This window comes from Urocitellus parryii, chromosome 9 (assembly GCF_045843805.1).
Source record: "Urocitellus parryii isolate mUroPar1 chromosome 9, mUroPar1.hap1, whole genome shotgun sequence".
In the NCBI taxonomy this organism is placed as follows: domain Eukaryota; kingdom Metazoa; phylum Chordata; class Mammalia; order Rodentia; family Sciuridae; genus Urocitellus; species Urocitellus parryii.
This window is the reverse complement of record NC_135539.1, coordinates 56,687,817-56,759,905: the sequence shown is the minus strand read 5'-3', so window position 1 is coordinate 56,759,905 and position 72,089 is coordinate 56,687,817. Positions and strand designations below refer to the sequence as shown.

Sequence of the window (72,089 nt, the reverse complement as noted above, 5' to 3'; positions counted from 1 at the left end):
TGTGAGGAGATAAAGCAGACTTGACATTTATGTAAGATCAGTTCTCTAATAGGAAAAGTATGGTACAAAATAGCAAAAGGACTGGGTAAAATGTGTACTCGTTTTTAAAAAAACAAACATGTATTTGGTCTTTTGTCTGTGTTTGTTTATTCCACTAGAGTAAATGTGTCCTTGTTGTAAACACAAAGCATTTCTTCCTGATTAAATCATAGATGTAGATTTACAGTATAATTCAATAATAAAAAAATAATTAAACTCTAAAAAAAATATATATATATCAAACCACTTATAAATTTTTTAAAAAATTAATTTTTAAAAATGGAAACCAGCTCCTACATCCCCCAAATACTAAGAAATACTTGTAGCATATTACCTTCCTGTAATACGTACAAACATAATTCCCACTTTTTGGCATAAATGCACAAGCCCAGCATTCCATCAGATACAGACAGCCTTACTTCCCAGTTACATACTAGTAAGTCCTCACTTAAAATGCTTTCCCCCAGAAGATATTCATCAAAACTGCCAGACCCCTGGAATACTTGTACCCATGTCCCCTGAACAATCTTACTTCACACAACTCTGTTCCTAAAACACCCTACAGACACCCAAGGAATGCTAGTAACTACAAATTCAATACACATGTAAATCTCCACAAGCATCAAATAGCTACATATAAATATGCAAATGTCCTATTATCTCACACTACCTGCATATACAAAGTCACACCTTTCCAGATATTCACAAAGATATAAATTATCCATCTCCCAAAATGGAGAATAACATACACTTCACAATCACACATGTTCAATTGCCACTCAAGATTAGTCATAGACCTGACCTCACACAAGGAAATACAAAAATCCATAAAACAACAAAAAGCAAACCCACAACTATACATGATATCCTGAATAGGCAAACATTCCCACTGCATTTCCCAAAATATACTATATACCCACCAAAAATACACCCAATGATGTTACTTAACATTGCCCATATGCACATGCACATACAGATATCTTTTCCAAATAACCCATGATACAAACGAAAATTGCAGCATTAGGGGGAGGGGGGACTGCAGAGAACCACAGGTGAAATACTCCAAAGCCAAAATACAAACACCTACACCAAACTCCCTGAGTTTATATGTATTATTTCCCACACCCTCCAAACGTAACCAGTCCTACTCTCTCATTAGAGATACAACTTTCCTTCAATAATCCATCCAGACACATACAAATCTCATGTTCTCACCAGCCAACTTGAAACATAACTAACCCAAAACTATGAATGCAAATAACACATTAGGAATACCATCTTCAAAATGGACATGCAACCAAAAATTCATGGCCTCTAAATTTCCACAATCCCCAAGAAGGACAAAAGTCTGCAACATAGTCAGATGCAACCATGCACCCCACAATTCTTACACAGTAGGCAAAGGCAAAATCAAAACGTATTAGCATCCCCAAAACCAAACTCTGACACCCCAGTGCCAATGAACATTTACAAAAAAGAACACATAACTTTACTCATGTAAAAGATGAGTACCACAAAATTTAATAATAATAAAACATGACTCTATTTATTGCACAATACTTGTGGTCACACAGTTCTCCCATCATCATTCAGGTGCTCTGTCTAGAGGCTCGCACCAACAGCCAACCTACGACAGCACGTCAGTCACGGTGTGACCACATGCCACTCAGCAAACTCGGCTCAGTATATTCCCTTGTGCAAAGTCGCTAAGATCACAGGAAAAGAGCATCCTTCACCTAACAACCCAGGTGCCAGCTGACAGTGTCCCCAACATTCACAGATTTCACAGGGAACAAGAAGTTGATCATCACCACTTCGTCTGACATCGACAGGAGCCAAGTCGAAGACCTGCTGACTGGGACCCTGCTTCTCAAGCACCGCACAGGTGCCCTGGAGCCCAGGGGCCGCACAGACTGCAAAAGACATGGATGGGCGACGCCTCGACGCCGCACTGGACAACACCCCCCTCACCTCTGGGTCTGGTGCTGATGGTCCGCGTCCTAGGGGAGGCAAGGCAGGCTCCTGGGCTGCCCTGGGAGCACAGGACCAGGCAGGGACACACTGGGGACAGGAGAGGTTCGCGAGGCCAGTACCTCCGGGCCTATGGGACTGAGTCTGGATGCCGCCATGGGAGCCCGGCCGGCCGTTGGGAACCTGCCGTCAGCGATCGCGCCTGCGCCTTGCCCTGCTGGAGCCCTAACAGACGCCAGAGCCCCAACTGACACTGGAGCCCTTGGGTGGCTGCCCGCGAGCGCCAAAGCGCCTCCAGCCAAGGGCTTGCGCATGCGCGAAGGGTGCCGGGCGGACTGGAAGCCCAGAGCTGCCTACAAGAAGAAGACCAAGGCGGGCTAGGGATGTGGCTCAGCGGTAGTGCGCTCGCCTGGCATGCGTGCGGCCCGGGTTCGATCCTCAGCACCATATACCAACGAAGATGTTGTGCAACGAAGATGTTGTGCAACGAAGATGTTGTGCAACGAAGATCTTGTGCAATGAAGATCTTGTGCAACGAAGATCTTGTGCAACGAAGATGTTGTGCAAGGAAGATCTTGTGCAACGAAGATCTTGTGCATCGAAGATGTTGTGTCCGCCGAGAACTAAAAAAAATAAATAAATATTAAAAAATTCTCTCACTCTCTCTCTTAAAAAAAAAAAAAAGACCAAGGGAGTCTGAAGGCTAATGACTAATGTGACTAATACATAACTAATACATACCTCCCACACACTAACACATATACACAAACATTCCCAATGTATAACTTGGTTGCATAAAATTGTAGGTGATGGAAAGAAATTTCAGTAGAATCAGGTAAAACATAAAAACTTTAAACTTAATCATTTGACTTGCAACTTTATCGTCATTGACTAAAAAGCACACTAAAAACATAAGTTATTTTTAAAATTCCATCCAAAATAAAAGATAATTTTAACAAAGGAAGAAGTTGAAGGTGTATTTAGACCACCAAACTTTTTGTTTGAACTAGCACTATTCTGATTTTTAGATCTTAGGTATTTTGTAGACATTTTTACTCAACTTCTGCAATTCAGACCAGACACACTTATAGGTCTGATTCTGCAGAGGCACTCATAGATCTGAAAAGCTTTCCTCTTTGAATTAAAATGTTGCTTTGAGATGAGCCACAGAGGAGGCATGTTTTACTCAACTTTTCAACTATCAGGTAATATCCATCTACACTATTTTTTTGTTTTGTTTTCAGACTTTGTTCCCATATTGTTTTCAGTTGTTTGGTTATAATTAGAAATTGTGAGGAACTCCATTTAATGTTTAAAAATGTGAGGAGATAAAGCAGACTTGACATTTATGTAAGATCAGTTCTCTAATAGGAAAAGTATGGTACAAAATAGCAAAAGGACTGGGTAAAATGTGTACTCGTTTTTAAAAAAACAAACATGTATTTGGTCTTTTGTCTGTGTTTGTTTATTCCACTAGAGTAAATGTGTCCTTGTTGTAAACACAAAGCATTTCTTCCTGATTAAATCATAGATGTAGATTTACAGTATAATTCAATAATAAAAAAATAATTAAACTCTAAAAAAATATATATATATCAAACCACTTATAAATTTTTAAAAAAATTAATTTTTAAAAATGGAAACCAGCTCCTACATCCCCCAAATACTAAGAAATACTTGTAGCATATTACCTTCCTGTAATACGTACAAACATAATTCCCACTTTTTGGCATAAATGCACAAGCCCAGCATTCCATCAGATACAGACAGCCTTACTTCCCAGTTACATACTAGTAAGTCCTCACTTAAAATGCTTTCCCCCAGAAGATATTCATCAAAACTGCCAGACCCCTGGAATACTTGTACCCATGTCCCCTGAACAATCTTACTTCACACAACTCTGTTCCTAAAACACCCTACAGACACCCAAGGAATGCTAGTAACTACAAATTCAATACACATGTAAATCTCCACAAGCATCAAATAGCTACATATAAATATGCAAATGTCCTATTATCTCACACTACCTGCATATACAAAGTCACACCTTTCCAGATATTCACAAAGATATAAATTATCCATCTCCCAAAATGGAGAATAACATACACTTCACAATCACACATGTTCAATTGCCACTCAAGATTAGTCATAGACCTGACCTCACACAAGGAAATACAAAAATCCATAAAACAACAAAAAGCAAACCCACAACTATACATGATATCCTGAATAGGCAAACATTCCCACTGCATTTCCCAAAATATACTATATACCCACCAAAAATACACCCAATGATGTTACTTAACATTGCCCATATGCACATGCACATACAGATATCTTTTCCAAATAACCCATGATACAAACGAAAATTGCAGCATTAGGGGGAGGGGGGACTGCAGAGAACCACAGGTGAAATACTCCAAAGCCAAAATACAAACACCTACACCAAACTCCCTGAGTTTATATGTATTATTTCCCACACCCTCCAAACGTAACCAGTCCTACTCTCTCATTAGAGATACAACTTTCCTTCAATAATCCATCCAGACACATACAAATCTCATGTTCTCACCAGCCAACTTGAAACATAACTAACCCAAAACTATGAATGCAAATAACACATTAGGAATACCATCTTCAAAATGGACATGCAACCAAAAATTCATGGCCTCTAAATTTCCACAATCCCCAAGAAGGACAAAAGTCTGCAACATAGTCAGATGCAACCATGCACCCCACAATTCTTACACAGTAGGCAAAGGCAAAATCAAAACGTATTAGCATCCCCAAAACCAAACTCTGACACCCCAGTGCCAATGAACATTTACAAAAAAGAACACATAACTTTACTCATGTAAAAGATGAGTACCACAAAATTTAATAATAATAAAACATGACTCTATTTATTGCACAATACTTGTGGTCACACAGTTCTCCCATCATCATTCAGGTGCTCTGTCTAGAGGCTCGCACCAACAGCCAACCTACGACAGCACGTCAGTCACGGTGTGACCACATGCCACTCAGCAAACTCGGCTCAGTATATTCCCTTGTGCAAAGTCGCTAAGATCACAGGAAAAGAGCATCCTTCACCTAACAACCCAGGTGCCAGCTGACAGTGTCCCCAACATTCACAGATTTCACAGGGAACAAGAAGTTGATCATCACCACTTCGTCTGACATCGACAGGAGCCAAGTCGAAGACCTGCTGACTGGGACCCTGCTTCTCAAGCACCGCACAGGTGCCCTGGAGCCCAGGGGCCGCACAGACTGCAAAAGACATGGATGGGCGACGCCTCGACGCCGCACTGGACAACACCCCCCTCACCTCTGGGTCTGGTGCTGATGGTCCGCGTCCTAGGGGAGGCAAGGCAGGCTCCTGGGCTGCCCTGGGAGCACAGGACCAGGCAGGGACACACTGGGGACAGGAGAGGTTCGCGAGGCCAGTACCTCCGGGCCTATGGGACTGAGTCTGGATGCCGCCATGGGAGCCCGGCCGGCCGTTGGGAACCTGCCGTCAGCGATCGCGCCTGCGCCTTGCCCTGCTGGAGCCCTAACAGACGCCAGAGCCCCAACTGACACTGGAGCCCTTGGGTGGCTGCCCGCGAGCGCCAAAGCGCCTCCAGCCAAGGGCTTGCGCATGCGCGAAGGGTGCCGGGCGGACTGGAAGCCCAGAGCTGCCTACAAGAAGAAGACCAAGGCGGGCTAGGGATGTGGCTCAGCGGTAGTGCGCTCGCCTGGCATGCGTGCGGCCCGGGTTCGATCCTCAGCACCATATACCAACGAAGATGTTGTGCAACGAAGATGTTGTGCAACGAAGATGTTGTGCAACGAAGATCTTGTGCAATGAAGATCTTGTGCAACGAAGATCTTGTGCAACGAAGATGTTGTGCAAGGAAGATCTTGTGCAACGAAGATCTTGTGCATCGAAGATGTTGTGTCCGCCGAGAACTAAAAAAAATAAATAAATATTAAAAAATTCTCTCACTCTCTCTCTTAAAAAAAAAAAAAAAAGACCAAGGGAGTCTGAAGGCTAATGACTAATATGACTAATACATAACTAATACATACCTCCCACACACTAACACATATACACAAACATTCCCAATGTATAACTTGGTTGCATAAAATTGTAGGTGATGGAAAGAAATTTCAGTAGAATCAGGTAAAACATAAAAACTTTAAACTTAATCATTTGACTTGCAACTTTATCGTCATTGACTAAAAAGCACACTAAAAACATAAGTTATTTTTAAAATTCCATCCAAAATAAAAGATAATTTTAACAAAGGAAGAAGTTGAAGGTGTATTTAGACCACCAAACTTTTTGTTTGAACTAGCACTATTCTGATTTTTAGATCTTAGGTATTTTGTAGACATTTTTACTCAACTTCTGCAATTCAGACCAGACACACTTATAGGTCTGATTCTGCAGAGGCACTCATAGATCTGAAAAGCTTTCCTCTTTGAATTAAAATGTTGCTTTGAGATGAGCCACAGAGGAGGCATGTTTTACTCAACTTTTCAACTATCAGGTAATATCCATCTACACTATTTTTTTGTTTTGTTTTCAGACTTTGTTCCCATATTGTTTTCAGTTGTTTGGTTATAATTAGAAATTGTGAGGAACTCCATTTAATGTTTAAAAATGTGAGGAGATAAAGCAGACTTGACATTTATGTAAGATCAGTTCTCTAATAGGAAAAGTATGGTACAAAATAGCAAAAGGACTGGGTAAAATGTGTACTCGTTTTTAAAAAAACAAACATGTATTTGGTCTTTTGTCTGTGTTTGTTTATTCCACTAGAGTAAATGTGTCCTTGTTGTAAACACAAAGCATTTCTTCCTGATTAAATCATAGATGTAGATTTACAGTATAATTCAATAATAAAAAAATAATTAAACTCTAAAAAAAATATATATATATCAAACCACTTATAAATTTTTTAAAAAATTAATTTTTAAAAATGGAAACCAGCTCCTACATCCCCCAAATACTAAGAAATACTTGTAGCATATTACCTTCCTGTAATACGTACAAACATAATTCCCACTTTTTGGCATAAATGCACAAGCCCAGCATTCCATCAGATACAGACAGCCTTACTTCCCAGTTACATACTAGTAAGTCCTCACTTAAAATGCTTTCCCCCAGAAGATATTCATCAAAACTGCCAGACCCCTGGAATACTTGTACCCATGTCCCCTGAACAATCTTACTTCACACAACTCTGTTCCTAAAACACCCTACAGACACCCAAGGAATGCTAGTAACTACAAATTCAATACACATGTAAATCTCCACAAGCATCAAATAGCTACATATAAATATGCAAATGTCCTATTATCTCACACTACCTGCATATACAAAGTCACACCTTTCCAGATATTCACAAAGATATAAATTATCCATCTCCCAAAATGGAGAATAACATACACTTCACAATCACACATGTTCAATTGCCACTCAAGATTAGTCATAGACCTGACCTCACACAAGGAAATACAAAAATCCATAAAACAACAAAAAGCAAACCCACAACTATACATGATATCCTGAATAGGCAAACATTCCCACTGCATTTCCCAAAATATACTATATACCCACCAAAAATACACCCAATGATGTTACTTAACATTGCCCATATGCACATGCACATACAGATATCTTTTCCAAATAACCCATGATACAAACGAAAATTGCAGCATTAGGGGGAGGGGGGACTGCAGAGAACCACAGGTGAAATACTCCAAAGCCAAAATACAAACACCTACACCAAACTCCCTGAGTTTATATGTATTATTTCCCACACCCTCCAAACGTAACCAGTCCTACTCTCTCATTAGAGATACAACTTTCCTTCAATAATCCATCCAGACACATACAAATCTCATGTTCTCACCAGCCAACTTGAAACATAACTAACCCAAAACTATGAATGCAAATAACACATTAGGAATACCATCTTCAAAATGGACATGCAACCAAAAATTCATGGCCTCTAAATTTCCACAATCCCCAAGAAGGACAAAAGTCTGCAACATAGTCAGATGCAACCATGCACCCCACAATTCTTACACAGTAGGCAAAGGCAAAATCAAAACGTATTAGCATCCCCAAAACCAAACTCTGACACCCCAGTGCCAATGAACATTTACAAAAAAGAACACATAACTTTACTCATGTAAAAGATGAGTACCACAAAATTTAATAATAATAAAACATGACTCTATTTATTGCACAATACTTGTGGTCACACAGTTCTCCCATCATCATTCAGGTGCTCTGTCTAGAGGCTCGCACCAACAGCCAACCTACGACAGCACGTCAGTCACGGTGTGACCACATGCCACTCAGCAAACTCGGCTCAGTATATTCCCTTGTGCAAAGTCGCTAAGATCACAGGAAAAGAGCATCCTTCACCTAACAACCCAGGTGCCAGCTGACAGTGTCCCCAACATTCACAGATTTCACAGGGAACAAGAAGTTGATCATCACCACTTCGTCTGACATCGACAGGAGCCAAGTCGAAGACCTGCTGACTGGGACCCTGCTTCTCAAGCACCGCACAGGTGCCCTGGAGCCCAGGGGCCGCACAGACTGCAAAAGACATGGATGGGCGACGCCTCGACGCCGCACTGGACAACACCCCCCTCACCTCTGGGTCTGGTGCTGATGGTCCGCGTCCTAGGGGAGGCAAGGCAGGCTCCTGGGCTGCCCTGGGAGCACAGGACCAGGCAGGGACACACTGGGGACAGGAGAGGTTCGCGAGGCCAGTACCTCCGGGCCTATGGGACTGAGTCTGGATGCCGCCATGGGAGCCCGGCCGGCCGTTGGGAACCTGCCGTCAGCGATCGCGCCTGCGCCTTGCCCTGCTGGAGCCCTAACAGACGCCAGAGCCCCAACTGACACTGGAGCCCTTGGGTGGCTGCCCGCGAGCGCCAAAGCGCCTCCAGCCAAGGGCTTGCGCATGCGCGAAGGGTGCCGGGCGGACTGGAAGCCCAGAGCTGCCTACAAGAAGAAGACCAAGGCGGGCTAGGGATGTGGCTCAGCGGTAGTGCGCTCGCCTGGCATGCGTGCGGCCCGGGTTCGATCCTCAGCACCATATACCAACGAAGATGTTGTGCAACGAAGATGTTGTGCAACGAAGATGTTGTGCAACGAAGATCTTGTGCAATGAAGATCTTGTGCAACGAAGATCTTGTGCAACGAAGATGTTGTGCAAGGAAGATCTTGTGCAACGAAGATCTTGTGCATCGAAGATGTTGTGTCCGCCGAGAACTAAAAAAAATAAATAAATATTAAAAAATTCTCTCACTCTCTCTCTTAAAAAAAAAAAAAAAAGACCAAGGGAGTCTGAAGGCTAATGACTAATATGACTAATACATAACTAATACATACCTCCCACACACTAACACATATACACAAACATTCCCAATGTATAACTTGGTTGCATAAAATTGTAGGTGATGGAAAGAAATTTCAGTAGAATCAGGTAAAACATAAAAACTTTAAACTTAATCATTTGACTTGCAACTTTATCGTCATTGACTAAAAAGCACACTAAAAACATAAGTTATTTTTAAAATTCCATCCAAAATAAAAGATAATTTTAACAAAGGAAGAAGTTGAAGGTGTATTTAGACCACCAAACTTTTTGTTTGAACTAGCACTATTCTGATTTTTAGATCTTAGGTATTTTGTAGACATTTTTACTCAACTTCTGCAATTCAGACCAGACACACTTATAGGTCTGATTCTGCAGAGGCACTCATAGATCTGAAAAGCTTTCCTCTTTGAATTAAAATGTTGCTTTGAGATGAGCCACAGAGGAGGCATGTTTTACTCAACTTTTCAACTATCAGGTAATATCCATCTACACTATTTTTTTGTTTTGTTTTCAGACTTTGTTCCCATATTGTTTTCAGTTGTTTGGTTATAATTAGAAATTGTGAGGAACTCCATTTAATGTTTAAAAATGTGAGGAGATAAAGCAGACTTGACATTTATGTAAGATCAGTTCTCTAATAGGAAAAGTATGGTACAAAATAGCAAAAGGACTGGGTAAAATGTGTACTCGTTTTTAAAAAAACAAACATGTATTTGGTCTTTTGTCTGTGTTTGTTTATTCCACTAGAGTAAATGTGTCCTTGTTGTAAACACAAAGCATTTCTTCCTGATTAAATCATAGATGTAGATTTACAGTATAATTCAATAATAAAAAAATAATTAAACTCTAAAAAAAATATATATATATCAAACCACTTATAAATTTTTTAAAAAATTAATTTTTAAAAATGGAAACCAGCTCCTACATCCCCCAAATACTAAGAAATACTTGTAGCATATTACCTTCCTGTAATACGTACAAACATAATTCCCACTTTTTGGCATAAATGCACAAGCCCAGCATTCCATCAGATACAGACAGCCTTACTTCCCAGTTACATACTAGTAAGTCCTCACTTAAAATGCTTTCCCCCAGAAGATATTCATCAAAACTGCCAGACCCCTGGAATACTTGTACCCATGTCCCCTGAACAATCTTACTTCACACAACTCTGTTCCTAAAACACCCTACAGACACCCAAGGAATGCTAGTAACTACAAATTCAATACACATGTAAATCTCCACAAGCATCAAATAGCTACATATAAATATGCAAATGTCCTATTATCTCACACTACCTGCATATACAAAGTCACACCTTTCCAGATATTCACAAAGATATAAATTATCCATCTCCCAAAATGGAGAATAACATACACTTCACAATCACACATGTTCAATTGCCACTCAAGATTAGTCATAGACCTGACCTCACACAAGGAAATACAAAAATCCATAAAACAACAAAAAGCAAACCCACAACTATACATGATATCCTGAATAGGCAAACATTCCCACTGCATTTCCCAAAATATACTATATACCCACCAAAAATACACCCAATGATGTTACTTAACATTGCCCATATGCACATGCACATACAGATATCTTTTCCAAATAACCCATGATACAAACGAAAATTGCAGCATTAGGGGGAGGGGGGACTGCAGAGAACCACAGGTGAAATACTCCAAAGCCAAAATACAAACACCTACACCAAACTCCCTGAGTTTATATGTATTATTTCCCACACCCTCCAAACGTAACCAGTCCTACTCTCTCATTAGAGATACAACTTTCCTTCAATAATCCATCCAGACACATACAAATCTCATGTTCTCACCAGCCAACTTGAAACATAACTAACCCAAAACTATGAATGCAAATAACACATTAGGAATACCATCTTCAAAATGGACATGCAACCAAAAATTCATGGCCTCTAAATTTCCACAATCCCCAAGAAGGACAAAAGTCTGCAACATAGTCAGATGCAACCATGCACCCCACAATTCTTACACAGTAGGCAAAGGCAAAATCAAAACGTATTAGCATCCCCAAAACCAAACTCTGACACCCCAGTGCCAATGAACATTTACAAAAAAGAACACATAACTTTACTCATGTAAAAGATGAGTACCACAAAATTTAATAATAATAAAACATGACTCTATTTATTGCACAATACTTGTGGTCACACAGTTCTCCCATCATCATTCAGGTGCTCTGTCTAGAGGCTCGCACCAACAGCCAACCTACGACAGCACGTCAGTCACGGTGTGACCACATGCCACTCAGCAAACTCGGCTCAGTATATTCCCTTGTGCAAAGTCGCTAAGATCACAGGAAAAGAGCATCCTTCACCTAACAACCCAGGTGCCAGCTGACAGTGTCCCCAACATTCACAGATTTCACAGGGAACAAGAAGTTGATCATCACCACTTCGTCTGACATCGACAGGAGCCAAGTCGAAGACCTGCTGACTGGGACCCTGCTTCTCAAGCACCGCACAGGTGCCCTGGAGCCCAGGGGCCGCACAGACTGCAAAAGACATGGATGGGCGACGCCTCGACGCCGCACTGGACAACACCCCCCTCACCTCTGGGTCTGGTGCTGATGGTCCGCGTCCTAGGGGAGGCAAGGCAGGCTCCTGGGCTGCCCTGGGAGCACAGGACCAGGCAGGGACACACTGGGGACAGGAGAGGTTCGCGAGGCCAGTACCTCCGGGCCTATGGGACTGAGTCTGGATGCCGCCATGGGAGCCCGGCCGGCCGTTGGGAACCTGCCGTCAGCGATCGCGCCTGCGCCTTGCCCTGCTGGAGCCCTAACAGACGCCAGAGCCCCAACTGACACTGGAGCCCTTGGGTGGCTGCCCGCGAGCGCCAAAGCGCCTCCAGCCAAGGGCTTGCGCATGCGCGAAGGGTGCCGGGCGGACTGGAAGCCCAGAGCTGCCTACAAGAAGAAGACCAAGGCGGGCTAGGGATGTGGCTCAGCGGTAGTGCGCTCGCCTGGCATGCGTGCGGCCCGGGTTCGATCCTCAGCACCATATACCAACGAAGATGTTGTGCAACGAAGATGTTGTGCAACGAAGATGTTGTGCAACGAAGATGTTGTGCAATGAAGATCTTGTGCAACGAAGATCTTGTGCAACGAAGATGTTGTGCAAGGAAGATCTTGTGCAACGAAGATCTTGTGCATCGAAGATGTTGTGTCCGCCGAGAACTAAAAAAAATAAATAAATATTAAAAAATTCTCTCACTCTCTCTCTTAAAAAAAAAAAAAAAGACCAAGGGAGTCTGAAGGCTAATGACTAATGTGACTAATACATAACTAATACATACCTCCCACACACTAACACATATACACAAACATTCCCAATGTATAACTTGGTTGCATAAAATTGTAGGTGATGGAAAGAAATTTCAGTAGAATCAGGTAAAACATAAAAACTTTAAACTTAATCATTTGACTTGCAACTTTATCGTCATTGACTAAAAAGCACACTAAAAACATAAGTTATTTTTAAAATTCCATCCAAAATAAAAGATAATTTTAACAAAGGAAGAAGTTGAAGGTGTATTTAGACCACCAAACTTTTTGTTTGAACTAGCACTATTCTGATTTTTAGATCTTAGGTATTTTGTAGACATTTTTACTCAACTTCTGCAATTCAGACCAGACACACTTATAGGTCTGATTCTGCAGAGGCACTCATAGATCTGAAAAGCTTTCCTCTTTGAATTAAAATGTTGCTTTGAGATGAGCCACAGAGGAGGCATGTTTTACTCAACTTTTCAACTATCAGGTAATATCCATCTACACTATTTTTTTGTTTTGTTTTCAGACTTTGTTCCCATATTGTTTTCAGTTGTTTGGTTATAATTAGAAATTGTGAGGAACTCCATTTAATGTTTAAAAATGTGAGGAGATAAAGCAGACTTGACATTTATGTAAGATCAGTTCTCTAATAGGAAAAGTATGGTACAAAATAGCAAAAGGACTGGGTAAAATGTGTACTCGTTTTTAAAAAAACAAACATGTATTTGGTCTTTTGTCTGTGTTTGTTTATTCCACTAGAGTAAATGTGTCCTTGTTGTAAACACAAAGCATTTCTTCCTGATTAAATCATAGATGTAGATTTACAGTATAATTCAATAATAAAAAAATAATTAAACTCTAAAAAAAATATATATATATCAAACCACTTATAAATTTTTAAAAAAATTAATTTTTAAAAATGGAAACCAGCTCCTACATCCCCCAAATACTAAGAAATACTTGTAGCATATTACCTTCCTGTAATACGTACAAACATAATTCCCACTTTTTGGCATAAATGCACAAGCCCAGCATTCCATCAGATACAGACAGCCTTACTTCCCAGTTACATACTAGTAAGTCCTCACTTAAAATGCTTTCCCCCAGAAGATATTCATCAAAACTGCCAGACCCCTGGAATACTTGTACCCATGTCCCCTGAACAATCTTACTTCACACAACTCTGTTCCTAAAACACCCTACAGACACCCAAGGAATGCTAGTAACTACAAATTCAATACACATGTAAATCTCCACAAGCATCAAATAGCTACATATAAATATGCAAATGTCCTATTATCTCACACTACCTGCATATACAAAGTCACACCTTTCCAGATATTCACAAAGATATAAATTATCCATCTCCCAAAATGGAGAATAACATACACTTCACAATCACACATGTTCAATTGCCACTCAAGATTAGTCATAGACCTGACCTCACACAAGGAAATACAAAAATCCATAAAACAACAAAAAGCAAACCCACAACTATACATGATATCCTGAATAGGCAAACATTCCCACTGCATTTCCCAAAATATACTATATACCCACCAAAAATACACCCAATGATGTTACTTAACATTGCCCATATGCACATGCACATACAGATATCTTTTCCAAATAACCCATGATACAAACGAAAATTGCAGCATTAGGGGGAGGGGGGACTGCAGAGAACCACAGGTGAAATACTCCAAAGCCAAAATACAAACACCTACACCAAACTCCCTGAGTTTATATGTATTATTTCCCACACCCTCCAAACGTAACCAGTCCTACTCTCTCATTAGAGATACAACTTTCCTTCAATAATCCATCCAGACACATACAAATCTCATGTTCTCACCAGCCAACTTGAAACATAACTAACCCAAAACTATGAATGCAAATAACACATTAGGAATACCATCTTCAAAATGGACATGCAACCAAAAATTCATGGCCTCTAAATTTCCACAATCCCCAAGAAGGACAAAAGTCTGCAACATAGTCAGATGCAACCATGCACCCCACAATTCTTACACAGTAGGCAAAGGCAAAATCAAAACGTATTAGCATCCCCAAAACCAAACTCTGACACCCCAGTGCCAATGAACATTTACAAAAAAGAACACATAACTTTACTCATGTAAAAGATGAGTACCACAAAATTTAATAATAATAAAACATGACTCTATTTATTGCACAATACTTGTGGTCACACAGTTCTCCCATCATCATTCAGGTGCTCTGTCTAGAGGCTCGCACCAACAGCCAACCTACGACAGCACGTCAGTCACGGTGTGACCACATGCCACTCAGCAAACTCGGCTCAGTATATTCCCTTGTGCAAAGTCGCTAAGATCACAGGAAAAGAGCATCCTTCACCTAACAACCCAGGTGCCAGCTGACAGTGTCCCCAACATTCACAGATTTCACAGGGAACAAGAAGTTGATCATCACCACTTCGTCTGACATCGACAGGAGCCAAGTCGAAGACCTGCTGACTGGGACCCTGCTTCTCAAGCACCGCACAGGTGCCCTGGAGCCCAGGGGCCGCACAGACTGCAAAAGACATGGATGGGCGACGCCTCGACGCCGCACTGGACAACACCCCCCTCACCTCTGGGTCTGGTGCTGATGGTCCGCGTCCTAGGGGAGGCAAGGCAGGCTCCTGGGCTGCCCTGGGAGCACAGGACCAGGCAGGGACACACTGGGGACAGGAGAGGTTCGCGAGGCCAGTACCTCCGGGCCTATGGGACTGAGTCTGGATGCCGCCATGGGAGCCCGGCCGGCCGTTGGGAACCTGCCGTCAGCGATCGCGCCTGCGCCTTGCCCTGCTGGAGCCCTAACAGACGCCAGAGCCCCAACTGACACTGGGAGCCCTTGGGTGGCTGCCCGCGAGCGCCAAAGCGCCTCCAGCCAAGGGCTTGCGCATTGCGCGAAGGGTGCCGGGCGGACTGGAAGCCCAGAGCTGCCTACAAGAAGAAGACCAAGGCGGGCTAGGGATGTGGCTCAGCGGTAGTGCGCTCGCCTGGCATGCGTGCGGCCCGGGTTCGATCCTCAGCACCATATACCAACGAAGATGTTGTGCAACGAAGATGTTGTGCAACGAAGATGTTGTGCAACGAAGATCTTGTGCAATGAAGATCTTGTGCAACGAAGATCTTGTGCAACGAAGATGTTGTGCAAGGAAGATCTTGTGCAACGAAGATCTTGTGCATCGAAGATGTTGTGTCCGCCGAGAACTAAAAAAATAAATAAATATTAAAAAATTCTCTCACTCTCTCTCTTAAAAAAAAAAAAAAAAAGACCAAGGGAGTCTGAAAGGCTAATGACTATATGACTAATACATAACTAATACATACCTCCCACACACTAACACATATACACAAACATTCCCAATGTATAACTTGGTTGCATAAAATTGTAGGTGATGGAAAGAATTTCAGTAGAATCAGGTAAAACATAAAAACTTTAAACTTAATCATTTGACTTGCAACTTTATCGTCATTGACTAAAAAGCACACTAAAAACATAAGTTATTTTTAAAATTCCATCCAAAATAAAGATAATTTTAACAAAGGAAGAAGTTGAAGGTGTATTTAGACCACCAAACTTTTTGTTTGAACTAGCACTATTCTGATTTTTAGATCTTAGGTATTTTGTAGACATTTTTACTCAACTTCTGCAATTCAGACCAGACACACTTATAGGTCTGATTCTGCAGAGGCACTCATAGATCTGAAAAGCTTTCCTCTTTGAATTAAAATGTTGCTTTGAGATGAGCCACAGAGGAGGCATGTTTTTACTCAACTTTTCAACTATCAGGTAATATCCATCTACACTATTTTTTTGTTTTGTTTTCAGACTTTGTTCCCATATTGTTTTCAGTTGTTTGGTTATAATTAGAAATTGTGAGGAACTCCATTTAATGTTTAAAAATGTGAGGAGATAAAGCAGACTTGACATTTATGTAAGATCAGTTCTCTAATAGGAAAAGTATGGTACAAAATAGCAAAAGGACTGGGTAAAATGTGTACTCGTTTTTAAAAAACAAACATGTATTTGGTCTTTTGTCTGTGTTTGTTTATTCCACTAGAGTAAATGTGTCCTTGTTGTAAACACAAAGCATTTCTTCCTGATTAAATCATAGATGTAGATTTACAGTATAATTCAATAATAAAAAAATAATTAAACTCTAAAAAAAATATATATATATCAAACCACTTATAAATTTTTAAAAAAATTAATTTTTAAAAATGGAAACCAGCTCCTACATCCCCCAAATACTAAGAAATACTTGTAGCATATTACCTTCCTGTAATACGTACAAACATAATTCCCACTTTTTGGCATAAATGCACAAGCCCAGCATTCCATCAGATACAGACAGCCTTACTTCCCAGTTACATACTAGTAAGTCCTCACTTAAAATGCTTTCCCCCAGAAGATATTCATCAAAACTGCCAGACCCCTGGAATACTTGTACCCATGTCCCCTGAACAATCTTACTTCACACAACTCTGTTCCTAAAACACCCTACAGACACCCAAGGAATGCTAGTAACTACAAATTCAATACACATGTAAATCTCCACAAGCATCAAATAGCTACATATAAATATGCAAATGTCCTATTATCTCACACTACCTGCATATACAAAGTCACACCTTTCCAGATATTCACAAAGATATAAATTATCCATCTCCCAAAATGGAGAATAACATACACTTCACAATCACACATGTTCAATTGCCACTCAAGATTAGTCATAGACCTGACCTCACACAAGGAAATACAAAAATCCATAAAACAACAAAAAGCAAACCCACAACTATACATGATATCCTGAATAGGCAAACATTCCCACTGCATTTCCCAAAATATACTATATACCCACCAAAAATACACCCAATGATGTTACTTAACATTGCCCATATGCACATGCACATACAGATATCTTTTCCAAATAACCCATGATACAAACGAAAATTGCAGCATTAGGGGGAGGGGGGACTGCAGAGAACCACAGGTGAAATACTCCAAAGCCAAAATACAAACACCTACACCAAACTCCCTGAGTTTATATGTATTATTTCCCACACCCTCCAAACGTAACCAGTCCTACTCTCTCATTAGAGATACAACTTTCCTTCAATAATCCATCCAGACACATACAAATCTCATGTTCTCACCAGCCAACTTGAAACATAACTAACCCAAAACTATGAATGCAAATAACACATTAGGAATACCATCTTCAAAATGGACATGCAACCAAAAATTCATGGCCTCTAAATTTCCACAATCCCCAAGAAGGACAAAAGTCTGCAACATAGTCAGATGCAACCATGCACCCCACAATTCTTACACAGTAGGCAAAGGCAAAATCAAAACGTATTAGCATCCCCAAAACCAAACTCTGACACCCCAGTGCCAATGAACATTTACAAAAAAGAACACATAACTTTACTCATGTAAAAGATGAGTACCACAAAATTTAATAATAATAAAACATGACTCTATTTATTGCACAATACTTGTGGTCACACAGTTCTCCCATCATCATTCAGGTGCTCTGTCTAGAGGCTCGCACCAACAGCCAACCTACGACAGCACGTCAGTCACGGTGTGACCACATGCCACTCAGCAAACTCGGCTCAGTATATTCCCTTGTGCAAAGTCGCTAAGATCACAGGAAAAGAGCATCCTTCACCTAACAACCCAGGTGCCAGCTGACAGTGTCCCCAACATTCACAGATTTCACAGGGAACAAGAAGTTGATCATCACCACTTCGTCTGACATCGACAGGAGCCAAGTCGAAGACCTGCTGACTGGGACCCTGCTTCTCAAGCACCGCACAGGTGCCCTGGAGCCCAGGGGCCGCACAGACTGCAAAAGACATGGATGGGCGACGCCTCGACGCCGCACTGGACAACACCCCCCTCACCTCTGGGTCTGGTGCTGATGGTCCGCGTCCTAGGGGAGGCAAGGCAGGCTCCTGGGCTGCCCTGGGAGCACAGGACCAGGCAGGGACACACTGGGGACAGGAGAGGTTCGCGAGGCCAGTACCTCCGGGCCTATGGGACTGAGTCTGGATGCCGCCATGGGAGCCCGGCCGGCCGTTGGGAACCTGCCGTCAGCGATCGCGCCTGCGCCTTGCCCTGCTGGAGCCCTAACAGACGCCAGAGCCCCAACTGACACTGGAGCCCTTGGGTGGCTGCCCGCGAGCGCCAAAGCGCCTCCAGCCAAGGGCTTGCGCATGCGCGAAGGGTGCCGGGCGGACTGGAAGCCCAGAGCTGCCTACAAGAAGAAGACCAAGGCGGGCTAGGGATGTGGCTCAGCGGTAGTGCGCTCGCCTGGCATGCGTGCGGCCCGGGTTCGATCCTCAGCACCATATACCAACGAAGATGTTGTGCAACGAAGATGTTGTGCAACGAAGATGTTGTGCAACGAAGATCTTGTGCAATGAAGATCTTGTGCAACGAAGATCTTGTGCAACGAAGATGTTGTGCAAGGAAGATCTTGTGCAACGAAGATCTTGTGCATCGAAGATGTTGTGTCCGCCGAGAACTAAAAAAAATAAATAAATATTAAAAAATTCTCTCACTCTCTCTCTTAAAAAAAAAAAAAAAGACCAAGGGAGTCTGAAGGCTAATGACTAATGTGACTAATACATAACTAATACATACCTCCCACACACTAACACATATACACAAACATTCCCAATGTATAACTTGGTTGCATAAAATTGTAGGTGATGGAAAGAAATTTCAGTAGAATCAGGTAAAACATAAAAACTTTAAACTTAATCATTTGACTTGCAACTTTATCGTCATTGACTAAAAAGCACACTAAAAACATAAGTTATTTTTAAAATTCCATCCAAAATAAAAGATAATTTTAACAAAGGAAGAAATTGAAGGTGTATTTAGACCACCAAACTTTTTGTTTGAACTAGCACTATTCTGATTTTTAGATCTTAGGTATTTTGTAGACATTTTTACTCAACTTCTGCAATTCAGACCAGACACACTTATAGGTCTGATTCTGCAGAGGCACTCATAGATCTGAAAAGCTTTCCTCTTTGAATTAAAATGTTGCTTTGAGATGAGCCACAGAGGAGGCATGTTTTACTCAACTTTTCAACTATCAGGTAATATCCATCTACACTATTTTTTTGTTTTGTTTTCAGACTTTGTTCCCATATTGTTTTCAGTTGTTTGGTTATAATTAGAAATTGTGAGGAACTCCATTTAATGTTTAAAAATGTGAGGAGATAAAGCAGACTTGACATTTATGTAAGATCAGTTCTCTAATAGGAAAAGTATGGTACAAAATAGCAAAAGGACTGGGTAAAATGTGTACTCGTTTTTAAAAAAACAAACATGTATTTGGTCTTTTGTCTGTGTTTGTTTATTCCACTAGAGTAAATGTGTCCTTGTTGTAAACACAAAGCATTTCTTCCTGATTAAATCATAGATGTAGATTTACAGTATAATTCAATAATAAAAAAATAATTAAACTCTAAAAAATATATATATATATCAAACCACTTATAAATTTTTTAAAAAATTAATTTTTAAAAATGGAAACCAGCTCCTACATCCCCCAAATACTAAGAAATACTTGTAGCATATTACCTTCCTGTAATACGTACAAACATAATTCCCACTTTTTGGCATAAATGCACAAGCCCAGCATTCCATCAGATACAGACAGCCTTACTTCCCAGTTACATACTAGTAAGTCCTCACTTAAAATGCTTTCCCCCAGAAGATATTCATCAAAACTGCCAGACCCCTGGAATACTTGTACCCATGTCCCCTGAACAATCTTACTTCACACAACTCTGTTCCTAAAACACCCTACAGACACCCAAGGAATGCTAGTAACTACAAATTCAATACACATGTAAATCTCCACAAGCATCAAATAGCTACATATAAATATGCAAATGTCCTATTATCTCACACTACCTGCATATACAAAGTCACACCTTTCCAGATATTCACAAAGATATAAATTATCCATCTCCCAAAATGGAGAATAACATACACTTCACAATCACACATGTTCAATTGCCACTCAAGATTAGTCATAGACCTGACCTCACACAAGGAAATACAAAAATCCATAAAACAACAAAAAGCAAACCCACAACTATACATGATATCCTGAATAGGCAAACATTCCCACTGCATTTCCCAAAATATACTATATACCCACCAAAAATACACCCAATGATGTTACTTAACATTGCCCATATGCACATGCACATACAGATATCTTTTCCAAATAACCCATGATACAAACGAAAATTGCAGCATTAGGGGGAGGGGGGACTGCAGAGAACCACAGGTGAAATACTCCAAAGCCAAAATACAAACACCTACACCAAACTCCCTGAGTTTATATGTATTATTTCCCACACCCTCCAAACGTAACCAGTCCTACTCTCTCATTAGAGATACAACTTTCCTTCAATAATCCATCCAGACACATACAAATCTCATGTTCTCACCAGCCAACTTGAAACATAACTAACCCAAAACTATGAATGCAAATAACACATTAGGAATACCATCTTCAAAATGGACATGCAACCAAAAATTCATGGCCTCTAAATTTCCACAATCCCCAAGAAGGACAAAAGTCTGCAACATAGTCAGATGCAACCATGCACCCCACAATTCTTACACAGTAGGCAAAGGCAAAATCAAAACGTATTAGCATCCCCAAAACCAAACTCTGACACCCCAGTGCCAATGAACATTTACAAAAAAGAACACATAACTTTACTCATGTAAAAGATGAGTACCACAAAATTTAATAATAATAAAACATGACTCTATTTATTGCACAATACTTGTGGTCACACAGTTCTCCCATCATCATTCAGGTGCTCTGTCTAGAGGCTCGCACCAACAGCCAACCTACGACAGCACGTCAGTCACGGTGTGACCACATGCCACTCAGCAAACTCGGCTCAGTATATTCCCTTGTGCAAAGTCGCTAAGATCACAGGAAAAGAGCATCCTTCACCTAACAACCCAGGTGCCAGCTGACAGTGTCCCCAACATTCACAGATTTCACAGGGAACAAGAAGTTGATCATCACCACTTCGTCTGACATCGACAGGAGCCAAGTCGAAGACCTGCTGACTGGGACCCTGCTTCTCAAGCACCGCACAGGTGCCCTGGAGCCCAGGGGCCGCACAGACTGCAAAAGACATGGATGGGCGACGCCTCGACGCCGCACTGGACAACACCCCCCTCACCTCTGGGTCTGGTGCTGATGGTCCGCGTCCTAGGGGAGGCAAGGCAGGCTCCTGGGCTGCCCTGGGAGCACAGGACCAGGCAGGGACACACTGGGGACAGGAGAGGTTCGCGAGGCCAGTACCTCCGGGCCTATGGGACTGAGTCTGGATGCCGCCATGGGAGCCCGGCCGGCCGTTGGGAACCTGCCGTCAGCGATCGCGCCTGCGCCTTGCCCTGCTGGAGCCCTAACAGACGCCAGAGCCCCAACTGACACTGGAGCCCTTGGGTGGCTGCCCGCGAGCGCCAAAGCGCCTCCAGCCAAGGGCTTGCGCATGCGCGAAGGGTGCCGGGCGGACTGGAAGCCCAGAGCTGCCTACAAGAAGAAGACCAAGGCGGGCTAGGGATGTGGCTCAGCGGTAGTGCGCTCGCCTGGCATGCGTGCGGCCCGGGTTCGATCCTCAGCACCATATACCAACGAAGATGTTGTGCAACGAAGATGTTGTGCAACGAAGATGTTGTGCAACGAAGATCTTGTGCAATGAAGATCTTGTGCAACGAAGATCTTGTGCAACGAAGATGTTGTGCAAGGAAGATCTTGTGCAACGAAGATCTTGTGCATCGAAGATGTTGTGTCCGCCGAGAACTAAAAAAAATAAATAAATATTAAAAAATTCTCTCACTCTCTCTCTTAAAAAAAAAAAAAAAAGACCAAGGGAGTCTGAAGGCTAATGACTAATATGACTAATACATAACTAATACATACCTCCCACACACTAACACATATACACAAACATTCCCAATGTATAACTTGGTTGCATAAAATTGTAGGTGATGGAAAGAAATTTCAGTAGAATCAGGTAAAACATAAAAACTTTAAACTTAATCATTTGACTTGCAACTTTATCGTCATTGACTAAAAAGCACACTAAAAACATAAGTTATTTTTAAAATTCCATCCAAAATAAAAGATAATTTTAACAAAGGAAGAAGTTGAAGGTGTATTTAGACCACCAAACTTTTTGTTTGAACTAGCACTATTCTGATTTTTAGATCTTAGGTATTTTGTAGACATTTTTACTCAACTTCTGCAATTCAGACCAGACACACTTATAGGTCTGATTCTGCAGAGGCACTCATAGATCTGAAAAGCTTTCCTCTTTGAATTAAAATGTTGCTTTGAGATGAGCCACAGAGGAGGCATGTTTTACTCAACTTTTCAACTATCAGGTAATATCCATCTACACTATTTTTTTGTTTTGTTTTCAGACTTTGTTCCCATATTGTTTTCAGTTGTTTGGTTATAATTAGAAATTGTGAGGAACTCCATTTAATGTTTAAAAATGTGAGGAGATAAAGCAGACTTGACATTTATGTAAGATCAGTTCTCTAATAGGAAAAGTATGGTACAAAATAGCAAAAGGACTGGGTAAAATGTGTACTCGTTTTTAAAAAAACAAACATGTATTTGGTCTTTTGTCTGTGTTTGTTTATTCCACTAGAGTAAATGTGTCCTTGTTGTAAACACAAAGCATTTCTTCCTGATTAAATCATAGATGTAGATTTACAGTATAATTCAATAATAAAAAAATAATTAAACTCTAAAAAAAATATATATATATCAAACCACTTATAAATTTTTAAAAAAATTAATTTTTAAAAATGGAAACCAGCTCCTACATCCCCCAAATACTAAGAAATACTTGTAGCATATTACCTTCCTGTAATACGTACAAACATAATTCCCACTTTTTGGCATAAATGCACAAGCCCAGCATTCCATCAGATACAGACAGCCTTACTTCCCAGTTACATACTAGTAAGTCCTCACTTAAAATGCTTTCCCCCAGAAGATATTCATCAAAACTGCCAGACCCCTGGAATACTTGTACCCATGTCCCCTGAACAATCTTACTTCACACAACTCTGTTCCTAAAACACCCTACAGACACCCAAGGAATGCTAGTAACTACAAATTCAATACACATGTAAATCTCCACAAGCATCAAATAGCTACATATAAATATGCAAATGTCCTATTATCTCACACTACCTGCATATACAAAGTCACACCTTTCCAGATATTCACAAAGATATAAATTATCCATCTCCCAAAATGGAGAATAACATACACTTCACAATCACACATGTTCAATTGCCACTCAAGATTAGTCATAGACCTGACCTCACACAAGGAAATACAAAAATCCATAAAACAACAAAAAGCAAACCCACAACTATACATGATATCCTGAATAGGCAAACATTCCCACTGCATTTCCCAAAATATACTATATACCCACCAAAAATACACCCAATGATGTTACTTAACATTGCCCATATGCACATGCACATACAGATATCTTTTCCAAATAACCCATGATACAAACGAAAATTGCAGCATTAGGGGGAGGGGGGACTGCAGAGAACCACAGGTGAAATACTCCAAAGCCAAAATACAAACACCTACACCAAACTCCCTGAGTTTATATGTATTATTTCCCACACCCTCCAAACGTAACCAGTCCTACTCTCTCATTAGAGATACAACTTTCCTTCAATAATCCATCCAGACACATACAAATCTCATGTTCTCACCAGCCAACTTGAAACATAACTAACCCAAAACTATGAATGCAAATAACACATTAGGAATACCATCTTCAAAATGGACATGCAACCAAAAATTCATGGCCTCTAAATTTCCACAATCCCCAAGAAGGACAAAAGTCTGCAACATAGTCAGATGCAACCATGCACCCCACAATTCTTACACAGTAGGCAAAGGCAAAATCAAAACGTATTAGCATCCCCAAAACCAAACTCTGACACCCCAGTGCCAATGAACATTTACAAAAAAGAACACATAACTTTACTCATGTAAAAGATGAGTACCACAAAATTTAATAATAATAAAACATGACTCTATTTATTGCACAATACTTGTGGTCACACAGTTCTCCCATCATCATTCAGGTGCTCTGTCTAGAGGCTCGCACCAACAGCCAACCTACGACAGCACGTCAGTCACGGTGTGACCACATGCCACTCAGCAAACTCGGCTCAGTATATTCCCTTGTGCAAAGTCGCTAAGATCACAGGAAAAGAGCATCCTTCACCTAACAACCCAGGTGCCAGCTGACAGTGTCCCCAACATTCACAGATTTCACAGGGAACAAGAAGTTGATCATCACCACTTCGTCTGACATCGACAGGAGCCAAGTCGAAGACCTGCTGACTGGGACCCTGCTTCTCAAGCACCGCACAGGTGCCCTGGAGCCCAGGGGCCGCACAGACTGCAAAAGACATGGATGGGCGACGCCTCGACGCCGCACTGGACAACACCCCCCTCACCTCTGGGTCTGGTGCTGATGGTCCGCGTCCTAGGGGAGGCAAGGCAGGCTCCTGGGCTGCCCTGGGAGCACAGGACCAGGCAGGGACACACTGGGGACAGGAGAGGTTCGCGAGGCCAGTACCTCCGGGCCTATGGGACTGAGTCTGGATGCCGCCATGGGAGCCCGGCCGGCCGTTGGGAACCTGCCGTCAGCGATCGCGCCTGCGCCTTGCCCTGCTGGAGCCCTAACAGACGCCAGAGCCCCAACTGACACTGGAGCCCTTGGGTGGCTGCCCGCGAGCGCCAAAGCGCCTCCAGCCAAGGGCTTGCGCATGCGCGAAGGGTGCCGGGCGGACTGGAAGCCCAGAGCTGCCTACAAGAAGAAGACCAAGGCGGGCTAGGGATGTGGCTCAGCGGTAGTGCGCTCGCCTGGCATGCGTGCGGCCCGGGTTCGATCCTCAGCACCATATACCAACGAAGATGTTGTGCAACGAAGATGTTGTGCAACGAAGATGTTGTGCAACGAAGATCTTGTGCAATGAAGATCTTGTGCAACGAAGATCTTGTGCAACGAAGATGTTGTGCAAGGAAGATCTTGTGCAACGAAGATCTTGTGCATCGAAGATGTTGTGTCCGCCGAGAACTAAAAAAAATAAATAAATATTAAAAAATTCTCTCACTCTCTCTCTTAAAAAAAAAAAAAAGACCAAGGGAGTCTGAAGGCTAATGACTAATGTGACTAATACATAACTAATACATACCTCCCACACACTAACACATATACACAAACATTCCCAATGTATAACTTGGTTGCATAAAATTGTAGGTGATGGAAAGAAATTTCAGTAGAATCAGGTAAAACATAAAAACTTTAAACTTAATCATTTGACTTGCAACTTTATCGTCATTGACTAAAAGCACACTAAAAACATAAGTTATTTTTAAAATTCCATCCAAAATAAAAGATAATTTTAACAAAGGAAGAAATTGAAGGTGTATTTAGACCACCAAACTTTTTGTTTGAACTAGCACTATTCTGATTTTTAGATCTTAGGTATTTTGTAGACATTTTTACTCAACTTCTGCAATTCAGACCAGACACACTTATAGGTCTGATTCTGCAGAGGCACTCATAGATCTGAAAAGCTTTCCTCTTTGAATTAAAATGTTGCTTTGAGATGAGCCACAGAGGAGGCATGTTTTACTCAACTTTTCAACTATCAGGTAATATCCATCTACACTATTTTTTTGTTTTGTTTTCAGACTTTGTTCCCATATTGTTTTCAGTTGTTTGGTTATAATTAGAAATTGTGAGGAACTCCATTTAATGTTTAAAAATGTGAGGAGATAAAGCAGACTTGACATTTATGTAAGATCAGTTCTCTAATAGGAAAAGTATGGTACAAAATAGCAAAAGGACTGGGTAAAATGTGTACTCGTTTTTAAAAAAACAAACATGTATTTGGTCTTTTGTCTGTGTTTGTTTATTCCACTAGAGTAAATGTGTCCTTGTTGTAAACACAAAGCATTTCTTCCTGATTAAATCATAGATGTAGATTTACAGTATAATTCAATAATAAAAAAATAATTAAACTCTAAAAAAAATATATATATATCAAACCACTTATAAATTTTTTAAAAAATTAATTTTTAAAAATGGAAACCAGCTCCTACATCCCCCAAATACTAAGAAATACTTGTAGCATATTACCTTCCTGTAATACGTACAAACATAATTCCCACTTTTTGGCATAAATGCACAAGCCCAGCATTCCATCAGATACAGACAGCCTTACTTCCCAGTTACATACTAGTAAGTCCTCACTTAAAATGCTTTCCCCCAGAAGATATTCATCAAAACTGCCAGACCCCTGGAATACTTGTACCCATGTCCCCTGAACAATCTTACTTCACACAACTCTGTTCCTAAAACACCCTACAGACACCCAAGGAATGCTAGTAACTACAAATTCAATACACATGTAAATCTCCACAAGCATCAAATAGCTACATATAAATATGCAAATGTCCTATTATCTCACACTACCTGCATATACAAAGTCACACCTTTCCAGATATTCACAAAGATATAAATTATCCATCTCCCAAAATGGAGAATAACATACACTTCACAATCACACATGTTCAATTGCCACTCAAGATTAGTCATAGACCTGACCTCACACAAGGAAATACAAAAATCCATAAAACAACAAAAAGCAAACCCACAACTATACATGATATCCTGAATAGGCAAACATTCCCACTGCATTTCCCAAAATATACTATATACCCACCAAAAATACACCCAATGATGTTACTTAACATTGCCCATATGCACATGCACATACAGATATCTTTTCCAAATAACCCATGATACAAACGAAAATTGCAGCATTAGGGGGAGGGGGGACTGCAGAGAACCACAGGTGAAATACTCCAAAGCCAAAATACAAACACCTACACCAAACTCCCTGAGTTTATATGTATTATTTCCCACACCCTCCAAACGTAACCAGTCCTACTCTCTCATTAGAGATACAACTTTCCTTCAATAATCCATCCAGACACATACAAATCTCATGTTCTCACCAGCCAACTTGAAACATAACTAACCCAAAACTATGAATGCAAATAACACATTAGGAATACCATCTTCAAAATGGACATGCAACCAAAAATTCATGGCCTCTAAATTTCCACAATCCCCAAGAAGGACAAAAGTCTGCAACATAGTCAGATGCAACCATGCACCCCACAATTCTTACACAGTAGGCAAAGGCAAAATCAAAACGTATTAGCATCCCCAAAACCAAACTCTGACACCCCAGTGCCAATGAACATTTACAAAAAAGAACACATAACTTTACTCATGTAAAAGATGAGTACCACAAAATTTAATAATAATAAAACATGACTCTATTTATTGCACAATACTTGTGGTCACACAGTTCTCCCATCATCATTCAGGTGCTCTGTCTAGAGGCTCGCACCAACAGCCAACCTACGACAGCACGTCAGTCACGGTGTGACCACATGCCACTCAGCAAACTCGGCTCAGTATATTCCCTTGTGCAAAGTCGCTAAGATCACAGGAAAAGAGCATCCTTCACCTAACAACCCAGGTGCCAGCTGACAGTGTCCCCAACATTCACAGATTTCACAGGGAACAAGAAGTTGATCATCACCACTTCGTCTGACATCGACAGGAGCCAAGTCGAAGACCTGCTGACTGGGACCCTGCTTCTCAAGCACCGCACAGGTGCCCTGGAGCCCAGGGGCCGCACAGACTGCAAAAGACATGGATGGGCGACGCCTCGACGCCGCACTGGACAACACCCCCCTCACCTCTGGGTCTGGTGCTGATGGTCCGCGTCCTAGGGGAGGCAAGGCAGGCTCCTGGGCTGCCCTGGGAGCACAGGACCAGGCAGGGACACACTGGGGACAGGAGAGGTTCGCGAGGCCAGTACCTCCGGGCCTATGGGACTGAGTCTGGATGCCGCCATGGGAGCCCGGCCGGCCGTTGGGAACCTGCCGTCAGCGATCGCGCCTGCGCCTTGCCCTGCTGGAGCCCTAACAGACGCCAGAGCCCCAACTGACACTGGAGCCCTTGGGTGGCTGCCCGCGAGCGCCAAAGCGCCTCCAGCCAAGGGCTTGCGCATGCGCGAAGGGTGCCGGGCGGACTGGAAGCCCAGAGCTGCCTACAAGAAGAAGACCAAGGCGGGCTAGGGATGTGGCTCAGCGGTAGTGCGCTCGCCTGGCATGCGTGCGGCCCGGGTTCGATCCTCAGCACCATATACCAACGAAGATGTTGTGCAACGAAGATGTTGTGCAACGAAGATGTTGTGCAACGAAGATCTTGTGCAATGAAGATCTTGTGCAACGAAGATCTTGTGCAACGAAGATGTTGTGCAAGGAAGATCTTGTGCAACGAAGATCTTGTGCATCGAAGATGTTGTGTCCGCCGAGAACTAAAAAAAATAAATAAATATTAAAAAATTCTCTCACTCTCTCTCTTAAAAAAAAAAAAAAAGACCAAGGGAGTCTGAAGGCTAATGACTAATATGACTAATACATAACTAATACATACCTCCCACACACTAACACATATACACAAACATTCCCAATGTATAACTTGGTTGCATAAAATTGTAGGTGATGGAAAGAAATTTCAGTAGAATCAGGTAAAACATAAAAACTTTAAACTTAATCATTTGACTTGCAACTTTATCGTCATTGACTAAAAAGCACACTAAAAACATAAGTTATTTTTAAAATTCCATCCAAAATAAAAGATAATTTTAACAAAGGAAGAAGTTGAAGGTGTATTTAGACCACCAAACTTTTTGTTTGAACTAGCACTATTCTGATTTTTAGATCTTAGGTATTTTGTAGACATTTTTACTCAACTTCTGCAATTCAGACCAGACACACTTATAGGTCTGATTCTGCAGAGGCACTCATAGATCTGAAAAGCTTTCCTCTTTGAATTAAAATGTTGCTTTGAGATGAGCCACAGAGGAGGCATGTTTTACTCAACTTTTCAACTATCAGGTAATATCCATCTACACTATTTTTTTGTTTTGTTTTCAGACTTTGTTCCCATATTGTTTTCAGTTGTTTGGTTATAATTAGAAATTGTGAGGAACTCCATTTAATGTTTAAAAATGTGAGGAGATAAAGCAGACTTGACATTTATGTAAGATCAGTTCTCTAATAGGAAAAGTATGGTACAAAATAGCAAAAGGACTGGGTAAAATGTGTACTCGTTTTTAAAAAAACAAACATGTATTTGGTCTTTTGTCTGTGTTTGTTTATTCCACTAGAGTAAATGTGTCCTTGTTGTAAACACAAAGCATTTCTTCCTGATTAAATCATAGATGTAGATTTACAGTATAATTCAATAATAAAAAAATAATTAAACTCTAAAAAAAATATATATATATCAAACCACTTATAAATTTTTTAAAAAATTAATTTTTAAAAATGGAAACCAGCTCCTACATCCCCCAAATACTAAGAAATACTTGTAGCATATTACCTTCCTGTAATACGTACAAACATAATTCCCACTTTTTGGCATAAATGCACAAGCCCAGCATTCCATCAGATACAGACAGCCTTACTTCCCAGTTACATACTAGTAAGTCCTCACTTAAAATGCTTTCCCCCAGAAGATATTCATCAAAACTGCCAGACCCCTGGAATACTTGTACCCATGTCCCCTGAACAATCTTACTTCACACAACTCTGTTCCTAAAACACCCTACAGACACCCAAGGAATGCTAGTAACTACAAATTCAATACACATGTAAATCTCCACAAGCATCAAATAGCTACATATAAATATGCAAATGTCCTATTATCTCACACTACCTGCATATACAAAGTCACACCTTTCCAGATATTCACAAAGATATAAATTATCCATCTCCCAAAATGGAGAATAACATACACTTCACAATCACACATGTTCAATTGCCACTCAAGATTAGTCATAGACCTGACCTCACACAAGGAAATACAAAAATCCATAAAACAACAAAAAGCAAACCCACAACTATACATGATATCCTGAATAGGCAAACATTCCCACTGCATTTCCCAAAATATACTATATACCCACCAAAAATACACCCAATGATGTTACTTAACATTGCCCATATGCACATGCACATACAGATATCTTTTCCAAATAACCCATGATACAAACGAAAATTGCAGCATTAGGGGGAGGGGGGACTGCAGAGAACCACAGGTGAAATACTCCAAAGCCAAAATACAAACACCTACACCAAACTCCCTGAGTTTATATGTATTATTTCCCACACCCTCCAAACGTAACCAGTCCTACTCTCTCATTAGAGATACAACTTTCCTTCAATAATCCATCCAGACACATACAAATCTCATGTTCTCACCAGCCAACTTGAAACATAACTAACCCAAAACTATGAATGCAAATAACACATTAGGAATACCATCTTCAAAATGGACATGCAACCAAAAATTCATGGCCTCTAAATTTCCACAATCCCCAAGAAGGACAAAAGTCTGCAACATAGTCAGATGCAACCATGCACCCCACAATTCTTACACAGTAGGCAAAGGCAAAATCAAAACGTATTAGCATCCCCAAAACCAAACTCTGACACCCCAGTGCCAATGAACATTTACAAAAAAGAACACATAACTTTACTCATGTAAAAGATGAGTACCACAAAATTTAATAATAATAAAACATGACTCTATTTATTGCACAATACTTGTGGTCACACAGTTCTCCCATCATCATTCAGGTGCTCTGTCTAGAGGCTCGCACCAACAGCCAACCTACGACAGCACGTCAGTCACGGTGTGACCACATGCCACTCAGCAAACTCGGCTCAGTATATTCCCTTGTGCAAAGTCGCTAAGATCACAGGAAAAGAGCATCCTTCACCTAACAACCCAGGTGCCAGCTGACAGTGTCCCCAACATTCACAGATTTCACAGGGAACAAGAAGTTGATCATCACCACTTCGTCTGACATCGACAGGAGCCAAGTCGAAGACCTGCTGACTGGGACCCTGCTTCTCAAGCACCGCACAGGTGCCCTGGAGCCCAGGGGCCGCACAGACTGCAAAAGACATGGATGGGCGACGCCTCGACGCCGCACTGGACAACACCCCCCTCACCTCTGGGTCTGGTGCTGATGGTCCGCGTCCTAGGGGAGGCAAGGCAGGCTCCTGGGCTGCCCTGGGAGCACAGGACCAGGCAGGGACACACTGGGGACAGGAGAGGTTCGCGAGGCCAGTACCTCCGGGCCTATGGGACTGAGTCTGGATGCCGCCATGGGAGCCCGGCCGGCCGTTGGGAACCTGCCGTCAGCGATCGCGCCTGCGCCTTGCCCTGCTGGAGCCCTAACAGACGCCAGAGCCCCAACTGACACTGGAGCCCTTGGGTGGCTGCCCGCGAGCGCCAAAGCGCCTCCAGCCAAGGGCTTGCGCATGCGCGAAGGGTGCCGGGCGGACTGGAAGCCCAGAGCTGCCTACAAGAAGAAGACCAAGGCGGGCTAGGGATGTGGCTCAGCGGTAGTGCGCTCGCCTGGCATGCGTGCGGCCCGGGTTCGATCCTCAGCACCATATACCAACGAAGATGTTGTGCAACGAAGATGTTGTGCAACGAAGATGTTGTGCAACGAAGATCTTGTGCAATGAAGATCTTGTGCAACGAAGATCTTGTGCAACGAAGATGTTGTGCAAGGAAGATCTTGTGCAACGAAGATCTTGTGCATCGAAGATGTTGTGTCCGCCGAGAACTAAAAAAAATAAATAAATATTAAAAAATTCTCTCACTCTCTCTCTTAAAAAAAAAAAAAAGACCAAGGGAGTCTGAAGGCTAATGACTAATGTGACTAATACATAACTAATACATACCTCCCACACACTAACACATATACACAAACATTCCCAATGTATAACTTGGTTGCATAAAATTGTAGGTGATGGAAAGAAATTTCAGTAGAATCAGGTAAAACATAAAAACTTTAAACTTAATCATTTGACTTGCAACTTTATCGTCATTGACTAAAAGCACACTAAAAACATAAGTTATTTTTAAAATTCCATCCAAAATAAAAGATAATTTTAACAAAGGAAGAAATTGAAGGTGTATTTAGACCACCAAACTTTTTGTTTGAACTAGCACTATTCTGATTTTTAGATCTTAGGTATTTTGTAGACATTTTTACTCAACTTCTGCAATTCAGACCAGACACACTTATAGGTCTGATTCTGCAGAGGCACTCATAGATCTGAAAAGCTTTCCTCTTTGAATTAAAATGTTGCTTTGAGATGAGCCACAGAGGAGGCATGTTTTACTCAACTTTTCAACTATCAGGTAATATCCATCTACACTATTTTTTTGTTTTGTTTTCAGACTTTGTTCCCATATTGTTTTCAGTTGTTTGGTTATAATTAGAAATTGTGAGGAACTCCATTTAATGTTTAAAAATGTGAGGAGATAAAGCAGACTTGACATTTATGTAAGATCAGTTCTCTAATAGGAAAAGTATGGTACAAAATAGCAAAAGGACTGGGTAAAATGTGTACTCGTTTTTAAAAAAACAAACATGTATTTGGTCTTTTGTCTGTGTTTGTTTATTCCACTAGAGTAAATGTGTCCTTGTTGTAAACACAAAGCATTTCTTCCTGATTAAATCATAGATGTAGATTTACAGTATAATTCAATAATAAAAAAATAATTAAACTCTAAAAAAAATATATATATATCAAACCACTTATAAATTTTTAAAAAAATTAATTTTTAAAAATGGAAACCAGCTCCTACATCCCCCAAATACTAAGAAATACTTGTAGCATATTACCTTCCTGTAATACGTACAAACATAATTCCCACTTTTTGGCATAAATGCACAAGCCCAGCATTCCATCAGATACAGACAGCCTTACTTCCCAGTTACATACTAGTAAGTCCTCACTTAAAATGCTTTCCCCCAGAAGATATTCATCAAAACTGCCAGACCCCTGGAATACTTGTACCCATGTCCCCTGAACAATCTTACTTCACACAACTCTGTTCCTAAAACACCCTACAGACACCCAAGGAATGCTAGTAACTACAAATTCAATACACATGTAAATCTCCACAAGCATCAAATAGCTACATATAAATATGCAAATGTCCTATTATCTCACACTACCTGCATATACAAAGTCACACCTTTCCAGATATTCACAAAGATATAAATTATCCATCTCCCAAAATGGAGAATAACATACACTTCACAATCACACATGTTCAATTGCCACTCAAGATTAGTCATAGACCTGACCTCACACAAGGAAATACAAAAATCCATAAAACAACAAAAAGCAAACCCACAACTATACATGATATCCTGAATAGGCAAACATTCCCACTGCATTTCCCAAAATATACTATATACCCACCAAAAATACACCCAATGATGTTACTTAACATTGCCCATATGCACATGCACATACAGATATCTTTTCCAAATAACCCATGATACAAACGAAAATTGCAGCATTAGGGGGAGGGGGGACTGCAGAGAACCACAGGTGAAATACTCCAAAGCCAAAATACAAACACCTACACCAAACTCCCTGAGTTTATATGTATTATTTCCCACACCCTCCAAACGTAACCAGTCCTACTCTCTCATTAGAGATACAACTTTCCTTCAATAATCCATCCAGACACATACAAATCTCATGTTCTCACCAGCCAACTTGAAACATAACTAACCCAAAACTATGAATGCAAATAACACATTAGGAATACCATCTTCAAAATGGACATGCAACCAAAAATTCATGGCCTCTAAATTTCCACAATCCCCAAGAAGGACAAAAGTCTGCAACATAGTCAGATGCAACCATGCACCCCACAATTCTTACACAGTAGGCAAAGGCAAAATCAAAACGTATTAGCATCCCCAAAACCAAACTCTGACACCCCAGTGCCAATGAACATTTACAAAAAAGAACACATAACTTTACTCATGTAAAAGATGAGTACCACAAAATTTAATAATAATAAAACATGACTCTATTTATTGCACAATACTTGTGGTCACACAGTTCTCCCATCATCATTCAGGTGCTCTGTCTAGAGGCTCGCACCAACAGCCAACCTACGACAGCACGTCAGTCACGGTGTGACCACATGCCACTCAGCAAACTCGGCTCAGTATATTCCCTTGTGCAAAGTCGCTAAGATCACAGGAAAAGAGCATCCTTCACCTAACAACCCAGGTGCCAGCTGACAGTGTCCCCAACATTCACAGATTTCACAGGGAACAAGAAGTTGATCATCACCACTTCGTCTGACATCGACAGGAGCCAAGTCGAAGACCTGCTGACTGGGACCCTGCTTCTCAAGCACCGCACAGGTGCCCTGGAGCCCAGGGGCCGCACAGACTGCAAAAGACATGGATGGGCGACGCCTCGACGCCGCACTGGACAACACCCCCCTCACCTCTGGGTCTGGTGCTGATGGTCCGCGTCCTAGGGGAGGCAAGGCAGGCTCCTGGGCTGCCCTGGGAGCACAGGACCAGGCAGGGACACACTGGGGACAGGAGAGGTTCGCGAGGCCAGTACCTCCGGGCCTATGGGACTGAGTCTGGATGCCGCCATGGGAGCCCGGCCGGCCGTTGGGAACCTGCCGTCAGCGATCGCGCCTGCGCCTTGCCCTGCTGGAGCCCTAACAGACGCCAGAGCCCCAACTGACACTGGAGCCCTTGGGTGGCTGCCCGCGAGCGCCAAAGCGCCTCCAGCCAAGGGCTTGCGCATGCGCGAAGGGTGCCGGGCGGACTGGAAGCCCAGAGCTGCCTACAAGAAGAAGACCAAGGCGGGCTAGGGATGTGGCTCAGCGGTAGTGCGCTCGCCTGGCATGCGTGCGGCCCGGGTTCGATCCTCAGCACCATATACCAACGAAGATGTTGTGCAACGAAGATGTTGTGCAACGAAGATGTTGTGCAACGAAGATCTTGTGCAATGAAGATCTTGTGCAACGAAGATCTTGTGCAACGAAGATGTTGTGCAAGGAAGATCTTGTGCAACGAAGATCTTGTGCATCGAAGATGTTGTGTCCGCCGAGAACTAAAAAAAATAAATAAATATTAAAAAATTCTCTCACTCTCTCTCTTAAAAAAAAAAAAAAAAGACCAAGGGAGTCTGAAGGCTAATGACTAATATGACTAATACATAACTAATACATACCTCCCACACACTAACACATATACACAAACATTCCCAATGTATAACTTGGTTGCATAAAATTGTAGGTGATGGAAAGAAATTTCAGTAGAATCAGGTAAAACATAAAAACTTTAAACTTAATCATTTGACTTGCAACTTTATCGTCATTGACTAAAAAGCACACTAAAAACATAAGTTATTTTTAAAATTCCATCCAAAATAAAAGATAATTTTAACAAAGGAAGAAGTTGAAGGTGTATTTAGACCACCAAACTTTTTGTTTGAACTAGCACTATTCTGATTTTTAGATCTTAGGTATTTTGTAGACATTTTTACTCAACTTCTGCAATTCAGACCAGACACACTTATAGGTCTGATTCTGCAGAGGCACTCATAGATCTGAAAAGCTTTCCTCTTTGAATTAAAATGTTGCTTTGAGATGAGCCACAGAGGAGGCATGTTTTACTCAACTTTTCAACTATCAGGTAATATCCATCTACACTATTTTTTTGTTTTGTTTTCAGACTTTGTTCCCATATTGTTTTCAGTTGTTTGGTTATAATTAGAAATTGTGAGGAACTCCATTTAATGTTTAAAAATGTGAGGAGATAAAGCAGACTTGACATTTATGTAAGATCAGTTCTCTAATAGGAAAAGTATGGTACAAAATAGCAAAAGGACTGGGTAAAATGTGTACTCGTTTTTAAAAAAACAAACATGTATTTGGTCTTTTGTCTGTGTTTGTTTATTCCACTAGAGTAAATGTGTCCTTGTTGTAAACACAAAGCATTTCTTCCTGATTAAATCATAGATGTAGATTTACAGTATAATTCAATAATAAAAAAATAATTAAACTCTAAAAAAAATATATATATATCAAACCACTTATAAATTTTTTAAAAAATTAATTTTTAAAAATGGAAACCAGCTCCTACATCCCCCAAATACTAAGAAATACTTGTAGCATATTACCTTCCTGTAATACGTACAAACATAATTCCCACTTTTTGGCATAAATGCACAAGCCCAGCATTCCATCAGATACAGACAGCCTTACTTCCCAGTTACATACTAGTAAGTCCTCACTTAAAATGCTTTCCCCCAGAAGATATTCATCAAAACTGCCAGACCCCTGGAATACTTGTACCCATGTCCCCTGAACAATCTTACTTCACACAACTCTGTTCCTAAAACACCCTACAGACACCCAAGGAATGCTAGTAACTACAAATTCAATACACATGTAAATCTCCACAAGCATCAAATAGCTACATATAAATATGCAAATGTCCTATTATCTCACACTACCTGCATATACAAAGTCACACCTTTCCAGATATTCACAAAGATATAAATTATCCATCTCCCAAAATGGAGAATAACATACACTTCACAATCACACATGTTCAATTGCCACTCAAGATTAGTCATAGACCTGACCTCACACAAGGAAATACAAAAATCCATAAAACAACAAAAAGCAAACCCACAACTATACATGATATCCTGAATAGGCAAACATTCCCACTGCATTTCCCAAAATATACTATATACCCACCAAAAATACACCCAATGATGTTACTTAACATTGCCCATATGCACATGCACATACAGATATCTTTTCCAAATAACCCATGATACAAACGAAAATTGCAGCATTAGGGGGAGGGGGGACTGCAGAGAACCACAGGTGAAATACTCCAAAGCCAAAATACAAACACCTACACCAAACTCCCTGAGTTTATATGTATTATTTCCCACACCCTCCAAACGTAACCAGTCCTACTCTCTCATTAGAGATACAACTTTCCTTCAATAATCCATCCAGACACATACAAATCTCATGTTCTCACCAGCCAACTTGAAACATAACTAACCCAAAACTATGAATGCAAATAACACATTAGGAATACCATCTTCAAAATGGACATGCAACCAAAAATTCATGGCCTCTAAATTTCCACAATCCCCAAGAAGGACAAAAGTCTGCAACATAGTCAGATGCAACCATGCACCCCACAATTCTTACACAGTAGGCAAAGGCAAAATCAAAACGTATTAGCATCCCCAAAACCAAACTCTGACACCCCAGTGCCAATGAACATTTACAAAAAAGAACACATAACTTTACTCATGTAAAAGATGAGTACCACAAAATTTAATAATAATAAAACATGACTCTATTTATTGCACAATACTTGTGGTCACACAGTTCTCCCATCATCATTCAGGTGCTCTGTCTAGAGGCTCGCACCAACAGCCAACCTACGACAGCACGTCAGTCACGGTGTGACCACATGCCACTCAGCAAACTCGGCTCAGTATATTCCCTTGTGCAAAGTCGCTAAGATCACAGGAAAAGAGCATCCTTCACCTAACAACCCAGGTGCCAGCTGACAGTGTCCCCAACATTCACAGATTTCACAGGGAACAAGAAGTTGATCATCACCACTTCGTCTGACATCGACAGGAGCCAAGTCGAAGACCTGCTGACTGGGACCCTGCTTCTCAAGCACCGCACAGGTGCCCTGGAGCCCAGGGGCCGCACAGACTGCAAAAGACATGGATGGGCGACGCCTCGACGCCGCACTGGACAACACCCCCCTCACCTCTGGGTCTGGTGCTGATGGTCCGCGTCCTAGGGGAGGCAAGGCAGGCTCCTGGGCTGCCCTGGGAGCACAGGACCAGGCAGGGACACACTGGGGACAGGAGAGGTTCGCGAGGCCAGTACCTCCGGGCCTATGGGACTGAGTCTGGATGCCGCCATGGGAGCCCGGCCGGCCGTTGGGAACCTGCCGTCAGCGATCGCGCCTGCGCCTTGCCCTGCTGGAGCCCTAACAGACGCCAGAGCCCCAACTGACACTGGAGCCCTTGGGTGGCTGCCCGCGAGCGCCAAAGCGCCTCCAGCCAAGGGCTTGCGCATGCGCGAAGGGTGCCGGGCGGACTGGAAGCCCAGAGCTGCCTACAAGAAGAAGACCAAGGTGGGCTGGGGATGTGGCTCAGCGGTAGTGCGCTCGCCTGGCATGCGTGCGGCCGGGTTTGATCCTCAGCACCACATTCCAACGAAGATGTTGTGCAACGAAGATGTTGTGCAACGAAGATGTTGTGCAAGGAAGATGTTGTGTCCGCCGAGAACTAAAAAAAATAAATAAATATTAAAAAATTCTCTCTCTCTCTCACTCTCTCTCTTAAAAAAAAAAAAAAAAAAACACCAAGGGAGTCTGAAGGCTTCTGGGTATCTTTCAAAAGGCTCCCTCTTTCCCTTTTATGCCTGGCTCTGCTCCCCCTGGCTCTGCTCCCCTGGGACCTGCTACCCCTTGCCCTACTCCCCTGGGCCCTGCATCCACTTGTCCTTCTTCCCATGGCCCTGCTCCCCATGGGCCCTGCTCTTCCTGGCCCTAATCCCCTGGCCCTGCTCCCCCTGGATCTTCTCTCCCTGGTATTGCTGTCCCTGAGCCCTTCTCCCCTTGGCCATTTTCCCCCTATCCCCAATCCCCCTGGCCTTGCTCCCCATGGGCCCTGCTCCCCTGGCCCTACTCCCTGTTGGCTCTGCTCCCCCTAGCCCTGCTATTCTGGGCCCTGCTCCCGTTGATCCTCCTATCCCTTGGTCCTGCTCCACCTTGTCCGGCTCCACCTTGTCCTGCTCCCCCCGGGGCCCTGCTCCACTGGCCCTGATCCCCTGGGCCCTACTCCCTCAAGTCTTACTCCCCTGGGCCCTGCTACCCTTGGTTCTTCTCCTCCTGGGCCCTGGTCCCCCTAGACCTCGTTCTCCCTGAGTCCTGGTCCCCTCTGGCCCTGCTCCCCCTGGCCGTGTTCCCTCTAAGCCTGCTCCCCTGGGCCCTGCTCCCCTGCGCCCTGCTCCCTCTGGTCCTGATTTCTTGGTCCCTGATCCCCCTGTCACTGCTTCCCATGGGTCCTGATCCTCCTGGCCCTGATCCCATGGTCCTGCTCTGCTTGGGCCCTGCTCCACCTGGTCCTGCTCCCCATGGCCCTGCTCCTTCTGGCCCTAATCCCTTGGCCCTGCTCCCCCTGGCCCTGCTCCCCAGGTCCCTGCTCTCCTGGTGCCTACTTCCCCTGGTCCTGCACCCCTGGGCCCTACTCCCCCTGGGCCCTCCTCCCCATGGACCCTGCTCCCCATGGGCTTGCTCCACATGGGTGGTGCTACCTCGGGTCCTGCTACCCCTGATTCCTGCTTCTCATGTACCCTGCTCCTCATGGCCCTGCTCTCTTGGACCCTGCTCCAACCTGGGCTCTGCTCCCCCATGGGCTCCGCTCCCACTGAGTCCTGCTCCCCCTTGGCCCTGCTCTCCATGGTCCTGGTTTTCCAGGCCCCGCTCCTCTGGCCCTGCTCCCCATGGCCCTCTTCCCCCTGACCCTGCTCCCTCTGATCCTGTTCCCCTGGGCCTTGCTCCTCCTGGCCCTGCTTCCCTGGGCCCTACTCCCCCCGGCCCTGCTCCCTGGGCCCTGCTCCCCCGGTCCTGCTCCCCATGGGCCCTGCTTCCCTAGTCCTGCTCCACCTGGCCCTACTCCCTGTGGGCTCTGCTCCCCCTAGCCTTGATCTCCTGGGCCCTGCTCCCCCTGATCCTCCTCTCTCTGGGCACTGCTCCCCCCGGTCCTGCTCTCCCTGGACCCTGTTCCACCTGGGCCTGCTCCCCTCGGACCAACTCCCCCCTGTCCTCTACCCCTGGGCCCTGCTCTCCCTGGTTCTGCTCCCCCTGGGCCCTGATTTCCCTGGGCCCCACTCCCCCTGGGCCCTGCTCCACCTGGGTCCTGCTCCACCTGGTCTTGCTTCCCTAGGCCTGCTTCCCCTAGACCTCTTCCCCTGGCACAAATTCCCTGGCCCTGATTCCCTGGACCCTCTCCTCCAGGCCCTGCTCCCTGTCATTGTGCTCCCCCCTGGTCCTGCTCCCACAGGACTTCCTCCCCCTGGTTCTGCTCCCCCTGGGCTCCCCTCCCACTGGGCCCAGCTCCCCCTCAGCCCTGCTCCCCCTGGTCCTGCTTCCCTTTGCCTTGCTTTCCTTGGCCTTGCTCCCCCTGGCACTGTTCCCCCTGGCCCTGTATTCCTGAGCCCTATTCCCGCTGGGCCCTTCTTTCCCTGAGCCCTGCTCCCCATGGACTTGTTCCCCATGGGCCCTGCTCCCCAGGCCCTTCTCCCCCTGTCCCTCTTTCTCCTGGGCCCTACTCCCCCTGGCCCTTCATCCCCTTGCCCTGCTTCCCCTGGGCCAGCTCCCCCGGGCACTGCACCCCCTGGTTCCGCTCTCCTTGGGCCCTTCTCCACCTATCCCTGCTCCCCCTAGCCCTTTTCTCCCTGGCTCAGCTCCCACTGGCTCTGCTCCCCTGGGCCCTGCTCCTCTAGGACTGCTCCCCCTGGCCCTGCATCCCCTTGCCCTGCTTCCCCTGTGTCCTGCTACCCCTGGCCCTGCTCCCCTGGGCCATGCTCAATCTGATCCTGCTCCCTCTGGGCTCTGCTCCTCCTTGCCATGCTTCCAAGGGCTCTGCTTCACCCTGGGCTCTGCTCCCCCTGGGCCCTGCTCCCCCTTGGCCCTGTTCGCCCTGGTCCTGATCCCCTGAGTCCTGCTTCCCTGGACCCTGCTCCCCCAACCCCTGCTCCCCTGGGCCATGCTCCCAATGGCCATGGTCCCCCTGGCCCCACTCACCCTGGCCTTGCTCCCCTGGGCCCTACTCCCTCCAGTCCTGCTCCCCTGGGTCCTCTCCCCCTGGTTCTGCTCCTCCTGGGCCCTGCTTCCATAGACCCCACTCCCCCTGGGCCCTACTCCCCCCGCCTTGATCCCCTGGGCCTTACTCCCTCTGGTCCTGCGTCCCTTGGGCCCTGCTCCTCCTGGTGCTATTCCCCTGGGCCCTGCTCCTCCCTGGGCTCAGCTCTCCCTGGATCCTGCTCCCCATTAGCCCTGTCCCCCTGGTCCTGCTTCCCCGGGCCCTGCTCACTGTGGCCCTGCTCCCTCTGACCCTGCTCCCCCTGGCCCTGCTCCCCTGGGTCCAGTTCCCATGGGCCCTGCTCCTTCTGGTCCTGCTTTCCTGGCACTGCTCCCCCCTTGCTCTGCTCCCCTGGGACCTGCTCCCCTGCAGCGCACCTCCTTCAGGTAGGGTGGTGCCGGGTGGACTCAGTCCTTGGAGGCACCTTTAACTGTCCAGTTTCCAGATCCCTGAAAGGATCAAATAGTCATTATTCCTAGATTTGCAGAATAGTTCTAATTTCAAATATTTTTTTCCACTAGGTTCATAAAATAGTGGTTTTCAAATTGTTGAGCTTTGGAATCTTTAGAGGGAACCTAGAAAATAGGGCTCTGTGTCTCCCATTCCCAGTTAAGCCAATGAAGAAGTCTATTAAAAAAATTGAGAACACAGAATTTATTTTAATATTGTATCTCCCAGTCTATTTCCAGCCTCCAGAAGGGGAACAAAAATCCTTTTTTTCCATGTGTCAAGATGGGACACTTATCAGCACATCAGTGATTCATAGGGCCCACTTTTGCAGGGTGGCAGCTAAATGGGATGGTGGAGAGGAACCAGGGATACCTGGACACAAAACTGCAGCCTGTTGGCTACAGTTCAGGCCCTGCACAGTCCCAGAAGCCCCTGCTTCACCATCTGGCTTCCTCAGGAGAGGTGCCCTCCCCCATAGTCAGGCTCTGGAGGCTGTTCCTCCCAGCCCTGCCTGAGCAGCCTTTCCTCCTTATGCCTTTCCTCCCAGTTCCAGTCCAGGGAGCTCCCAAGGAAATGGTTGACCCCTCCAGTGGCCGGGCCACTCTGCTGGAGTCCATCCGCCAAGCTGGGGGCATCGGCAAGGCCAAGCTGCGCAGTGTTAAAGAGTGCAAGCTGGAGAAGAAAAAACAGAAGGAGCAGGAACAAGGTGAGGGGACCCTTGGTCCACTGCAGGAAGACTCCAAACAAAAGGTCACCTGCCCCTCCATCTCCCACGAGTCCCCACAGTGTTCTGCCCAGCCACACCACCCCAAGCTTTTCCTCCAGGTATTCACTGGAAAGCCCAGTGGATATCCTCACATGGGCCAGGCACTCCTTAGTAGAGCCTTCCCCTCTAAGCTCACCCAACTCAACCACAAAGGAGAATCTTGGCCCAGTCATTTAACAAAATGGTCAGGGACCCAAAAGACTGAAGATCTGGGGGGTTAGCTCAGTCCTACTTCATGTTTCAGGCTTGTCTGCTGTAAATCCCAACTTGGCATCATGCATTACCTTGGCATAAAGCAAAGGGCCCTGGGTTTGTGTCCCAGTCTGCTTCTGACCTGCCCGGTAACCACAGGCAAATTGCCTAACCACTCTGGGCCTTGTCCTCATTGTGAGAACTAAAATGTTAACTACTTTGTTAATGCCACTGCAGGATCCACAGAAACCAAAGCTCCAAGAGTCTGTGGTGAACGTGTGGCTGGGGAGCAGGATGGGGAGTGTTGTAGAGGTGGGATGAGCAAGCCAAGAGTGTGAGGCTGCACCTAGAGATGTCCTATTTGGCCCATTTGCACTCCCTCACCATGGCTTCCCCATTGCAGTGAGAGCCACGAGCCAGGGTGGAGACCTGATGTCAGATCTCTTCAACAAGCTGGTCCTGAGGCGTAAAGGTAGGAGGCAGGGTGCCCTGCCTTTCGGCCTTGAGACATTTTGTATTATATGTAATCCTGTATGTCTTCTTATTCTTAAATCTCCCAAGGGCTGGGTAAACTAGTGCCCTGACCAACCTCCCTAACTAGTCTTTTCCTTCCCAGGTATCTCCGGGAAGGGACCTGGGACTGGAGCCAGTGAGGGACCAGGAGGAGCTTTTGCGCGAATGTCAGACTCCATCCCCCCTCTGCCACCCCCACAGCAGCCACCAGGAGAGGAAGACAAGGATGACTGGGAGTCTTAGGTGGCTCCTCCCTCCCTAAACCCTGACTGTTGCCTTCTTGGAACCATCCAGGAGCAGCTCCTGGGCATACCATCCTCTCAGCCTAAGGACCTCAGCTGGGATAGTGGACAGTCCCAGATCTGCACCTAGACCCCCTGCACAGGGTGTATGTGTATGCCACCTGCTTGTGCTCTGCTCATGTGACTTCTTTACCCACACTTTACCAGGGTGTTCTTCTAAAGATCTTTGAGAAAAGAGCAACATGAATCAATAAAGAAGGGTAATACAAGAATGGAGCTCAAGCCAGCAGTGCAATTTTAATTAAGGAATCATAGTTGTGCAGGGCATAGCTCTGTCCTTGGAGCCTGTCCCCTACCCTGGTGGTCTCCAGGTGATGGGGCAGGACTTTAACGATACTGAAGCCCCTTTCTCCAGGTAGGGGGTGTGGGAGCAGGGGCAGCTATTGTAGAGGGAGGGAGATTTTCCACAGGAAAAAAAAAAAGTGACACAGTGTCTCTAAAAATAGTCATGCTGAGAGCCTAATGGCCCTTGGCATGATCACTGATGTCAGAGTAGAAGGTGTCTTGGAGTTTGCTCGAGTGGCTGAGAGGGAGGGAGGTGCCGCTGACTTAAAGGAGGAACTGGAGCCAAGCCAGGGAGATAAAACCCTTGCAGAGACTGAGGGACAGGGGAGGGAACAGGGCTGCAGCTGGGAAGTGAGGCTGTGGGGAAAGGGGCTGGAAATGGACATCATTAGCTGAGAGGGTGAAAGCACAGAGGCAAGATGGGCCTCACCTCTGAGAAGGTGGTGGCTGCCCACATAGCCTCCTACAAAGGCTGGGCAGGAAGCTGACCCTGGGCTTTGCCTAAGCATGGCTGGGATGGACCTACTAATTCTTGAGGATGAACGAACCTGCTTCTGGCTTTCTATGTACGCTTGGATCCTGACAGCCCTGGTGGGCTGGTTTGAACACAATTCTACACATGGGTTCCACCTTAGGCCTAAGACTAAGGCCAAATGGAGGGACGGTGACAGGCAGTGGTGCAGTCGGGAGGGGCCTGACTTCTCCCGATGAAACTGTGGAGACAGGAAAATGCAGTAAGAAACTATATCTCGGGGAGGAGAGGCTCCCAGGGGAAGGAAAAGGCAGGCCTGACCTTCCGCATAGCAGCAAATGCAGGGCCAAAAGTGGCTTTGACCTCGACCCGGTCTCGAATCCAGGCTGGCAGCTTTGCCAGGGTAGAGGGGCGAGCGTACCGCTGGTCCAGAAGCACTATGCTGGCGAAGTCCCTCTGATGCCTGATGGCTCTACCTGGGTAGGCACAAAGATTATGGCTTTGAGTAAAACAACCTCCTGGACAGCCATGTGTCGTTGTCCTCCCTTCCACAGCCCTCAGGCAAGAAAGGGCAGGTAAAATCCCTCCTTCCTGTCATAGCCATCCATCTTTCCTAACTGCCTTGATGGCCAGGAATAGTCCCAGGCTTACCTATGGATTGGTTGACAGCCTTCATACACAGATTCTCCACCAAAGCCTTCCCTGGGAGGGCCTGACCTGGGACCCTAGGCTAGAAAGGATAGAGACAATCTGGGTCACTTCTCACCTCTTCTTGGAGCAAGGCCAAGAGGCTCTATGAGCCTAAACCAGCAGCTGGCCTAACAGGTGATGTCATGGAGAAATCAAGAGGGTGGGCAGAATCATCCCAAACCTTTGGAGGAAACATCAGCATAGTGGAAAGCTGCACCCTAGGGCCTTGCTACCATAGCCCTAGGGGTGACACAGCTCTTCTCCAACCCTCTCATCCTCTGGAACATTGGAAGTACTCACAAGGGTCTGATCCAAGTAGGCCATCTTCTCTTGTAGCTCTGGAGACCTGATGTTGGGGTAGGGCATGCCCACCATCACCACACACCTGGTGGAGACAAGTCAAGGCCTCCCTCACATCTCGTCAACTGCTATCTTTTGTAGCTTGCATTACCCCACCCAACACCTACTATCTGGAAAGCTCTAGCCAAGGCCAATGAATGGATCCTAATAAAGTTATGGTCTGCCTCATATTCCCCTTGCTCCAAGGGGGCCAAATCAGGGATGCTATAATTCTAACATGCCCTTGCCCCACAGTGGACACTGAATAGTCAGTTTGGGTGCAGACCCAGACGGCATCAGACCCCAGGCAGGGGCCATTATCTCAATTCCAGCAGAGAAGAGGATCACTACTTACCGGCCCAGGTCATCAGAGAAGTTGATCCCTTCACTCATCTTTCCTCCGACCACAGAGAGAAGCAGGGCACCCGTCACTGTGCCTCCCACCTGGCCACAGCTCTACAGGAGAAACCCAGCCCAGAGCTGCTGAGCCAAAGCTGGATGCCTCCCAACTACACCCAGCTGCCAGGCCTACTTGGTCTCTGGACCCACTTCTCACTGTGATGCACTTAGAATATGCCATCAGCACCTGCTCCACTTGGCTTGCTCTCTTGGGTTCCTGGAATATCTCAAGAAGGGAAAGAATGTCTCCCAGAAAAAGGCTTTGGAATGCTGGGTCTCAGGTCTGCTTGAGACCCTGGGTTTTGTGACCTAGAAACAGGAGGACCTCACTGAGTCCAGCTTTGAGGAACCCTCTGGGCCTGTAGTCAGGGGCCAGAAGAGGTGGGGTTGAGAACTAAGAGAAGCTGAACCATCCCAATTTGACAGCAAGAGAATTCCAGGAGGAGCTCTGGGCAGCACTGTCCTCAAAAGGGGGAGGGGTCCAGCTGAAGGGCCACTCACCTTTTTCCTGACAGCCAGGCGGGCCAGCAGACCACTCTTGTCCCAGTGAGCATGGACCTGGCGCTGATACTCATAGGAGGGGAAAAAACAGACTACCCCTCCAGGGACCACATTGCACAGGTTATAGAGAATGAGGCCTGTCTCGTCCATCTATGGAAGACAGATAAGAAGCCTCATGGCAGTAATACCCACATAAGAGTTGCTTGCATTACCCCAAAACCAAGGATAGAGAACCATTGTGTGACTAGGCCACAGAGGATTCCACTGGCTTCCCCGAGTGGAATGTGCCAGCCACCTTCCTACCAAACGTGCTCAACTCCTTCTGGTGATTGCCCACCTTTATGGCACATGTCCCAATGTCAGCATCCCAGTGATAAAATATAATGTTGGTTCACCAATGCCCAATGTCCCAAAGGACACCATCCATGATAAGCCGGGCACTGAACACTCCAGGCATGCCACTGGAGATGTGCCTAAAACCTGCAACCCTGGTCCGGGCAGGGGCCCATAGAACCAAGGGACCATAGAACCAAAGGAAATGAGCAGTGTTCTCATTCCACACTAAGGGGATACATGAAGGTTATAAGAGAGTTTACTTACCAGCCTAAGGGGTAGGGGAATGGCTCAGGCCTTCCTTGATAAACATCTATAGATCCTACTCATCCTGTGCCAGGACTAGTCAGGACCACCCACCCAAGAGCTCTCTCCCCTGCCCTAGGAGGGCTGTAGGAAGGCTGCTGCTGGCACTCACCATCTGAGGCAGCTCTCTCTTCTGGTATGTGAATTCCAACTGCTGGTTGGAGGGCCCGCTGCAGATGACGAGGGGCAGGATGTTTTCTGGAGGGATCACGTGGCCTGGTGAGACCCAGGAAGGGGATGAGAACCTGGCAGACTATTCTGCCAGGCAAAGTCCAGGGAGGGTGTTTTCCTAACCTGTCTCCCAGATGAGGAAGATTTATAACATACCTACCCACCCACCCCATTGCCACAATAACAGTGGGCAATGCTGATGGTGGGGCAGAGTGTAAGGGCAAGGGGAAGTGTGCTGGAGAAGGCAAGGCCCCTATCCTGTGGTCTCCTCAGCCCTGGGTCTCGCATGCAGCAAAACCAAGACTACTGGGGCCAGAGTGTGCCTGGTTTGTCCCACCCTGGACATGGATCCTCACCACAGGAAAACTCCACCACTCTCTCAGCTTCCACCCCAGCACATGCCAGCAGCTGATCTCGAAAGTCAGACACCTGTAGGTCACAATGTCAAGACTTTGTGACCTCCAAGGGCTGAGGAAAAGGAACCTCAGGCCGTGACTTGGGGGTCCATGGGTGAGGGTAGAGCCCTGGCACAGAGAGCAGAGAAGTCTGGGCCAGGAGGCAGCCAGTATGGTAGAAATAGGACCTGAAAGAAAAGGTGGGTGATACATTAGCAAAAAAAACAACCGTTAATGACATCCAGTGTTGGCAGCCTCATTAGACAACCTGTGGGAATAGCAAAGGAAATTTGGCCAATTTGGCACAGAGATTCTCAACCTAGCTGTGCACTAAAACAAAACAAAACAAAAAAACACCAGAGGGGATTTCAAAAAAAATCCAAGTGCCAGGTCCTAGCTCAAACCACTGAATAAGAACCTCCAGGGTTTTCACCTATCAAACTGGCAAGAATCCAAGAGTTTAATCACTCTGTGGAGAAATAGTCTTTCTTAGATATTGTTGGTAGGATACAGAATAGTTGCCATCCTTGGGCAGAGGAATCTGACAGTATTTAGCAAGTTAGATGTAGTTTTTAATCGGCATCCTATATCTAAGATCTACTCTGATGATACAGCCTATAAATACCAATTAACCTGCACATAAGGATCTTTCTTTGGAAGTTATTTGCCCATAAGAGACTGGTTGAACTAGCCCTGCTACATCCAGTGAAGAATGACCATCTTTAGTGCTAACAGATGGAATTGCCAGGACACACAGGTAAGAAACAACTATCATCATACCTTTGATGTTATTTAAAAAGGAAACTATATATATGCTTATTTTTGCAAACAAAGCAAAAACACTCCAAATTACGACAATGAAGAGATAAAGCATTAGCTACTGAAAATGATTACCTTATGGGGGTGAAGAACCAGCTGGTAAGGGATGGGAGTGGGGGATGGGATTGTAGCTCAGGGTAGAGTGGATGCCTAGCATGCGTGAGGCATGGGGTTTGTTTCTCGGCACTGCATATAAATAAATAATATAAATAAATAAAATAAAGGTCCGTTGACAACTAAAAAAATATTTTTTAAAGGGATGGGAGTGAGATATGGACATTATATACTTTAAAAACAGAATTAAGTCAAAAATGAAAAAGCAAACTCTGAAGTTGGAAACAAAAACAAAAGCCTAGTGACCTGTCAGACTGTGAGCAAGCACACAAAAGAAAAGCCTGATTTCAAATGACTTTATATTCTTACAGAGCAAAGAAATCTTAAAAAATGAAACTTGGATCAGTTAGAAATAGTGTTGTCTTATAATTTTGAAACTTTTAAGTATATTGTGGGATTGAACAAATAAGTAGTTATATTAATAAGAAACCAAATGTTCATTCAGCAACAAATGTTATAAACATTTTTTTCTTGTAATTATATATTTATTCTACCATGTGCTAGGGGTCATATACATTGATTCTTTGATTTTGATTAGAAACATCAAAACAGACTCGTGCTTCTGAAAGCACATTTCCTAGGTCTGTCTGCTGAAATACCCAGGAACAATGATAACTCAGAAGCATCAGGGTCACCCTAGTACCCAGATTTTTACATACTGCCCCCCACTGAAAGAAATCAGAAACCCTGGAGAAATGGAATGACCCCACTGTGGAGCCAGGCAAACGTAAGTTCAGTCTGGGACATCTGGTTGTCCAGAAGTAAAGAAGGCATTCCAAGACTATGGGGTGGCAGGAGGGGCTCCTCCCATCAGCCAAATTTGGGATGATCTGAGTCAAACACAATAATGACTACAAACTTTAATATATGGGATGAATAAAAATCTATGAATCTAGTCAAACAGAATGAAAAGAAAGCCACATGGGTGATTCCTGCAGGGATCTGAGGCGGGGAACCACTGCCTGAGGCTCTGAGCAGTCAGCCAGCCAGTGAGTTCTCTTCAGAGTGTGAGGCTAAGGAAATAATCCCCGTGCAGAGATCCAGTTATACTTACCACAGTACTGTTTAAAACAGAGAAAAACTGGGAAGAGGCCAAATGTCTAACAAAACATGAGTGGTTACATGAAACAGAACACATTCATATAACTGGAATCCAGTGCAGCTAGAGTATGATGAAATAAACCTATACTTGCTGTCAGGGAAAAATGTTTATGACATTTTGTTGCTGAGTGAAAAAGCAATTACTAGCAGCATCTAGAATGCCATTTTTTGTTTTTAAAATATGTATGCACACATATAAAAATTATATGTAAAAAAGACTATTACAAAGATATATGCCAACATAAATCTTCCGTTGGTGAAATTATGTTCTATTTTTTCCCATTTTTACTTCTCTCTGCTTTCTAAAATGAAAATGTAATACTTTTACAAGAGCAGGTGGATACCTCTGGTGATGGGTGCAGAAAGGGAATGGCAAGGAGGCACCGCAGAGTTCCGATTACTGCAGAAGGCTTCAGAAACCAGAGGAAGCAGTGGTGCCCCCACCTACACCCAGAGCCCAGACAGGAAAAGTACAGCAGTGCCACCTAGCGGACACTGCTGGGCCTGCATGAGCTGACCCCTTCCTAGTGTGGAGGTCCAGGGGACTGACAGGGAAGAGGCTTGGTGTGCAAGGTTGCCCCTGCCTGCCCCATCCCAATACCTGGGACACCAGAGGCTGGGATTGGTGTCCTTACCGGCTGCATGGTGCCACCTGCAATGACTACTGCCCGGCATTCTTTCACCACCTGGGCAAAGTGCACAGCTGGATTCAGGAGCAAGAATTTGAGGCTGCTCTGACTGAGGCTGCCTGAAAAGAGATACACACACATGGGGAGAAGGTTGGGAACAGCCTGAGCACAGGCTCGAGTTGAGTCCATGAGCTATCTCTTTCTCTTTAATAAAAACAACCTAATTTCATCTCCAGCACAACCCACCGAAGTAGATAGTACTATTGTCTTCCTTCCTACATTTCCAATTTCTAGGAGGAAACTAAGTGCAGAGAGAAACTGGTCAGTCACATAGCATGCAGGTGATGGAACCAAGACTTGAATCCAAGCCCACCTAATCTTAACACCGGGCTATAGGGTTCTCCAGCAATGCTGTCTGCGAGGACCCAGCATCTCTGGTTCTCCCTAGGAACCCTGCTTGCCCCAGGCCATGGGAGGCCAGCCAACATTCTATGCTAGGCAGGTACAGGATGTGTCAAGTCTCTGGCTTGATTCCCTGGCCCCATCAGGTTTTCTCTTTCTTGGGAAATGAGCCTGACCGAACCATGACCCCAGTTCTTTTAAGTAAACAGCTAATTACCTTGGCGGCTCAGGATGACCCTGCCATCTTAGTTGGCAGTGGTGAGAGCTGCAAGGAAGCCTTCGATGTGCATCAACGGGGAAGTGGGCCGCGGGGCCCTGGTCTCATCCTCCTCCACAGGGGTTGCAGGAGCTGTACAAAGCAGGACAGGGAGAAGGTGCTCTGAAGTTAGGTCCACATCCTTACCCTAAGCCTGCAGCTGGCTCTGCTTTTCCACCCTCCCAACTCACCCTCGGTGACACCAGGCTGCAGGCTCTTTAGGAAATGCTGAAACCCAGTCAGTTTGGGCTGCAACCGGGAAGATGGGAGGACTGCTCCATAGCGTTCTGTGAAGCCAAAGAGCTGGGTAGGGAGGAAAAAGGGTGATGGAAGAATGAGAAGCAGTATGAGTGGAGACCCCACAGCCTACAGCCCGCCCAGCTCACAAACAGTTCCCACCATGGAGAGGGAAGACAGAGATGAGTCCATGGGCCAGACAGGGAAGCAGTGAGGCAGCAGGCAGGGCGCCACTGGTTCCCTCTGGACCCACAGTAAAGGGGGTTACCTTCCTGCTGACCATTTTCTTCTCGAAATACCGCTGAACCTGCAAAACCAACATCGATGGCACGCGTGTGTCACAAAGAAGCGAGTTATAATCTACATGAGAAACCAGTCATCCCAACCACCAAACAGAGCGGCTCACAAGGTGGGGGCTCTGCCAAATCACAGATACAACCTTCTCACCAACATCTCAATAGCTCTGATCTAAGGGTGATCGACAGAAGTTATACGTCCTCTATTTTCCTTCCAAGTGATATCATGTAAGTTGGGCCTCAAAGAATTTAGACTCAGCTGGGCATGGTTATGCACATCTGTGACTCCAATGAGTTGGGTGGCTGTGGTAGGAGGTTTCAAGTTCAAAGCCAGCCTCAGCAATTTAGTGAGGCCCTAATCAACTTACTGAGACCCCATCTCAAAAATGGGGTCATGGTTCGGTGCTTAAGTGCCCCTGGGTTCAATTCCCAGTACCAAAATATAAATAATAATAATAATTAAAAAATCTATGAGCAAAGGCACAAAGAACTGAAACTTGGGGCTCATTTCAAGCAAGGCTGGAGTACAACTTAGTTGGCGGTTGAACATGTGTAGATTGGTCTTGACGAGGAATGCTAAGTTGATAAGACTGAAGTCTGGGAAGATTTGTACAAAGAAGCTGGGCACACCTATAATCCTAGCAACTTGGAAGGCTGAGGCAGGAGGATCCCAAGTTCAAAGCTAACCTCAGCAACTTAGCAAGTTCACTAAGTAACTTATGTGAGACCCTCTCTCAAAATAAGGGCTGGGGATGTAGCTCAGTGCTAAACATTCCTGGGTTCAAGCCCTGGCACCAAAAATAAATAAATAAAAGATTTCTACAAAACAGTGACATCCTAGCCAGGTGTGGTGGTTCACATCTGTAACCCCAGAGGAGGCTGAGGCAGGAGGATCATAAGCTCAAGAACAGCCTGGCAACTAAGGAAGATCCTGTCTCAAAATTTAATTTTTAAAAAAGGCTCAGTGGTAGAACACTGGCATGGTATATACGAGGCCATGGGCTTGATTAAATAAATAAATAAATAAATAAATAAATAAATAAATAAATAGAGTGACATCTTTAGTTAAGATCCACTCAATTGTACCTTGTAAAGTAAATGAAAGGAAGGAGGTGAGAACAGAAGCAAGCAGGGGCCAGGAAGAAAGCAGGAGCAAATAGAGCCTGCACGGAAGTCACAGCGCTGGGAGGGAAAAGCTGGGATAATTCCAGAGTTATTTTAGGCCACGGAGCTTGGCAACTATTTAGCTATAGGACACAAAGGGAAGAAAAGTACCAAGGATGACTCAAATTTCCAGGGTGTTTGATGGGAAAATGGCATTGACAGTGACCAAAAGGGGTTAATTGGGGAAAGCTGCTTTGAAGAAAGATGGGCAGAAAGGGACAGTCTAAGATAGTACAGCTGGGCTCAAATGTGCACTCGTCCACTCAGCACTGATGCACTGGGGTGAGTCCTGGGCTCCTTATCCTCCTGAGCAACCTCCCTGAGCCTCGGCTTCCTTTGTTTTCAAATGGCAATAGCACATCCACCTGGGAATCACAGACCCAGCACACAGCCCCAGTATGTAGTAAGTACTCTGTCCATGAAGGTGATCATGGTTATCAATTTGTAATCGTAGGCTGTCATCCCAGTGACAGTGCTGTACCCCATTAGGAGTATCCTGGACATTCAGGACTAGAGTAAGAAACATCTGTGGCTGTGACTGAACCCAAGGCTGCAACTGGGAGTCAATGGGTCAAGCGGCACCAGCACCATTCTCACTCAGCTCAGCCCTACCAGATGGAACCAGGATCATGCTCCTTTAATCAGCTCCCTGCTTCTATCCTAAAGTCCAGGGGAAAGACTGTGTCTGAAGACAGATGGACAAGGGGGGGGGCGTGGGAGAGGGGTGGGGAGGACCTGTAAGGTACAAAGAAGAGCCTTTCTTTTTATGAAGCTGGAAACCCCATGACCCTAGACTGTTTGGTTCCTGCCGATATGTTGCTTGAAGGGTTAAGTAATTATTGTATGTATGTTTTGGTTTCTCAGACCTTAAACTACTCGACTACAGAAGGAATTTGCTTTTTATTTCTCCCATAGTCTTAATGCAGTGTCTTCCTATAGGTAGTAATAAGAAAGAAACCTGATGTGCTAATAAGTGGTGGCGGGGGCTGGGGTAGTAGCTTAGTGATTGAGCGTTTGCCTCACATGTGTGAGGCACTGGGTTAACCCTCAGCACCACATAAAAATAAATAAATAAAACAAAGATATTAAAAAAAGGGGTGGGGGCCTTTACCTTGAACAGGTTAATGTTGTCCACCTGGCTCTGAAAGAGGAAGTCATTGATGGTCTTCAGCTCTGTTCCTAAGAGCAGACAAATGAAGGGCGCTGGGAATCTGCCCTGAAGCCCCTAGCTTTGGTCCCAGATTAAAGCTTAGAAGTGGCTCAGATCCCTCTGGGCCCTAGAAGAGCAACTCCCTCACCTGTCTTTCAGAGGTTCTGTGTATTAGGATTTTGCTTAATGTTCCCTAAAAAAAAGAAAATGTAAATAGGTCAGGATAGTGGTCCTCTGACCCCCATTTCCCCGTCTTCTCGCTCTACACTGTACCTACTAAGAAGAACATCCATATTCAAACATATTTTTGTTTGTTTTTGGTTATTTATAGCATGCAAAAAAGCCAGGGAGGGCAGGGGGTTCCATGAAGGAACACAAAGCCTTGTGATTTCATTCAGCCCCAGGTAGACAGGGGCACAGGAACAAGCACAAGCTGCCCTCGGCCATATGGTGCTGTGGCCAAGGCAGAGATGGAATCTAAGAGCAATACAGGATGAGATCCTTCCAGAAAACCCCACTGGGTTTCAGGAACTTTACTTTCTACAAAAACCTTCAAAGGCACTACCATCTGACAAAGGAAAGGATCCCAGCACAGACTAGCATGAGAAGCCTGGGCCTGGAACCAGAAGGCTCACTCACTGGGCTCATCAACCACAGGCAGGTCCTGATTTGAGATTTAGTTACTCATCTATAAATGAGGGCTAAAACACCTGGCCTGCTCTCCTCACAGGGGCAAATGAGAGCATACATATAAAAATGCTCTGAAAACACCCCAGGACAGTAACTATGTCACAAGGTGTCATTAATTTAATAGTATAATGTATTATTATTGCACCCATAGAGTACTGTCTGGCAAAATAAAAGGATTCAGAACCTGGGCAAATGAACGAGGATTCTAAAAAACAGAAAATCAGTCAACTAGAATAAAAAGGAATGAGAATTTCCTAAATTAATGACCCAGACAATCCTAAAGGGCACAGAAGATCTAGGAGCCCTAACCGGCATCCAAGGACAAAGACCGACAAGTTTTGCAGGCCAGGGGTGAGCCTGGGGAAGGTGCTCTCCTACCTCCCAGCATAGCCACAAACTTCTCCAGCAAATACAGAATCTGCTTAATGTACATCAGGTTCTTGGCCTTCAAACGCTTCCTGAGGAGAAATCAACAGACGTCACGTGGCTGTACTCAAGACAGCAGCTTCCCTCCATCTGCCCCCAGCCACAGCCTGTCTTTCTGCTACCTCTCAAGCTGGGCCACAAACTACAAATTCTCCCTAGAAAAAAAGGCTGGCCAAGGCCCAGGGCCCTCGGAGCCAGCTGTTCTGTTCCAAACAGCCTAGGTCTCATGAAGGACATACCACAATGGACTTAGGACCTGAGCAGAAAGCCGATGCCCGGTCTGAGCTCAAGCCAGAGTCTTGGAGGCTGACTTGTGAGGCCACTGAAACTGAGCAGAATTCTCCCATCTACCTCAGAGGGTAAGTGTCTCACCCATATCTTTCCATATACTGGAGCAACTGGGAATGGGCCTGGCAGAGCTGGGGAGAGAACACAGACAATGGTGTGAAGGCAGACCAGGCTCTGGCCAAGAATGGAGGGGGCTGTCCAGGTGAAATCTTAGACCATGTACAGAAAATGCCCACCAGCACACACAGGAAGGTCAAGGTGATGGGGAGCAAAAGTAGGGCTCATGTAAAGGCATGGTTTGAGGCCCCTGGGCTGAGGTTGTTGAAAGAGAGGAAAAGGAGGTTCTGCTTCATGTCTGCTATGGGCCTTGTCAAAACATGAGGGAGAATCCCTCAAGCCATCTCCCTGCTGGTTTTTACTGGGCTGGGAAAAAAACTTATAGTCTACTAAGAGTGAGGTTCCAGGTAACCACTGCATCCTGGCCTAAGGTCAACCCAAGCTTTGGTCAGCACAGATGGTAGATGCTCAGTGAGTTTCATGGTCAGAAACCAGTGGTCAAATCCTGGCTCCCATCTGAGCTGTGTGCTTCTAGGCACAACTGCTTAACCCTCTCTGAATCTGCAAACTCCTAAGTAAACTTACCATCCCACTGTAAGGTCAGCATAAAGAGCAGAGAGACCTGGTATAGTATGCAATACATAAGAGAGTAGATTACAGAGATCTTGTGCCTTCCTCAGAGCACCATCACAACTGATGAGTCCTGCTTCCCTCATGCCACCATCCCAGCTAAGACAGAACATTAGTAGCATCCTGGACTGGAGGGGCCCAGGATGACATGGGCAGGTGAAAAGCAATGAAATAAGCTGGGTCCCCACAGTTTTATGGAAAGCCAAGACCAGTACCTTGGCTCAGTGCAGCCTCTGCCCAACCCCATGTTCCAAGGAATTCCAGGTATAGGTATCTATAGAGGTAAGACAGAGAGAGGCCAACCCACCTGGGAACCAGTGACCTCTGTGCTGTAGATGCCTGTGATGGTATCAATCAGGTTGTGCGCCTCATCAATGATGACCACCTGGCCCTGCAGCCGGATGCCAGCAGCCTCCCGGGTGGCAGCATGCAGCAGCATTGGATAGGGCAGCACCACCAGCTGGAGGGGGAGAGATACAGGGCTCAACCTGCAATGAACTTGCCCAGCCCACCTAAGTCCTGACGTGACCTGTTCTATTTCCAGTCTGGACCATGAGTAGAGATATTCAAGTGAGAAAGTTACAGCAGAGTAGCATTTATAGCAATAGACCTTTTCTCAGGAGCTTGATGTACGATGTCAAGTATATGAAACAGTAAAATTGGAGATGATCTGACTGAAGAGAATCGAGGGAAGGGACTGAACTCCTGCTACTGAGCTTCATCTTAGCCCCCAAGGCTCCTCTCACTTTAGTTTCTCAGAAATGTACTCTTTCCTGGCTTCTATCTGGTATCCCCCAAAAATGCCAATTGGCCCTGAAGCCCGAAGCCACTAAGGCTCCAAGGGCCTCCCCTGACCCTACATTCTGGAAAAAAATGGTTAGGTGGCATCAGTATGCTGTATGACCTGAGCCTAGCCATAGTGGGGGCATCCTCTCAAACTAAAGAGGAACAAGGAACTGCTTCATGGCCTGCAGCTCCAGTTACAGCCAAGAACTACCTCTTCCCCCTCCGGAGTACTTACCTGGGCTGCAGGGATAGCAAACCGGCTCCCATAATAAGGGCAGGCCCAAGCCTCCTTCCCAAGGGTCACCAGCTGCTCCATGTCCTTCACCTCCACCAGGATCTCATCCCGGAGAAGCTGCATCTGCTCATGGTTATAGAAGGGGCAGGCAGCCTTGGTCTCCTGCCGCCTCTTCTTTGGCTTGTCTTCCTCAGCTCTGTTTTTCTTCTCTGCAGGTGGTACAGGTGCAGGGGAACAATGACAGGAAGAACAACTCTCTCTGGAGCCAAGAGTATGTTTGGTGATGTTGAGACCCACTCCCACCAGGTGGGGTCTATAGGACCCTTCCAAATGGTCTCATTAGAACACTCTGAAATTGTACTTTGTGTTCTCTGTAAAGAGCCTGTAAAATTATTTCCAAGGACTAGAATTTGACACTGACCTAGGAAATAAGTATGCCTTCCCAAGAAGGGGCCCTCAGGAGGGAACCAGGGCCTGCTCTGCCTTGTTACCACGTCCCTGGTCAAACCCCATCACAGTCCTAGTGCCTACCGTGTTTGCTTCTCTGTATCTCCATGCAGCGGTCATTGATAAGCTGCACAGAACCCAGGTTTTTCACATCTTCATTCACACAAAGGTTCTACAAGACAGGAGCAAAAAAGAGGCAAAGAAATGGTGCTGGCTAAATGACATGCAAGCAACCAGTAGACCTGCCCTGTTGGCCTCTCCTCCTCCCAACAAGGGGTGGTAGGGCCAGGGACAGGGCTGTGCTTCTACTGCTCAGCCAGCCTCAGCCCCATCGACTTTCTATGCCTGGAAGATAAAGGCACAGAGAGGAAGCTGAATGGCACCTGGGCTGGGACATCTGCCTCTGCTAACCTGCCGGGAGACGAGCCGGGTTTCCTTGCCAAAGGGGCTCTTCTGTACTTCGTGCACAAACTGGGCCAGCTGGGAATGTGTCCGACTGCAGTAATAAATCTGGTCAAGGGAAAAAAAGGGGACTTCAAAGAGGGGACTCTAACATCCCCAAATATTCTCTGCACATAGAGGGATGCCATGGCTTTAAAGCCTGTGGAGACAGGAAGAGTGGCTGTAAAGCACACACCTGAGACAAGATAATGTCATCTCACATCAGATCTCATCTGATGAGGGGACTAGGAACTGCACAGGCCACCTAAAGTTCTAGTTCAAGGGAATGCCCAGAGGCCACTCCTCCCATAAGTCATACCCATCTTCTAACCCAACCACTCTGAAGGGCTTGTGATCGTAGGAAAGATGATTTCCCCAGAGCTGATTTTTAACATGGCAAAGATTCCTCAATCATCTGGGGAGAGCATGTCAGGGGAAGATTGTCCCCCTGAAGAAAGAGGTAGAGGTGGAGCTGAATACCTTCTTTCTACGATGGGATTTAGCAGAGAGAGAAGAGGAAAAGAGAAAAATGGGGGGGGGGCGGGGAGGAGATATCTACTTTGAACAGAACACAGAAGTCTTGAACGAAATCAAATATTTTTAAAATTTGAGAGGTATCATAGCCATATCTCACTGCACTCCATGCAAACATGAATACAATCGAGAAGAAACACACACAGGAGAGTCCAAAGGCAATGTGCTCTTCCCTGTCCCACCCCTCACCTTGTACCACTGCCCACTGGAGACAAACCACTGGAGCCCTTGGCCCCGAACAGCTGCCTTCAATGATCTGGGGCAACATGCCCAGGCCCTGGGAGCAGGCCCTTCTGGTAAGTTAACAAAAGGCCAATCTTTGGGCCTGGGAAACCATGAAGCCTGTGAGTTTAAGTTCTTCATTGAAAGAAGGCTGAGAAGCTGCTGCAGTGACTTTCTTGTTCTCGTCAGAGGCAGAGAGCCCTTGACTCAGGCCCACACACAGACATGCACAAGGACTCGGCATCTTACCTTAGTTATATGCTCTTCCTCCAGGTCATCCTCATCCTCATCTACTCTGTGAGAGCAACAGAACACAGAATAGCTTCCCTCAGCAAACTCAGGTCAACTACAAAACATCACTGGTAAGTAGAGTGGAGCCCCTTTCCTGAGAAGCCCACAAAGCTTCAGTGTGAGTGCTGAGCCTAAAGGACAACACAGAGCAGCAGCCCTGCAACAAGCCTCTACCAAAGCAGCAGGTACTCCTTGGCTCAGGACACTCAGGCAGGCTCCAGGCCCAGCTTCCACTGCCACTGTGGAACCCAGGGAAATGTGGAGAGAAAAAGGGAAGGGCATCACGTCCCAAAACCTATGTTGCAAGCTGAAATGCTGGAGACTGGGTGTTTGACTCTGAGAGTCATAGTGGACTCCTCTCCTCCCGCTGCCCACCCTGTAGAAAACTACACTCCCCTCAGTTTTCCAAGAGAATTTTGATTTCTTCAGGGACTTTGGACAAATTGTTCTCTTGGCCTAGAAGGCTCTCTCCCTGACTGTACTAACTCCTGCTCCATGTTAAGATCTCAGCATCAACATGGCCTTTCTTGCCTTGACAACCTGAAGTAGGTCTGCTGCCCTGACATACCCCATGGCAATCTGCACCTGTTCACTGTGACATCTCATTCAAAGCCACATATTCCTGGTCTGTCTCCTGTCATGTGTACAGGGCAGCAAGAAGGTCTGTGTCTGCTGAGTCTCCGGGGCCTACTCAGAGCCTGGCAGCAGTAAGAATTTCACAGACATTTCCTGGTGAAGTCACAACCAACCAACTCAATAAGTGAAAGATGCTGTCACTTGTAACCAAACCTCTACTCTTCTCAGTGCTTCAGACTTCCCTTCCCAAAAGTGAATGAGGAGCCCACTGGCACTGAAATTAGGAGATAAATTTAGCCAACATTATCAGTTGAGGCTGCTTAAAAACAGAAAATGCTCTTATAGACTCATGCCATCTACTGGAGCATCATATGGAATAGAAATGCTTTGTTCACCATGAATGAGTTTTTTTCTTTTTTAAGCAGAAATGCAATTGCCTGGTACCATTAGAAAAGTTATTTACAAGGTTGGCTTCTTGATCAATAAACAACGATTGTCAGTTTTGTCTCAAAGGCTTGGATTTAAATTACTCATCACAAGTCAGACAAGGTCAGCAGGATCTAGGTGAGGGGAAGGACATGTAAAGAACTGCACAACAGAAGTTTTGTATGAGGAATCTGTAATGTCCTGAGAGGCTCACGTCTCTCTGAAAACACCAGGGTATCAGAAATTGGGGAAGCTAAGCTGCATGATTACAGCTCTTGCCCAGACCCTAAGAAGCATTTTATTCCTCTAATATTCACAAACACCTCTCAGTTCTTTACCTTGTTTCCAGTGGACTTTAGGGAAGAAGTAGAAGCTACAAAGCTACCTTTGGGAAGGGTTTATGGGACACTCAGGATTTTCCCCATCACCCTCAGGGAAGGGTCAAAGGTCTATTTTCTCATCCTTGCCCCGAACTCTGCTGGAGTGCAGATCCCAGCATCTCCTCCCCACCACCAGTGATGCCATCATCCTTCTTCCCTCCAGAGTCTTGGGGTGTGTTTTAGCACAGGAGGGAAAATCAGGGGAAACTTTTCAGAGGATGACAGTACTTATGAGGAAGAAATCTAAACTAATGCGTCCAATCTTCTCTTCTACAAAGTTTCAAGCAGAAACAGGAAGTATGCTCTCCCAGTCCTACTCAGCAACACCCTAGAGGGCCACATTCATGATCTTGGCTGTCACCAGGAGGACTGCAGGTGAAATGGCCAATACATAGTGGAGCTTAGGTCAGGACCCTTAGGCATTGTTTTGTAGAGGTGGCGGGGCAGGTCACAGGCCTTCTGCGTCTGGACTGAAAACTCATAGTCCTTCTCCTACCAGTAAAATGCACCTCCACACAAACTTGGAAATAATTAAATGAAGGCCACGGATCCTCTCTAGACCACCTATAGACTTTGACGTTTTGGCATTTCTGAATTTCTACAAGGACTGAAACTAACCACTGTCTGATTATTCAGTCCAACTAACCTGCCCAGAGTACAGCTAGCTGCAGCCAAACACTGTGGGCCCTGGGCATGAAGAGTTTAAAAGTTCAGGCTCCTACCCCACAGCACACAGCCCAGTCAGAGAGAGGAAGACAGACCCAATCAAAGCTAGTTCCTGAGCAAAACACAGCATGGGGCTGATAACCAGGACCACTTAGATGACAACTGAGCAGGGCCTGAAAGGAGGTGAAGGCATTTGCCAAGGGAGGAGAGAAGGATGATTTAGAGGGAATAGCATGAGCAAATCCTCAGACAGAACAGAAATGCCCAGCACACTTGGAGTGTGACTTCAAGCTGCAGCATCCGACTAAGGCCATACCTAGAGCACACACTCATAAGGCACCAGTGGAATCAAGCTGGGGTAAGAAAAAAGGATCTCAGGAAGGGCTGTGTGGCCTGGAAATGGCCTAGTTGTTCTCTTTAGGGTTTTCTGGTGCTCCCAGCAGGTGACTAGTGAAGTGGAAACCTAAGCATCTGGACCAACAGATGCCGTAAGGAGGAAAAAAAGCTCAAACTAGGGATTCCTTGGTTTGGGTCATGAACTTCACACAGTGCAGTTTGGAAGCTGAGAGCATGGGATCTAGAGCCTGGCTGTCTGGGTTCACATCCCAGCCCTTCTACCTATTTAGCCTGTGGCCTCCGTCAAGGCACAGCACCTAGTTGGGCTGCAGTTCCAATTACTGTCATCACTGAGCTGCTGTAAGGTAAACTGAGTAAATACATAAGAGGCCACTGACAGGCACAGGAGAAGAGCCAGTTATCACTGGACCTTGAGAAGGCTCCTGGTTTAAGCAAAAGGGGCAGGTGGCTGCCACTCCCTCTGAGCAGATTCTTCACAAGTGTCTCTGGCATGGGGGAAGAGCTGCCTCCCCAGAAGTCCCCAATGACTGTGGGTGGTGGCATGAGGTGGCAGCAGCTGTCTTACCCGTGGGCTGTTCTTTTCTCCTCATCACTCTCATATTCCGCAAGGACAAGCTCCTCCTCCCCAGATTCCAGCTGCTCTAGTTGCTCTGCCTCTGTCCCTGCTGCCAGCATCTCCCTGCTGAGGCGGAGGAGACTCTCAGTCTCTTCTTCTTCTTGTCTCTGTGTAGAATTGGCAGTGGGAAGAGGAAGAAGACTCAGCACTGAGGCCCCCACCTCCTGAAGGAGTTAGCCTGCATTTGTGGCCATCACCAAGAACAAAGCACCCAGGGAGGCCTATTAACACAAACCTCACTATTTGACTGGAGAAGTCCATTCTCAGGCTCTATGCCTCCACCACTCAAGCTGTCCTACTACTGGGTGAGGAGAATGTGGCCAGTGGGGGACAGGGAGGAGTCTGAGGCCCTGGTCACTCACTTGAGTCTCCAGACAGTGTGACCTGCCTAGACTCTATGGTGGGACAACACTCACCAGGCGCTTGGTTGCATACTTGAGCTGTGCATTGTGGCGGGTCTGCTGCAGGCGCTCTTCCCGCTTCCTCCTCCTGATCTGCTCCTCTTACAGAGGGAAGCAGTTATAAAGGATATGCCAGCAGGAGGCCAACCATGCCTTTCCTAGGAAGCCCCTGCCACACCTTCAACCTCTGCAGGTCTCAGTGCAGGGAATCTATCCTCCCTCTTGAAACCACACTAGTAACCAAATTCACTGCATAATTGAGTTTGCAGCCTCACCCCTCCAAACCACATTGTCAAGAGCAACAATAGGATCCTTTCCCAGGGAAGTAATGACTGGAGAAGGCCTAGACATCAGCTCAAACAAACAGGAAAGAGGCAGCACCAATGATTCAAGAAAACTGACAAGAGGGCTAAGAGGCAATGCAAAGGAGAAGGACAAGGGATACGTAAATCTCAAACGTGGCCTAAGACAATGGCTGAGGCCCATTTACTTGATTACCACTGTTCCTTACTACACAAGATCTCACCTTTAGTCTCTCCACCAGATCCCTTTCTTCTTTCTTCTGTACAAACTGGGTAACCCAGTCTGGTTCCCCAGCAGGCCTCAGGGTGTCAGGGGGCTCTTGGCAGGAAGATGAGGAAAATGGGGGCTGGTCCCTCCCACCACCTAAGAGGTTAGCTCCAGGTTCCAGGAGACGTGCCTCTTCTTGTTGTTTCTTCTGCTCAAAATCACGGAGCCAGGAGAGGGCCCCACAAATGAGACTTAAGGACTTTCCCTACAGGAAGAAAATGACCTTTAGAAACAGAGCAAAATGTAAAGCTTCCCAAATGACTTTCTCCATTTTAGTATGGTGTCAAAGCAGCTCTGGCTTTAAAAATTAAGATGATACTCTCAGACCACCTAGGAGAGGAAAGGAAGATAGGCCACAGAATGGCCAATAAAAACAGGAAGACAGGAGAAATAAGAATTGGGCCCAAGAAGCAGGAGAGAACGCCTTTTTAAGTATACCAGTTCATTGTTCCAAAAGAGAATTTAAAGTGGTTTATCATGTTATATATGAATACAGATTGTTAATTAGACAGTGGTGAGATATAACATAAATAACTGCCCCCCCAAAAGAATTATAGCCAAAACATTTATAGCATGAAGTCTCATATACTTGCCAAGGAGAGCCACACTTGACTCTCAGCTTCAATGCAACTGATGTGCAAATATAAAATGACCCGTCACATGAGTACCAGCGTTTTGTTTCGTTTTGAAAGGAAGCCAACTGCTCTAGAAAATCTACTCTTAAGTTATTTATTTATTTTTGGTACCAGGGACGTAACAGAGAAGCTTAACCACTGAGATACATCCCCAGCCCTTTTTTAATTTTGAGACTGTCTTGCTAAATAGTCGAGGCTGGCCTCAAATTTGCAATCATCCTGCTTCAGCCTCCCAAGTTGCTGGGATTACATGCCCACATTTCTGGTTTTGATTTAAAGATCAGAATTTCCCAAGAGTCCTTGTTCTGGGTTGAATGTATCTCCTCAAAACTCCCATGCTGAAGTCCTAACCACAGTGTCTCAGAATGTGGTCTTATTTGGAAACGGGATCATGGACCCTAGATGAAGACAAGGTCAGAGGTGAAGCAATGTAATCAGACATTGGGAGAAGATGGCCTCCTACAAACCAAGGAAAGAAGCCTGGATGGATCCTTCTGTCAGGAAACCTTAGAAGGAACCAACCTGCTGACACCCTGAAGTCAGAATTTGGAGTTCTGTTGTTTAAGTTCCCCAGTCTGTGGCACCTCATTATGGAGCCCTAAGAAAATGACCCAATTTTTTTAGAGAGGAGACTGCAGTGAGCCCCAAAGGCTGCTACTTGTAGGGTCCAGATGGTGGTTTGGTTTCAGGTGAATCTTCTGTCTAGGCAGTTAGCATTCAGAGCCTGCTTAACCCAAAGGGATCTGAGCATCCAGGATGGATTTCTAGACCTGCTCCAGTTAAGTGCACTGCAGTAAAACATGTGCAGCGGGGGAAGCAGCCAGCAGAGAGGGATGCCACCACCAGGCTGCCTGGGTCATATTCCGGCTCCTCTGCTTACCAGCTTTAGGACTCTGGGCTGACCTCTGAAGAATCATTTCCATATATGCAAAAATAAATAAATAAATAAATAAAAGGGAATAATAATAATAATACCTTCCTTATACAAGCATTCAATTGGTTAATATACATAAAGGTTAATATTTAGGGCAGGATCCAAACAATTCCTGGGACACGATAACTGAATTGGAGTTAGCTATTTTTTTTGCTATTAATAAGTAATAATAAAATTACCACTCTGCCAAGATGCAGACTATCAGCTTTCATCAAATCTTGGAAGGCCCTATGCCAGAATGACACTTCTGATTAGTGGATGGATCACACTGCTTTAGAAAAGCCTCATATACCATTTCCCTCAGCTTTTGAGAGAAACTAAATGGCAGAGTTCCAGGCAGCACTCCTCAGCTGAACCCAGGGCAGCTGTTGCCTGTGATCTGAGGAGCCAGGGGCTTTACCTGTCACTGGGCTCAGGCAGGCAAGATGCACCACCCTTCCTCATAATAATGACCCAGGGACAGATGCCTGGTTACAAAGCCTCTACCCTTCACCTGAAAGTGAGCTGAGGAAATGAGTATTCACTTACATAAGACTAATTGAGGCTCCACAATTTTATATCCTATAAGAAGATACAGAAAAATCTACAAAAATTGTAGATCTAGAGTGCTGGGGTGGAGCTCACTGGTAGAACACTTGCCTAGTGTGCATGAGGCACTGGGTCCCACCCCTAGCTCCATGAAGAGACCAAAAAAAAATTGTAGATTGAAACCTTTTAAAAGGCTGTATAACCAAATGTTCATCTCAGCAATGAAATAAACTCAATAAAGCATTCACAGAATACTTAGCTTTAAGCAATGTTATTTCATGCAGTACCATCCTAGATTAACAATTTACGTCAAGTAAATTCATTTATTCTAACCACCTGCTGGTTACAGGAGCCCTGGGCTTAGAGCTGAACATGCAGAGGTGCAGAACCCTCTAGTCAGTGATGCACTGGAAAACGTGGCAGAAAACAAAAACAAAAACAAAACACACACCTCCATTCTGGGTGTGATGCCAGGCATCATCAGGTACCAGGGCACTGACAACAGGAGAGAGTTCCACTGACGGGTGATTTAGAAGATATTAGAACATAAAGGGCAACTGAGTCATAGGAGTAGGTTCACAAAGGGCCACAGAACCAAGGCATCAACATGCAAGGGCTGAGCAGAGGAAGAAGATGAGAAGTAGAAAGCGAGCAGAGGATGGAAATGGAAAGCTCTGAGAGGGTTAAACAAGGATGAAGTCCACTCTCCCAAGTTCTTTTCCAAAAAGAAACATACTAAAGCTGCATCAAAGTCATAAAAGAGCACAAAAACAAAGAAAATAGAAGAGGGGAAATAACCAATTTAAGAAAGATGCAAAAGAGAGAGAAATGGAGGGCTGGGGTTGTGGCTCAGCAGTAGAGCACTTGCCTAGCATGTGCAAGGTCCTGGGTTTGATCCTCAGCACCACATAAAAATAAATAAATCAAATAAAGATATTTTTTTAAAAGAGGGAGAAATGGAACTGACTTAGCAGAGTGAGGACTCTAAAGCCCAAGGGCCTGCAAGTCAGCCTCAGAAAGGCCCTGAAGCTGGCAGGGCCACAGTTGGCACTAAAGGCAAAGAGATGACCTGACATGCTGGAGAGACAAGATGAGAGTGGGGAAGGGAAAGAGGACGAGATGGAGAGCAGGGGACTGAGGGAAGGACCACACCTGAAGCTAATAGGAGCTCTTCTGAAGAAACTGAATGACTCCAGGGAAAATTCTGGATTTACCCAAACCTTGAGGCCCCAATAAAGCAGCACAATCTACAAGATCACAGGATGGCTACCTGTACAGACTCCTCGACCACCCTGTTGGTACCTGTCCTTAAACAGCAACAGAAGGACAACAAGATTCACCCCATGAGGATAGCCTCCACACAAGGAACCCAAACTGAGAGGAAAAACAGCAAACAAACAAAATGAAACAAGGTGAAGGGAAAAAAAAACCTTCAAATACTATTAAAATTGATATTCTCAGAAAGATACTGTTTTCATAAGTACAAATAGGATACTGTTTGTAAAAATCAGAGACATGAATAGAAAAACTGGGCAATAAAAATTCAAAGAAACTTGGTCAAATCCCTCGAGCACTCAGTAACCTAGATCCTGAAGACCAGACCTATTTCTTTAATCTGTGAAAAATCCAAAGTCATTTTCATGTTCCTCAATTGAAGCAGCTAGGTGCCAGAAAAATCTGGAATATTTCTGTGTTATGGATGAAGTTCTGCCATTTAAATTGTAGGTTGCCTAGTGTTTTTCAGACCCTGGAGTTGTATTCAATAATTTAATAGAAAAGTGACTATTACTCAGAAAGATAAACTGAGCGACTACTTTGCCTAACTTCAAACCATGAAAATCTCTGCAGAGGTAGGCAGTAAAGCAAGTCAGGCTCCCTCCAAGTTGTGTTAATTATGGTTCTTCACCACTCATACTCACTGTGCCTGTTGGACTCTCAAATATCCCAATCTTGCCAGCTTCCAAAACCTGGTACAGCTCTGCCATGAAGTCTTTCTGGATGGGATATGGTGGGAAGGGAAAAGGGAAATGGATGCCAACAACTTCCTGAGTTTTATTAGTCATGGTCCTGAGGACAAAAAAAGAAAAAGAAATGTGATTATTCTCCCATGAGAGAAGAAATGGTTTGAAAGCTACAGAGATGCCATACTAAAAATCCATAATACTTGTCACTGAATTTTCTCCTTGGTTTGTACTATTTTTTTTTCCTTTTTGCAAGCAAAGACTGTGTTCTTTTTACCATGTGTGTATCCTCAAGATGCCATACCAAAATCATGCAAAACATCTAGCAACATTCATCAGAAATGGCTATAGCAGAATGCAGCCTAGGAAAGTCCCTAAGCCAAATCCCCCTGCAACTTCACTGCTGCTTGGATACCTTTCTGATGCCTCTGTGGAAGGCTGACAGCTTTCCTCTTGAAAACAGGCGTCAGTGGGACCAAGGCTGTTGCTTGTGGTTCCATTTTGGCAGCATCCTTCTCCCACACCTCTGCCACGCAGTACTGGCATGCCAAAGCTGCTCTCCCTCTGTTGTGAAGGCCTATAAAACCATGGCACAAAGCAAAGAATTATCAGTTCAGCTTGTTTAGAAGGCACAGTGAACATACACAGCCCTATTTTACAGATAGCTTGCATGTGCTTATTTCATCCTAGCCTCCATTTCTAGTACAAACCAGATCTGCTCCCTACTACTGTTTCTGGCCTCAAGAAATAAATGTTTGCTGTTTGGTTCCAGACCAGAAGAGCTCTCTTAATTGCCACCGAGCTCTAGTTGGACCATCTTCCCAACACTAAGACCACAACATTTGTCTTTCCTTGACAAGCCAAGGTTTTCAAGAAACTTCTCTGCTCCATATTTATTTCATCTTTGTTCTCCTCAAACTAATTTTCCTCTGAGACAGCTTTTAAATATCCTTTTTTCCTTTGATTGCCATTTGGAGAAATGACTCTTCCACCCCGTTTTCATACCTCTCTTTATAGATGTCACTTCTCTAAGATATCTGGAAGGACTTTCTCTTCTATTAATAAGTATAAAACACATCATTACTACACTGGCCTCAGTAAGAACAGTGATAGTGTCAATCTATCTATGAGAGGAAAGGTAGTTGCCAAGATGTTCTTCATTACAGTTTAGGGCAGTTAAAATGACTACCCTCATGTAGAGATTACTACAAAAGGGGTGAGTCAAAAACAAAACAACCAAAGCAAAAATCAGGAAAGTTCAGAAACAAAGGGAGATATGCAATTGAAAATTCATTAAAACATAAAGGAAAGGAGTAGAAATGTAGCTAACAAATTTTGAGCCATGTGTTAAATACTCCACAAGCCCTTTAACTTTTATTATCTCATTTAATCTGTACAAGACTATAAGCGTACACTTATTAGACACTAATGCTTACAGAAATTAAATAACTGTTGGTGTGGGTGTAGCTCAGAGGTTGAGTTCTTGCCTAGCTTGCAAAAGGCTCTGGGTTTAATCTGTAGCACCACCAAAAAAGAAAAAGAAAAAAGTAAATAACTTATAAATAAACAGTTAATAGGAAAACCAGAGGTCTGAATGCAGGTCTATATGGCTCTGCTTCAACAATGGCTACAACAAATAACTAGCATAAGCAAAAGGGAGATTCACTGAAAAACACATATTGAGAGATTAAGAATTGAGACTATCTGGGAAAACCAGGAGCAGAAGCCATTTGTTGGCAGATAGGACTTCTTGCAGATGAACTAGTATTTTAAGACAGCTCTAGGAACCTCACCAACAGGTAAACACCATGGACTACCTACCGCTACCCCACTCAGATGTCAGATGGAGCCACAGTCTGTCTTCCTCAGCTTACTTGCAGTTTCTGCTTCCCCAAAACTTTAGCCAATGCAAGGTCTCTTCAGCTCCCCTCTACCTTTAGTTTCAACTCTCATCTTTTATGTTTCTTAGTTCTAAATCCCAAGAGAAAACCTGACCCAATCAGCTTGGGCTTTCTAATTACCATTTCCTCTGCCTGAGAATGGTGAGTCAATGTTTAGAACTCAGCTCACTTTCTCTCCCTGTTTGACCATACTACACCCGCCACCACCCACCCCTCAAACATATGCTGTTGTTTTGTTGTTGTTGTTGTTGTTGTTTTGGTACCAGGGATTGAACCCAGGAGCACTGAACCACTGAGCCACATCCCCAGCCCTTTTTTATATTTTATTTTGAGACAGGATTTTGCTAAGTTACTTGGGGCCTTGCCAAGTTGCTGAGGCTGGCTTTGAACCTGCTCCTGCCTCAGCCTCCCATGTCTCTGGGATTATAGGTGTTCACTACCATACCCAGCTGCTGCCTTATTTTAAGTAGCTCTTTTATCACATTACCTTGTATTTAATTTCTTCAGCTTTTAGCATTATCTGAACTTATTTTATTTACTGTTCTTCCCCACTGGAATATAAGCTACTCAAGAGGAACCTTGTCTATTTTGTTCTTCCCTTCCCACAGGACTCAAAATGAGGGGCTTCAGCTTGCAGGAATTCAATAAAATTGTGATGAATAAACAAACAGCCAGTTAGACATGGGGACTGGTTTATGTTCATCAGAAGTATAAATAGAGAAGTCCCATAACTTGAATATCTAGTCCAAGGGCTACTGCTTTAAGGGCTTAAAACGATTTTCATATAACCTCATGACAACCTACTATATTAAGTACTTTTCTTGGCTCTATTTTATAGACAAGAAACTGGCACTCAGAATTAAGTGACCTGCTCAAGTTCAACTCAGCACATGGTTAACTCGGCAGCCAACCCTTTCTGCCACACCTCAAGTCCTTGAGCTTTGTATTTCCTAACTTCTCCTCCCACCCAGATAAGCAGGATGAAAAAGACAGACTAGGTTACCAAACTTTAGAATGACAACATGAAACAATACAGAACAAAAGTGATCATTATTTCACTTCCTTGTGGGTGGTAATTATGGATCTCATTATTCCAGACCAGCACAGGTTAATCACAGTTAAAGAACAGTTTAGATAAATCTGAGAATAATGGATTCACTAAGCACTACTGAGGACATCCGTTATCACTTTTTCAGACCTTTCAGGTGGGCTGTGTGGGGTACAACCATGAACTGCCACCCAAGATCTCCCAGTGCTAAGACATACAATAAGCAGGCACATCTAATGCTTATTAAGTGAGGTTAAGATTCGTGAAAGCACTTCAAGTACACATTATTTCTGACTGTGTTCACTTCTTCCAGTCTTCAATTATCACTCATTATTTACTGAGTATAAACTATTGCTACAGACTAAACTGTCTCCACCACCACCAAATTCATGTATTGAAGGCCTAACCCTCAATGGGATTGCATTTGGAGACAAGATTTTTAGGAGGTAATTAAGGTTAAATAAAATCGAAAGGATAGGGTCCCAATCTGGTAGGACAAGAGGCCTCAGAAAGAGAGAAAAAAGTGTCATCTCTCTTCACCAAGTAAGGATGCAGCAAGAAGGTTGCTCTAATGCAAGCTGGAAGAGCCCTCACTAGGTACTGGCCAACAAATCCACCTTGGACTCCAGGCCTGTAGAAAATAAATTTTTGGGTGGGAAAGATGGTGGAATGAAATGGACATCATTACCTGAAGTATATGTATGATTGCACAAATCATGTGACTCTATTTCATGTATAACCAGAGAAATGAAAAAGTTGTGCTCCATTTGGTACAATGAATCAAAATGCATTCTGTTGTCAAGTGTAACTAATTAGAATTAAAAAAAAAATGGGGGCACTGGAAGCCCAATGACTCAGGAAGAGGCAGAGGCAGGAGGATCAAAGGTTCGAAGTTAACCTCAGCAACTAAGGAGACCGTGTGTCAAAATAAAAACGGCTATAGATGTGGCTCAGTGATAGGGTGTCTCTGAGTACAAAAGGGGGTGGGGAGAAAAAGAAATTAAAATTGATTTATTATTTTGAACTAAACTAGATTTTATCTGTTTTTCCATTAACATTTTTTTAAGTTTCTAGAAACAATCCAAGGTACCTCACTCATTGCACTTAATATATATATATATATTTTTTTTTAATAACTTTTGGTACATGCTATACTCCTATGTATTATTAATGATGTCTTTCTTATGGTTATTATAGAAAATAAACCTGAAATTACCTGGAAAATATGATTATTTGGTATTAAAGAAAAATTCCATGAAAAATCATGTAGACATGATATTTCTAATGTATTATTTAAAAGAAAATAAAGTCAGTCACTAAGGTATGACCCATTGCCTATTTGCCAAGAACAAATGACTTAATATTCCAGAAATAGCTCCAGAAAAGCCTTGTCACTTACCTATTTCTCAAAGTTCTTATTGTCACAAGATATAGAGTATTCTTTCAATTAATTCTATAATAAAATATAAAGTAATATTATAATCATAGATAATCCAGTTTTCAAATATATTTAAAAATTGCTTTCATTTTCAACTTTCATTTTTAATTACTGTGTATTTGTACTAAGATAACAAAAAAACTATTTTCAGGGAAAATAATGCATCTTTTATTACTATTATTATCTTTAGTTTAAAAGTGAAAGAATACAGCTAGGTGTGGTGGCAATCTCAGCAGCTCAGGAGGCTGGAGCAGGAGGATCAATGGTTCAAAGCCAGCCTCAGCAACAGTGAGGTGCTAATGAACTCAGTGAGACCCTGTCTCTAAATAAAATACAAAATAGGGCTCAGGATGTGGTTCAGTGGTCAAGTGCCACAGAATTCAATCCCCAGTATCAACCTACCCCAAAAGTAAATGCATACAAAATTTCATAAAAGTTTTTAGATGAATAGAAAATGTTCCAGAAATAAAAGAAATGACACAATGAATAAAACGGACTATGAAGAGTACTTCACATTCTTTTCTAAGTGCATAAAGCTGTGGAAATTACTAAATAGTCACAGACAAGTAAGTCATATT

General features: G+C 44.4%; 1 long non-coding RNA gene and 1 pseudogene across 1 annotated transcript; one reads left to right on the top strand and one right to left on the bottom strand.

Annotated features, from left to right (window-relative positions):
• Window positions 1–42,862: 42,862 nt before the first annotated feature.
• LOC144256809 (uncharacterized) lies at window positions 42,863–43,990 on the top strand. The gene is made up of 3 exons (XR_013344247.1): window positions 42,863–42,901; window positions 43,557–43,625; window positions 43,770–43,990. It is a non-coding gene; the product is annotated as an uncharacterized LOC144256809 (long non-coding RNA).
• Window positions 43,991–44,427: 437 nt separating this feature from the next.
• Window positions 44,428–67,605, bottom strand: LOC144257000 (putative ATP-dependent DNA helicase DDX11-like protein 8; annotated as a pseudogene).
• Window positions 67,606–72,089: the final 4,484 nt, after the last annotated feature.